We start from the raw sequence: 72,089 nt of genomic DNA on the forward strand, positions 1-72,089 counted from the left end.
AGTATGATGTATAATGAGGATAAAGTTGAAGAAATGAATTAGGAGAAATCTCATTATGGGGGCAGTGTGGATGAAGGTTGTACTGTAGAAAAATAAAATATAGCAGTATGGAGTCATGGACAAATTCTGATGAAGAACAGGCATCCTTTTTTGTATAAAAGCTCTGTCATTAAGTTTTATTAATAGTCAGAGGAATTTTTTATGTCAAACAAAAATATTAAAATCCCCACTTTCCAATGTATTCAATGATGCTTGAATTGGATTTGTCAATCAAAAGTTTTAAATCCATGCATGATATGACTCCTTCAAATTTATACCAAATCCTATGAAAGCATTCCATGTAAAAGCTTGTGACCTTTTCTTTTCAATAGATCTAGTCTAACCAGACTTGTATCTTCCAGTCAAAAGACAACTATCATTTTCAACCCTCATTCAACACTTGTTTTAGAGCCAAACTTGTACAAAATACAACTCGTTTGGCTCTATACCAAATCCTTTGAAATTATGTCCATCAAATCTTTGAATATATGACTTTCAATAGACTTTGGTCCAATCAAACATGGACTTGCAAGCCAAAGTTCTATGTTACGTGCTAGACACTAATAGCTAAGGGTCCTCATTTGTGAGTATTGTAGGTTGTTCAAATATTAACATGAACTTTATTTTGTATTACTATAATGATATATGCGTCTATAAAATACTAAACATGATGCTTATAGATGATATAGAAGATAATTATTAGAAATAGTATTCATGACAAAATATACTTGATAGATATGACTATTCCTAAATGGGTGTCAATGCCATATAAAATTACTTCAAAAAACACAATTCATAGGCTTAATATTGATTATAGAAAATAAGGAATAGAAGATGGGTGTGCTTTATTTTGGAGTCATAGCAATAACAAACAATGGCTGGACGCAGCATTAGTCCCTACCGGAGAAGGCAGGAGTTAGATAATTATGGATAATCATGGCTAGAGCACAAAGTAAACCATTCAAAACATTTGAATGTCATCCCGACTATATAAACTATATAGAGGTAACATAAGCAAGATACTTGAATGCCATCCAAATTATATAGAGAGGCAACCTGATCTTATAGAGAGAGGTATATTTAGTACATCACATGGATGGATAGGTATATTGAGTACAACACATGGTTTTAATAAAGACATATCTTTCAATTAGGTTAGATATTCTGAATCTGGTGTGTACTTTTCTGATTTTCTTGTACCTTTTAGTCAATATTGCTATGGAAACAACATTATGGAAACAAAAGCACTAGAGTAAGGAAAATAGAATTCCTTAATAATTATTAATAGACAATGAATACACAGTGAGATGTGAGATTACAAAAAGAAACAAATAAAAGGATCCCATGCTAGAAAACAAAGATTCTATACCTTAATTTCATCTTTTTCAACTGAAAGAAGCCCTTTATGAGAATAGAGTTTCTCCTGATGTCATCAAGGCTCATAAAGCTTCTCCTGATGTCATAAAGTTTCTCCTGATGGTAAGGAATGGCTGTTACATGGGTCCAGCCAAATATTTTGTACCTTAATTTCATCTTCTTCAACTAAAAAAAGTCCTTTATGAGAATAGAGTTGCTCCTGATGGTAAGGAATGGCTTCTACATAGGTCTGGTATATTCAATGCCCTACTAATAGGTATATCAATAAGATTGGGGAAAATTTTAGCCTCCAACATAGGTTTTTCCCCACACTTGTTCAAAATGGCTATGAGGCAATCAAGGGGTAAACAGTCTTTATGTAAGCTGAAAAGAGCAAGCAACTCAGGATAGTAGTTGTGGATTCACCCTTTCAATCTTTTAAAATATTAGATATTGTGCTTTAGTTATGGTTTACAATTGTGTTATTATGGAATGTCAAGTTTTTATTTCTATGACATTGGTGATTTAACAGGGTAAATTCAAAAAAATCAAATGACTACACTCCATGGATGTGATCTTTCAAATCATATGACATCATTTTGAAAAGATGAGGCAAAATGAGGATGGGTATGAGAAATGTTTTCTTTGTAAAAGAATCGGTGAGATAGCTAAATGATGAGGCAAAATAAGGATGGGTATGAGAAATGTTTTCTTTGTAAAAGAATGGGTGAGACACTTGAATGTAGCTAGAGGCACACCATTGGAGCTTGGAAACTCATTACCTTCCCATTAGAGCTTGGAAACTCATTACCTTCCTCTGTGTCATGGAAGATCATGGCTAAAGAAATGGCTCAATTGCATGGAAGGTAGTTCAACAAGAGCACATAGATTTTTTACAGGGTATGATTATTCTAAACACCTAATCTAGACTTAAGAGGCCTTGGATGGGCTCGAGACAGTGGCTAGAACCCCAGTTTCCTACAAATTGGAGCTTTATCACAGACATGCTAGTTTTCTTACCACGATGTGTGGCCATGGTGAAAAGTTGAAACATTACTCTAAAAACTCTAAATCCAGATGTAAAACTAGGAAACGTTTAACCAGCAAACTTCCAGAATGTTGCAATTTTCGTGTCCTCCAAACATGTTATGAGTATGAACATGCCACTGACTCATAACAAGTAAATGTTTCATACAATTAAAGAACAAATTTGGCTCAACACCAGACTCTGATACGCATAGATTTAGTTCCTAGCACCTTTTGCACGATTTAGATGCTTCCCCTAAATTCAATGTCATTAGATGAAGTTGTATACTCAACATTCATCGCATCATTGTTGATTCATTTCGATCGAGTTTGACATCGGTTCAGTCTAAATTCAGATAGAGGTGTTAATTAGTAATATACTATGCATTATGAATCACATTAGATTAGCATAGGTGTATTGCATTCACTTAGAATCAACATAGTCACTCTCATTGATTACAGGGTAATGATTCATAAAAGGCTAGTGATATTACTAGAATGTAACTCTATTATCTTACTAGCTTGTACAGAGGGATAACCATTGCTCTCTAGGAATATTAGCGGCAAGATATATAAATTTCTACTTAAGTATAAGCTATAATTTGGACAATTGGTCATGTTTGAATTATCTGTCAGGGGTCATGTTTCCATTGGTATTAGGAGTTGTATATTTTCTAGGGTTCTGATTTTATGGTTCACTAGTGTTTGAAAGACCTGTTGATTATTTATTAAGATTTTCATGAAATATCTTCTCATGCTTTCTCAAAATTCACCTAAAATGCTTGGATATCATTGTCCATGAACTTTGACTTAACTAAACAAAGAGTGATTGTGCCTGGATTGGTGCCTTTGTAATGTTGAAATGTCTTGTAGTCTTTGCCTATGACAAGATGCAATACCCCTAATTGGACGACACTGAAATTGGCTCAATTCAGTGTTTAACTACCATGACCAATTCCTTCATTTTCCCATAGCAGCTATGTTGCAATAGTCTCACATGGAGCGAGGGTTAATTTGCACATGGGCATCTCTCTTTTGACAATGAAGGCAATCTGCTAGGCTCTCATCTAATATATGTTTCTAAGATATAATAAACTTATGGTGTATGAGTTCTCATCTTTCTTAGTCCTTAGTTATATTATATGTGCTCCTTGTCTTTGTACTCATGGCTGAAATAAATAATTATCCATTGAATTTCTATTAGCATCATTCAGAAACTCTTTATTGGTTGATGCTCTATGAAATGCATCAACTCTGAGTTACTCATCATCCACTTTCTTGCTAAGTTAGAGATCAATTGCCACGGTCCTAGAGAAGTTGCATTTCCTCAAGGAGTTGCTAATTTGGTTTTTGTACGACTGTCAAGAATTTCTCTCTCCTTACCTAGAGTGTTATTAAGCATTCTTGGGTGGATTTCTACTTATTGGAGTCATTTCCCTCTCCCATGAGCATTATTTTCATTTGCCGGGGTGAGTTTGAGCTCGATATTGGCTGTCTAAGAGGCCATAGGTACTAAACAAGGCCATACATAACTCTAGGATATCATTGGCTTTCCAATTTCGCTTCATTCCAATAAATCCATCGAATACATGGGTGCTGAAATCTACAACGTAGAGCATTCTTGATGTGTATTTATGGTAGAATGTATTTATATTATAATATTTTTGAATTGAGATTCATTACTTGAATGATTCAAATTATATGTTATTCCATTGGTATTGGGAATCGTTACATGAGAACCCATTAAAGATAATTATTTCCCCAATAATATCCAGAGGTTGTTCTGTACTAGAATGATGATTGTCCAGTATGATGTATAATGAGGATAAGGTTGAAGAAATGAATGAGGAGAAATCTCATTCAGGGGGCAGTGTGGATGAAGGTTGTACTATAGAAAAAGAAAATACAACAGTATGGACAAATATGGACAAATTCTGATGAAGAACATGCAACATCAGCCAACTTTGATGAAAACACAAAATGTGAATAATTTGAGCTATCTGATTTCGCAGTTATTGCATATTCAACTGGTGGATCTGTATCTTCTTGTATTGATAATATGGAAGATCAATATTACATACAACAATGTATACACACTTTTACCTTAAGGAAAAGTGTTGCGCAAAAGACCCTGAAGGAAAACTCCCCTAAGACAAATATCAAGTTAGTGAGCAAAAATTGTTGTAAAGATGCTAGCAGTCAATTGTCCAAGGGTGATTTTTGGATGCCCTCGCAAGAACTAAAGATTGTTTCCCATTATCCAAAGTATATTCTCTCAACTATAAAGGGTATGCTAATAAACGCTTCTGGGAAAAAGGCACAACACATTTATCTTTGGTTGGGAGTTTATCCATGTTGCCCATGATGTAAATAGTTATAATGTCATGTTAAGTAGATTTTTGGCACACCTTTGAGAAGGTATCATTATCGAATGGGGGCTAGAAAGCTAAAATATTATCCATTGAATTAGATATAGGATTATATTTGTCTAGATGGGAAGGTTGATATAGTTTGAGCTTGTAGGAATTAATTATTGGAGAATACCCTATTGCACAGGAAGCTTTGGGTTGAATGAAATTTCATGAACCTACTATAGAATTTGTGAGCTAAATTTTTTATTTTTAATATATTTTTGCCTTATACTATTTCTTATGATGGATGGCATATGATATGTAGGAAACTTTTTCACTCTATAGAAGATATTCATGGCCTTGTGTATGGTCAAGAAGATTCCTAAACCTCAAATGATGACAATCTTCTATTCAAAGTTAACAAAGATATTTTGGATATTAGAAAGTCATTTGTATCATGCTTATGCATGGTACAAGCTCTATATCCTCCAAAAAAGCTACAATAAATACTTAGCATAGAAGGATTTGCAACTGATGGTATCATCTAGATTGTTGGCTGCCATTTCTATTATGCCCTATGATCACAAGCATGGGGCTCACCATTTTGAGCTGGAGAATGAGAAGGAAAGAAGTTCAAGAATGGCTAGTCTTTTAAGTTTTGGGATTTAGTTTGGATTCTAAAATGGATACCAGAGAAGTGGTAAGTTATTTCAATTAAAAGGATTAAGTTCGTCTGTCATTCTTTGAGATGTTTTCATATGTATAGGTTTTTCTAGTATAAGTATTATATTTTGTGCTTAGTTCAAGGAGTTTTCTTCCAATATGTCTAATAATAATATGTTTTTTATGCAGTTGTCATGCTCAACACTTCTATATAAAGTGGTAACTAATAGGTATAGAGCTCATTAAAGAATTTATTTTTGAAATTAAGTCTTTCCTTGATGTTGCTGAGAAGTCAGAGCACACATATCATATTCTAAGCCTTTTTTATGCTTGTACGGGTTACCTCCCATATGTCTTTCCATATGTACCTTGTACCTTGTTACATATACCTTGTTACCTCCAAACTTGCAAGTAAACTGTTACCTTCCATATGAAGAATTATCAGCCACTAAGACAGAAATCAATTTTTCACCTGCCAAAGGTCCCAATGTTCAATCAAAAGCAGTACCCAGAGCAACAACTCCACCTCTAGCTCCTGTCCTAGATCTTCTTGGTTATTTGATAGGTTTAGGCAATGCATTTGTCCATAGAGATTAGTGAGAAGTAGGCTCTAGGTGGGTATTAGATAGTCAATTCCATTTCATTTTATAAAGAACAAATGGAAAAAATTGGCTTTATTGTTGTTAGATGTGAATTGTATTTACTATGATAAGCATCAACCTGATTAAAGCAACTTGTGATATTTGGTTAATGCTTTGTGGAGGCCTCCATTACCTATTTTACTTTTATCATCAGTAGGTCAAGGCCTTAAGATCAATGGGCAAGTTATATGGTGCGATGGTCAAATTTTGTACAACTTGAAGTTTTAGAATAACTCTTTCGGTCTTGCAGTTGCTGGAGTCCAGACCTCTACAGGTGCAGTTCATAAAATGTGAAAATAGTTGAGATATTAGTTCTATTTACTGTAAATATTGCTAGTTTAATAGGATGTATATGCACATCTATTTTGATTCATTTTTCTAAGTTTCATTCCTAGTAAATTAGGTGCCACCATTGCAACCTGGGAGCTCAACACACACACTACTGCCAATGGTATTATTTCAAAACATATCTCCTGGATTGGAAAACATTCTTTTGTAGGTGGAAGTAAAAAATAATCAACAACTTATTTGGTATTTTAATGATAATATTCCATGTGAAGTTTTCTTTGTTGAGGATGGCAGGATGGAGTGTGTAACATTTTTGGATGTAATAATGAATGCTAGGATCTAAATTTTAAGCTTTGGAAGTTTTCTTCATTGACGATGGCATGATGGAGTGTGCAACATTTCTGGAGGTAATAATGAATGCTAGGACCATTCCTTCTCTACCACTCTGCCTGTGCCTTCGACTCTATTGGATTTTTAGGACTTTTGGGTCAGAAGGACTGGGTAGGATGGACAAGTCCAAGAGATCAAAAGCGGAAGAGGAAGAGCACACAGATGGTGAGCTTGTTCTCTACATTGAAAAGTTGCAGGAAATCTAGGATGAGCTGGAGAGGGTAAGTTCTCATGCACTTTGAAAACTTCTTTTTCAGGTTATTTTATTTTATTTATTTATTTTTAAATTGGTTTTTTTCTTATCTTTTTTGAAAACCTTTTTCCCATTCCTTTCTCTATGTATTATTTTTTTGTTTTATTGGTGCATCTGTGGATTGATTGAATTTTTGCTTGTCCATGGGCTGCTTGAGAATGATTTGTTACAACCCTTAAGAGTGGGTTTGAGGAAAAGAGTGGTTTTTTCAGTAAACCCACACTTCATTTTCATATTCTTTCAGTCTTTTGGATATGGACATTCTGATTGGTTTACATATGTTGTTTTCCAATAGTGTCGAGGAAACTATTTCAAAGAAAAATTGAAACTAGAACATCCTTAAATTAGTTATTTCTGTTTTTTTGCCATATCCATTTATTGTTTGGGCATGAGTTGGTAAAGCTCGGGGTTCAACAAATGTAATATTTTATGTGACAGTTCTTGATTAGTTACAATCTGGCTGTTTACCATTAGGTTCATAATGACCTGGTGACCTGAGGCTCTCTCAATGTAGTATGCTACACTCCTACATCCCTTTTGGTCTCAATTACGTTCTACACGTTTATGATAAGGTAATAGTGGCTTGGTCACCTAGGGTACTCTTGGCCTAATCATTGCCCCCAAATGATCTAACAAGGTTGCTGGACTTAATGGAAAAATCTCAAAATTCTATTCGGCACCTGCCCTTAGGGAAGGGTAGACTTTCCTTACCTATATGGTTGTTGATAGTTGGCTTATTCCTACATTCGTTTTTTTATTAGTTACTGGAAAGCTTACTTGGAGGAATTAGTGGATAGAGTTTAATTTGGATTCCAGATGACAAGCAGAGTATTCCTACATTACATATTTGTAATTTCATAGTTTCATTCACATTGAGGAAGAACTAGATTAATTGTATCACTTTTGTTTTCCCTTTCCCCACTTATATAGTGAAGTTGCAGCTCTGGATTTATTTTTTTCTTCTACTTTTCCTCTTTGACATTGAGTCTAAAGTATCTAGTACCTAGTAGAGCCTTTTTCTCTTATATCATAAGATGCATGTGTGTGTAAACCTATGTAGTTGATGAAATAAGTTTGGAGTGGATTGAAACAGTGAGATTTTGTTGTGGTGGTGGTGATGAATCATTTTTTCAATTGAGCATAACATGTCTATATGATATAATGAAAAAAAATGGAAAACAAAGTGAAATTTTCATAGGGTGCATTGAGCTGCTCTCTTTTGGCTATTCATCTACAGTTGTGTTGAATGTTAGAAATGGGTTTCAACTACAAAACATTTTTTCTTTCATGAGACTGCGGAAATTGGTCTCCAAATGAATTGAAAATGTTGTGGTGCACTCTCGGTTGTTATATCATTAGTCTTACATGGGATGTTTGTATTTAGGCCATTTAGGTTATTATTTTTTTAGTCATTATATGATGTCCAAATGTGTGGGGCCTTCTACATGGGTAAATTACACTTGGGTATTATGGACAATTGAGTCCTCAATTATTTTTTGTGATTTTCCTTTCACTACAGGGTCTTTAACATTCATTATTGTTTGATATGCTGAGCATTTGTTTCTGGTAGATTTGATGGGTGATGGCACTAAGTTTTCTAATCTACTTCTTTTATTGAGATATATGTGTTTGATAGGCTGGGTATTTTAACGTGAATGGTATATAATTTTTTGTAAATTTGGCTCGACAAAGTAAATGCTTCTGATGGATTGTAGAATCTTTAAAGATATGTGAAGGGCAAATGATATTGCATTTCCAATTGATTTATTTTGAAAGAACGGGTAAGTGTCTATTTAAAAGTTTGGAAAGAAAAAATTCATAGAAAAGTGTTGATTGCATTGTGAATGCCTTATAATATCCATTTATAGTTTATAAAGAGAAAAAGAAGGCAACTTGCTTGCCATTTTTCACTCACTTTTATTTTTTTCACTCAATTCTATTGAAATATGCATTTTTTTTGTTTGAAATTCAGTGTAGCTGCAATTATATATATATATATATATATATATATATATATATATATATATATATATATATATATATATATATATATATATATATATATATATATATATTAAATCAATGACTATAAATGTAATTTTAAGGGTTGTCATAACTCTTCACATGATTCACATAATTTTTTAAAGTGTGTTAGCTCAATGGAAGAGTGTCTGCTTTACAAGCAGGAGGTTGGTTGTTCGATTCCATTGTGTGCTAACATGAATTAATCAATGATTTTGTAGTTCATTTTTAATTAAATGTTTTTTATATCGATTTATTTCAATGGTGAGATATTTATGGATTCATTGTTTTATATTGTCTCTACAGAGACAAAAGTGATCTTTAAATAAAAATTTTATCGTCTCTAGAGAGACAATAACTAGTATTAAAGACATATTGTCTCTAATCTGAGTGTTGTCTTTAGAGAGACAAAAATGAAATTGTCTCCAGAGAGACAAAAATGAAATTGTTTCCTAAGAGACAATAATGGTTGTGTTGTATATTGTCTTTATAGACACAATATTTTCTAAGACAATAATCTTTAAAACAATAATCTTTAAGACAATAATCTTTAAGACACTATTTTTTAAGACAATAATCTTTAAGGAAATAATTTTTGAGACGCCCGCTTAAAGACAATATTTAAGACAATACACAAGATTTTTTTTGTCTTATGTTAAGACAATTTACCCAAAAATTGTCTCAAATATTGTCTTAAAACCCTCCTTTATGTAGTAATGACCCTACCAATATGAACTCAATACAACTTCCCAGTTTAGAAAAACCCTACCTTCCCTAGATATTGTAGGTATCCATTTTTTCATTACCATTTTTTATACCCCTTTATATTTTTTCATTAACTTTAAGTTCCATTTTTTATAGTTTCCAATATAAAAACCCTTTATCCCTGATATATCCCCCAATATATTATGTTAGTTTTTCCTCAATATATATCCCCCAATATGATCCCATGTGGTATGATATTACTCACCCTGTGAAGCCCCTGTGTTGTGGATTTTGCAATCGTTCGTTCCATGGTCACTTTATGGTCGATCGATACTTTGTTAAGTATTCTAGTCTTCCTCTCAGCTTATAAGTGTCAAAGTCACCTACTCACACATGATCAGTTCACAGCAAGTCTATGGGTGTACTCTTTTATACAAGCTTGAATAGGCATAGTACAAGTCCATCAAGACAGTGGATGTGCAATGTTCAACCTATGTCGACAATCGATAGTCTCTCACTTTTGGTTATGAATGTTTTTCTATTTCAGTGAGTTTTTCCAAGTGTCACTTTGCCACACCTTCGCTTTTGCAAGTGTCGCTTTCTTTTTCACGATTATTGCTTTTAATTATTTGTCAAACCTTGCCTCTAGTAACTATGCAATGCACAATTATTTTGCCTTCCAGAACTGTGCACTACGCAGTCTTAGAGCTAAGTTGACATGTGTTCCTTTCAATTTCATTCACATTTTGCTAGTGTCATTTGCACTTTCCTCTTATTATCGCAAGTGTCATCTTTTGGGATAACAAGTGTCAAATATCGCACAAATATAGTTTTGGTTTATTTCAAGGGATAATTTACTGCTAATGAGACATTATTATCATGTAGACATGTATCAAACTCATTCAAAAAGTTTCAAGCACTGTCACACAAGTGTCGTCACAATCATCGCAAAGTGTACCTTTAGTGTCGAACTTAGGGAAAGTTGTTGCAATGTCATTGCATTGAGGGAAGTATGTTGTTCATGTGTTCTCAGTGATAAATGTTATGCTGACAACTATTCTAAGTGTGTGATCATGCTCAATTTTTGTACTTGTTCATTTCAGCCTTACTGATCCCACACTTAGCCAATTCCAAAAAAAGTGCCTTCCAGAACAAGTTGACCTCACTCAACCTTCCAAAACTGTGCACAGTGTAGTCTCAACCCTCAAGCTCAGACCTTGCCTCTAATAACTATGCAATGCACAATTATTTTGCCTTCCAGAACTGTGCACTACGCAGTCTTAGAGCTAAGTCCCAACCCTTGAGCTCCATAAATCCATAGCCCCTGCCTTCCAGTTACCTTCTTCTTCGCACTGCATAGTCTCGAGCAACAAGCCTCAATCCTGACCTCTTCAACCGCACAATTGCATAGGCCCTTAGCTACTGTCGCTCCAAAACTGCACAATGGGAGATTGTTGGATGTGGAGCATGATTATCTTCTTGATTCAAAGGTCTTGTTTCAATTGCATTTTTATCCCAATCCTAGAAGGGGGATGTGCGGTGGCTTGTGCACCCCCCCGGCAGGGGTTCAAGGGCAGTGGCCCTGGAGCTAAAAATTGATGAAAAATTGCCTTGTAAAATATTATAATTTTGTAGTCAATCTTGGTTGTTCATTAGGCATATGATCTGACGATAGAAGTTATGTTAATTTAAGTTTTTTTTTTCCCTAGAAGGCAACCCTCAGTTTATACGAGGGAATTGTACTACAATTGTGTATTATTATTATTAACAGGAATGGGAGAGTAGATTTTGTGAGAGAGAAGAGGAAATTACAGTGGATTTGTTGTAGTTTGTATCTTTTCATTTTGTTGGATAATTTAAAAGGGAAGACTGGTTGTTTCTTCATGGACATAGCCGAAATTGAGTGAACCATGTATATCTATCTCTCTCGTCTTATGAATTTTTGTAATTGTGTTTCTGCAATATTTTATGTATTTCATTGCTTCGTTAAGTAATTTATAACAACTTGTATCAGGTTTGAAGGTTTATTTGTATGATAAAATCGCAGGAGTGAAGGGTTCTTGGTTCAAGTGGGAGCAATGGCAGAACATGGTAGGTTTAGGGTTGAGAAATTTAAGTGCCAAAACTACCAATTATGGAAGATGTAGATGGGAGATTATCTGTATAAGAAAGATCTATACCTACCATTGAGCAGAAAATCAAAGAAGTCGATGAGTATGATGCACATAGAATGAGAGATTCTAGATAGAAAGTTACTAGGAACAATACTACTTTGTTTGATAGTGTTGGTGGAATTCAACATTTCAAAGGAGACAACAAAAAAGGTTTATTGATGACATTGGCTAAACTATATTAAAAGCCCTCGACCTTAAATAAGGTATTCCTTATGAAGCATCTATTTAATATGAAGATGTCAGAAGGTGGATATGTTGTTGATCATTTAAGTGAATTTAACATGGTTGCCAATCAATTAAATTTTGTAGGGGTAAATTTTGATGATGAAGCTAGGGCTATGTTATTTTTGTGCTCATTGCCGGAAAGTTGTAATGGCATGTTTATGGCTATTAGTAACTCTATCTTTGGATCTAGTACTTTAAAGTTTAATTTTGTTGTTTGTGTCATCCTTAGTGAGGAATTGTGGTGGAAAATATCCGCTGAGACATCAGATAATTATTTGACTATAGAGACTAGAGGAAGAAAAATGGAAAGAGGAAGGATCCCAGGAAATTGCACTAAGTCAAGTAAAGGTAGATCCAAATCTAGATCAAGGATAGTGTCTTGGAAATGTGGGAATAAAGGACACCTAAATAAATACTGTAAATATCGGAAGGGAAAAGAAGGATATGGATAACAAGAGAACAATCATGAAGCGAATGTGACAGGTGATGTGTTGCAATATCCTTTGATTATTTCATTAAATAATATTATTGATGCATGGGTGGTAGATTTAGGGGCTTCATTCCATGCCACACCTTCTAGGAATCATTTTCATGACTATGTTCAAGGATATTTTGGACAGGTTTGTCTAGGTGATGATAAACCCTATAAAATCATTGGAATGGGTAAGGTTTTTATAAAACAATAGAATTGAACCCAATGGATATTGAAGGAGGTAAGGCATGTTCGAGATCTAAAGAGAAATCTAATTTCAACAAGGTAGTTGGGAGGTGATGGTTGTGTAACTACTTTTATAGACAAAAACTGGAATGTCACTAAAGGAGACGTGGTAATAGAAAAAGGAGAAAAGGTTGGTACATTGTATTTATGAAATATTATTTCTAATTATGTTAATGCTTTAACCTCCACAGGAGCATATACAACACTCTGTCATCATAGGCTCAGGCACATGAGTGAGAAGAGGATACATATTTTTCACATGAAATTTTTTGTTAGGTCTAAAGCATGTTGATTTGGATTTCTGTGAAAATTGTGTTTATGGAAATCATAAGAGAGTTCAATTTATTAGAGTTGGGAAGGAAAAGAAAAGCTAAAAAATAGAGCTTGTGCATACATATGTATGGGGACTTGATTAGGTATCATATCTTAGTGGCTCTTGCTATTATGTTACTTTTATTGATGATGCAACTAGGAACAATTGGATTTATTGCATTCGAAATAAATTTGATGTATTTCATACTGGAGAATGTTTGGAGTCCTGCGTGGTAAATTTTTGTTATGGACGTTTCGGGGTAAGTATCACAACCCATAGTTAGGAGATGTATCAAAGAATCTTAACTTTTCATTCAACTGATCAACATATGTGGATAAATGTTAATTAGCATAGAATTGCTAAAGATTTTATGTCAGCGCTCAATGAATAGGAGAGGTTAATTAATTAAAAATAATGAATAGGAATAAAGTTAATTTAATTCAAAAAATGATTAATAATGTAGTGAAGTAATAAAAAATATTGATAAGGTTAATTTAATTTAATAAAGAATAAAAATAATGTTGAATATAGTATTAATAAAGTTAATCCAATCTATGTAATTTTTATTAATTACTAAAGTAGATAAAAGTAGATAATTAATAAATGTGACCAATAATATTATTAAATAAAGATTGATAATAAGATTAAATAGTAAATATTAGCAATATGGTAAACTAATTAATTATAACAAATAATATTAATTAATGTAATAATAATTAAAATGACTATTAGTTAATTAAATTTGATTAATAAGAAGGTTAATTATGATAATTAATATTAAGTTTGATTAATAAAAGGATAGTTAAATTAACATAGTTTATTATAATAATAATAATAATAATAATGAAGATAATGTGTATCGAATATTGTAAATAAATAGATAATTTAGTATTATAAATTTGATTAATTAATATTGTAATTAAATAGATAATTTAATTTCATAAGTTTGATTAGTTAATATGGTTAATAATGGGAGACCAAGATTTGCTAAGTTTCCATCCATCATCACGATTTAGGTGCCCACAGACGAAGTGTCCTCCTCGGAAGGCTTGTGCAAGGATTCCATCGGGCTATCCTAGAATCTGTACCACTCACCACCACCCACTAAAAAGAGGTAGCAGCGTTCTCACCCCTCGCCCTTGACTATTTATGGCAAGCGGTTCGTTCCTCACCCTCGTGCCTCTTGTTAGGGTTTTTTTCTATCTCTAAGGCTTCTCTAATTTTTCCTTTGGAATAATGATCAAAAGAGGTAATGGTTTTGGAATTATCCAAGAATATGTGTTGTTTGGTTATTTTTTAGTGTTTTGTTAAAGCATATTTCTTAGATCTATCATGAAGGATATCAACACTATGCTCCTTAAGTATGGCAAGAATTTGACAGTCAGTCTCCCAGGCTTTCCCACAACCACAAGGGATTGAATATACACCTTTGTTTATTTTAGGATTAGTTATGTGTTTAGAGTGGTCCAACATTTTTTGTAAGGTGTTAGGAGGAGAGAAGGCAACCCTAATCTGATTTTTTATTAGGATGTTGGCTATCTTGTCAGTAGTTGCCTTAATATATGGAATTGTGATAGTTTTGATGAAGTCTTTTTTATTTTTACGCTTGTTGTTATTCAAAGAATTCTAATAGTCGTCTTTGGGGTCTTGGATAGATGGTGGTCAGGTGCTCTATTAAGCCACTCCTTTATGTGAAATCACCAATTCAATTCCCTGCCCCAATCGGGGTGAATTATTGGACATGATGAAGATGTAGTCCTGCCAAGCTTACAAAATAAAATAAAATCTAATAGTCTTCTTAATAAGTTTTTCATTGTATCTGTTATTTTTGAAAACCTAGGTGATATGTTCAAGTTCATTAGTTAAATGATCCTTGTCACATAATCTATTAGATCTAATGGCAAGAGAGTTTATTACACCAATTTTTTTTAGGCGCGATAGCGAGACTTTTCTTCAATATATTTATTAGTGTGGGTTTTTCTACACTATACCTTATGAGTTAATCCACCATCTTGCTTCTTCGAGAGAAGTCTCTAAGAAAGGAAGTTCCTTATTTTCTTCCACTTCCATAGTGAATTTAATGTTGTCCATTTGGGTGTTCATGTGGCCCAAAAATTCTTTAAGCTTCTCTATACCATGATACTTTCAAGAAATGGAAATCTTTGGTTGAGAATGAGACAGGAAAGAAGTTGAAGCGACTCAGATCAGAAATGGAGGTGAATATTGTAGCAAACAATTTGATAACTACTATTTAGAGTATGGAATTCATAGATAGAAGAGATTTTCAGGAACACCACAGGAAAATGGTTTGTCAAAAAGGATGAATAGGAAAATCATGGAGTGTGCAAGGTGCATGAGATTACATGAATGATTGCCCTTACAATTTGGGCATATGATGTAGATATTCTTTTTTATCTAATAAATAAAGGGCGTTCAAGTTCCTTGGATGGTGGTATTCCAGAGGAGGCATGGACAGGTGAAAAGGTAAAATACTCATTTTAAAAGACTTTTGGTTGTGAATCTTTTGTCAACATCAATAAAGAAAATAGAACAAAGCTTGAGGCCAAATCAAAGAAATGTACCTTTATTGGATATGTTGCAAATAATTTTGATTATTGCTTATACGATTATCAAAATCAAAAAATTATTATGAGCAGACATGTCATATTCAATGAAATGGTATTGTATAAGGATCAAATGTAGGGAAAGAAACATGAAAAGAAAAAGAATACACAATTCTTGATGAGATCACAAAAAAGTAAAGCGTTTAAAAATCATAATGATTAGTAGCAACAAAAACAACAACCACAACAATGACATGCACCTCAAACACCTAAAAGTGATGTTATAAGATCTACTAGGATAAGTAGCCCCCCCTACACGATACTCTCCTTCATTATATTATGTATATTTGAGTGATTCTGGTGAACCAAAAATATATGAAGAAGCCATGTAGGTAGAAACCAGGAAGAAGTGGAAGCAATCCATGGAAGAAGAGATGGACTCCTTGATGCAGAACCTAAATTGGGAATTAGTCAAGTTGCTAGGTGGTAAAACAACATTGTAGAATAAATGGGTTTACAAGTTGAAGGAAGAAGATGGAGGTAAACAAATGTATAAGGCTAGACTTGTGGTGAAGTTATTTGCAAAAAATAAAGGTATAGACTTAGATGAAATTTTGTCTCCTATTGTTAAAATGACTTCAATCAAAACTATTTTAAGTCTAGTGGCAACAGAAGATTTGCATCTTGAGCATTTTGGTGTAAAGACAACCTTTCTCCATGGGGATTTGGAGGAAGAATATATATGAAGCATCACAAGGGTATGAGGTCAAAGGGAAGGAGAGATTAGTGTGAAAATTGAAGAACTTCTATGGATTAAAACAGGCTCCAAGGAAATGGTATCTAAACTTTGACAGGTTTATCTATGACCAAGATTATAATAGATGTTATTCTTATCATAATGTTTATCTTAAAAACAAAAATCATGGCAACTATATTATATTGGTATTGTATGTCGATGACATAGTTGTTACAGGGTCTAACATTCAGAAAATAAATGTGCTTAACGAAAAATTGGAAAATTCATTTTCAATGAAGGATTTGGGTGCTACAAAACAAATCCTTGGTATGAGAAGAACTAGAGACAATAAAAATCACAAATTAGCATTGTCTCAAATCGAGTACATAGAAAAGGTGTTGCAAATATTTAATATGCAGAATGCAAAATTAGCCAGTACACCTTTGGCTATCCAAACGAAGGATATGTGTGCCAAGACCGAGGAATAGATGGATTATATCTGTAAAGTTACATACACATCATTTATTGGAATATTAATGTATGTAATAGCATGCACAAGACCTGATACTGCACATGCAGTGCGAGTTGTAAGTAGGTATATGAACAATCTAGGAAACAAGAATTGGATGGAAGTGAAGTGGATTCTCAGGAATTTGATAGGTGCCACAAATCAAGCATTATGTTTTGGAGGTTCAAACATTACTCTATAGGGATATGTTGATGCAAATATGGTAGGTGATAGAGATAACGGGAGGAGCACCAAAGGGTATGTGTTTACAATAAGTGGGAAAACTGTAAGTTGGGTTTCAAAATTCCAAATCATTATTGCACTTTCAACAACGGAAGCAGAGTATCTTGCTACTACAAAGGTTAGTAAAGGAATGGTTTGGTTACAAAGGTTTATGGATAAGTTGGGAAAGAAGTAGGAGATGAGCAAGTTATATAGTAATAGCCAGACTGTTATTCATGTTGCAAATAATTCATCCTTTCATTCTAAGACTAAACATATACAACTTAGATATCATTGCACACGGTTAGTTTTGCATAATGGATAGTTGAAGTTGGAAAAGATACACACTAGCCAGAATCCTTTAGATATGTTGACAAAGATTACAACCAAAGATAAATTGAGCTTTTTCTCAAATTCAATTGTCCTTCAGGAATGATGATGAAGATGACAAACAACCAGCTCCAAAGTGGAAGCATTGTGCAGCAAGTGAACCAACGATGGAGTTGATATAATTAGTCTCAAAGTGGGAGATTGTTGGATGTGGGGCCTGATTATCTTCTTGATTCAGAGGTCTTGTTTCAACCATGTATGGATCCCAATCCCCGACGGGGGAGTGTTGTGGGGATTTCACCCCCACTATTCTTTCCTGTGGGATCTAGGGGGGGCGGGGCATGTTTGGAGCCCCCCCATAATGGGGGTTTGGGGGTATCACCCTCGAAGCTAAAAATAGATGAACATTTTCCTTGTAAAATATTGTAATTTCATAGTCAATCTCAGTTTTTCATTAGGCAGATGATCTGATGATAATTTTTATGTTAATTTAATGTTTTTCTCCTTAGAAGGAAACCCTTGCTTTATATGATGAAATTGTACTGTGGTTGTATATTACTATTTTGAGCAAGAAAGGGAGAGGATACTGTGTGAGACCAAAGAGGAAATTATAATGGATCTACTATAGGTTGTATCTTTTCATTTTTCTAGATAATATAAAAGGAAGGATTGGTTATTTCTCCGTGGATGTAGCCTAAATTGGGTGAACCATGCATATTTGTGTCTCTCTTGTTCTATTCATTTCTATTATTTTTTTCCATAATATTTCTATTATTTCATTACTTTGTTAATTAATTTCTAATAGGTAGCCTCAAGACTCTAGTGTGACCCCTTGAGCCCCTTAACTTCATAGTTATCTCACCCTGGCCAGCCTAAACTTCGCACTACAAAGTCTGAAGTCTCATTATGGGCCCCTGACTTCCCTAGTTGTGAAATTGCGTAATCCTTGAGCTAGTCTCTCATCCTATCACCTAGTTCTAACGCAATTCATGGTTTTCATGAAGCATGTTAGACTAGGGTTTTATTAGACTGATGTCGTCTTATCATGAGTGGATTTCAGTTGCAAATATTATATCATGTTATGACAGGATGATGATGAAGGAGATAAAGAATGATACCTTGCTAGAAGACACCTTTATGGCTACAAATACAAGTTGATCAATGAAGGAAAGACAAGGGGACACTAGATTGCGACAAAAACTAGAGATCAATATCATATTGAAGACTCCCTACATTCAAGCCTTATGAACGAGGAAGAATAAGAACATGTTCCATCTCTCAAGAAGACACAATTATAACAGCAACAAGAGTGGCTTGAAATTTCCATATGATTATGCATTCCATGTCATCAGTGTCATGTCACGTCACGGGTAAGCATTCGCCAAATCATTTGTGGATTATGTAAGTTCAATATTGAGAAATGTAATGTATAGTGGAACCCCAAGATTCATCTATAGAATGTGGAAAGTCATGAAGGAGTCAAAAGGTCATAGAAAAGTCAAACAATCATGAGGTTAATCCAAGAGTCACAAGGGAGGTGAATGATCACCTTGTTTGTTATATATACGCCCTCATAACTCATGCAAAGGAATTTTCACCTTCTACAAGGAATTAGAGAGGAAGATAGTTCTTTTAGAGGAGGAAGTGGTTGCTCTAATGCTCCACTATTGGAGCTAGTGGTCTTCATTGTACTAATGTATCTTGGAACTTTTTCTCAATTTCAAAGCTTATTGAGCTAACATACTTTCATACCTATGTCATTAATATTGTAAGACTATTCTTTGAATGTTTAAGATGTACGTTGTTTTCATTTGTACTAAGAAAATTGAACTATTTTGGTGTCTTTGGTACTTATCTTGTTGAAGGTGTGTTGTACGTGTTTTAACAATCTTGCTTCAATGTGAACTATTTCGTTAGTTGATAAATGATTCATTCATATGTATATGATCGTGTGTATTTATTAGATCAATAATATTACTTTTCTTTTGAAGGCTCATTTTTCTCTCCCTTTCGATGGAAGTACCTTGATACATTTCGTAGTTGAACATTCCACAAGGCATGTATTCACTTGTTCATCTGAAAGAACATGTACATTACTCTCTTGTGCTAACCATTGTAGTCAAGGAAAATATCTAAGAACATATGGAATTCGGGCCTTATTTCTGAAAGGGCTCCCACACCAAATGGTGTGAAGTCTGATTGGGACTTTTTATCGAGAAGACCTCCTTGGTTGAAAGGTTTCCAACATCATCAACACGTTCTTACATGGGCCTAAACAAGAATAAAATGCACCAAAGATAACCATGAAATTAAGGCATTCTATATGATAGGTTATTTGAAATTACAATTTAAAATTAAGCAACTTTTTTCATAGAAATCAAAGTAGGAAGAGGATTGTGGTTAACATTATTTCATGGAAATTCCATAAAAAATGCATAAGAAAAGTGAACAGAATCTCAAAGGAGTATTTAAACTTGGTTTCATGCCATAAAGAAAAGTATGGCCAACATGATTTTATGGAAATGCCATAAAAATGGGCACAAGAAAAGTGAGAGTTATCTCAAGGGAATATTCAAAATTGGTTCTTCTACATCAAAGCATCTTCTCACATGGATTTTCATAAAAACTAGTTCGTCAAATATAAAGAGTGTGTTGGTGAGAAAGGAATATTCTCTTAAGTGAAAAATGTATATATGGAATCATTAGATGCCAAAGAATATAGGTGAGGCTCAAATATGAAAGGATCAAGAAAATTCTTAATGTGAATCATGCGTTAAGTTTGGCACGGAATTCTCTCTTCAGAAGCTAAGTTTTAGATGTGGTAATGGAGGTGACATTCAACATCAATGCATGCATGTTATCTTATGGAGCATTGATATTGACTAAGCTTGTGAGGTTTGATGCCCTTTGAAAACTTGATGTAGTTACACTTGTTGTAGATAGTGGATTAACATCAAAGAGTATGAATGACCTAAGTAACAAGGGTGAAGTGTGTGATCCATAGATCACAAGGTACTCATGACCTTCTCCAAATTAGAAATTAAAGTTGATAAGCAAGCGATATTTGTCATCTATATTCTTAGAAGCCAAGAAGTATCTATCTTGTTGCATTTAAATGTATGTAGGCCACTTAGTGAAGAGTTTCCATGAGTGGGAAAGAAAAGAATGTTGGTCAAATAATAATACCAAAATTTTCCATAAGTGAAGTACTATTCCTAAATAATATTTTTTTTTACTTGAGAATGAAGTGGAACCATGAAAGAGAAGGAGAAAATAGTGACGACAAATATAAGATTTGACAACTTCGATTGTTCAAAGAAAAGGTAGATATTGTTATTGAGTCATCCATTGTTGTCCTACTCATGATACTCCATTTTACATTAATATTCATTTTTAATCAATAGTTTTCACACATAAATAAGAGTGTAGTCGGGAGGTACATGTGCATGTGCTTGGAGAGAAAGTTTGTTATCCAAAAAAACATAGAATTTGCTATGTATGTATTGTGCATGGTATTTTAACCAAGCTCTTATATTTGGAGAATATTAATCAATAAATATCAATAAACCCAATGATGTTCTTATAAGAAAAATGGAAAATGTTTTGTAAACGAAGTAATTTCTTTGGAAAAGTTTCTAAAAATAAACTATATAATGGTGGATATTAGTAACGTAATAGTACTCAAAGTTTATACTTCCAATAATATTGAAAATGATGGGTCGAAGGAAATTAACTTGATGTAGGGGAAACACAAGTATTTAACCCTTTCCTAGAGTGACTGCCACATGAGAAATTGTTAGGATTTGTAGCAATCATTGTCCCAATCATGTTGGTAACTTTCCATTTAATTGATGTGTTTTATTACATATGCATGATAAGTATAATTGTATAAAGCAATTGTATTCTTTGATAAACTTTAGAAATATTTTTAATTGTAAACATAAAGAAACATTTATTCTATTTTATATTTATGAGGCTAATTGAAATCATAAACACTAAGAAGAACCCATATTTTATCTAAATTCTAATTAATTATAAACATTTGATTAAAGGAGATGTGTACCTTTCCATGACAACTAAAATCTCATTATTAAATTAAATACTAACCCAACTTGACACATTTTACCCTAAAAACTATGTTGGTAAGAACATTTCCTAAAAGAATTTTATGGGGATTTACCTTTAATATTATAATTCACTTTCTTTTGAGTGTTGTCATTGATGAAAATGATCTAGATAATGACTCACTATCGGGTGTGTGTTATATTCTTCACACGACTTATATGCACCACAAACAAAGGGCGTGGGGGGTAAGGTTCGACGGGAGGCTTAGTACCCCTCTAGTTGGGGAGTATGTAGAGGGGGTTTTAGTGCCCCGAAATAAATTTATTAGTTTTTTTCCCATGTTTTTTAGATCCAGTCAAAGGAATTACAATATTTCATTAATATTCTTTCTTTCAAGGACATAACCTAAATTCTAATAAATTTAAATTTTCCTTTGATTTCTATTCTAGAATTGGTTCATTGGTATCATGGCCATATTCTACAAGTGTTGTATTTGTACTTAGACTCAAATATTTCATGTGGTTATACAAATATTGTTTTGATCCAAAATTTCTCATGCTTTTTCATTCATTATTTTTTATTCTTTCATGTCAGTAACCTAAATATTCCAATATGTTTAAACATCCCTTTGATTCCATCATATGATTAGTTCATTGCTATTATAGCCATAGACTACAATTGTTGCAACTAGGTTGAACGTTTTCTCTCAATGTCAACTATATTTAAACTTGTTCTAACTACCAACCCTATTCTATTTTGTATTATCTACCTACAAGATTGTGAAAGTTCATTGTGAGAAATATATAAGATACCATTGCAATAGTTTCAATCAAGTGGCATAATTAGGATTCCCTAGATTAAGAGAAAAAAATATATGATAGACAAGGTTATGAATATTTTGAATAACATCATAAGTGTAGATGACTTATTTAGTAGTGATTCTAAACTTCCTTTTTAGTGGGGTTAGGACTTCAATATTTGTATGAACCTTGAAATCTCCAACATCCTTAAGAGAAAGGTTGATGCAGATATTGTAAGCCACTAGATTTAGTATCTCTAGCTCTACTTCACTATGAATTATTTCACCAGAAGTGATGAAATTGTCATTTCTACATTGAAGACATCCACCATAGTGCATTTTTTGAGGAAAAGGGTCAATAAAGGATGCACCACATATAAGAAACTCCTTATTAACACAAAAAAATACCACATTGAAGTGGTCAAGGAAGTTTTTCTGAAATTCCAAGAAAAAGAAGAAACTTTACAAACAATGGATACAACCGCACCAATGCAAACACAAACTATATAAAGATACATCAAAGAATCCTTTAAAATCATAGAAAATATGCAAATTGCAGATTCAAAGCATAAAATTTTGAAGTATGTAAGTGGTATTATTCCCTATTTTCAACCATATAGTGAGTTATTTGATGTAAATATGCTTGCATACACATTCAGTTTGCTTTGAAGTTTGAAGAAACGTTGTTGCACTAGAAATAAAAAGATATTCCAAATCGAAACATGAATTCAAGACATCAAATAATATGGTTTCTTAACAAAATATGCCTAGGAATAATAACACACCATCAAAAGATACCATCTTTGACAAAAATACTAATATTTACAAATGTTGTGACCAACACAAGTAGTCTTGATATGATCTATAGGGTTATTTATCAAATGTAGCCTTTGGTGAGTCAAAATGTTCCTACTAAAGAGATACATATCAAGAGGTACAACCCTCAAACTCTTTAGGTGTCCATGAGATTTGATGCAAAACAAAGGTCTTAATTATTTTTATCTTTTTAATGTATTTTTCAAAATCATGATATGTAAAGGTGAAAAATACAAGAAAGAAGAGACATTTTTCACACTAAAGTATTGTATATCTAGCTATGATATACATACTATTATGTAGAACAATATCTAAAATTATTTGATTACTATATATATATATATATATATATATATATATATATATATTAGCATTTCTTGCTACACTTTGTCCACAACCTACCACTTATAATGGAAGAACAATCAATTTTGTATCACTCCCAAAATTTGGTTATATTATTTATATGACTTTATGATATATTGTTTCATTTATTACGTTACATAATTCAAAAATCCATGTATTATCTTTGGCCAACAATTCCTTCAAGAGAACATGAGATTCATTGATGACATCCATTAAATGTCAATGTATGGGTTCAAGCATGATGCTATAAAATCCATAAAGTGAAACATTTCAATGCATAGAAATTATGGTTAAGCATGCTAGTATTTCGTAGTGACAACAACAATCTATACCTTTTAGTGCAAAATTTTGTTCAATGAGGTTCAATACTCTCTAATGGTGGAAAAGTAATATATATTATTATCCAATTGTTCTAGTTTTGTACAAGGATTGATATATTTCAAAATTTGTAGTGTTGGGTCAAAAATTGAATTTTGCAATTTTTGAACCTTTTAGAATGTTTTTTTAGGTTTTTAAAATCTCAAAAAAAATATTAGAGAACATCGACCTTGCATATGTCACTCCAATATTCCAATGAATAACCAATATCATAAATTTAAGCCATTATTGGAAAGTTATGGCTTTGACATGGTTATTGGTGTTAACAAAAAAGTGTGTGTCACCTCAACGACCTAGTAATGCCCACCTTAGTTCTACAGAGACCCACCTTAGAGACCTATAGACTTTGCACATTCTAGGAATTCAATCCATCATCAGCAACATTGCAAATGTGGATTGACAACAACATGTTGCATGCCAAGAGATATGAAATCACTAACTATTACAAAGCTGGACCACCTTTCGCAGCTTAATAGACATTCTCAAAACTATAGGTAACTTCTAAATATATAATATAACTTCTAAATATATAATGTATCGTATGAAGCAAAACATAAAGTAATTGAGAATCTTCTCACTTTTATTATAACTTTACCAAAGCATTTCATAAATATTTTACATAGTAATTTACACAATATTTCATTCTAATTTTATTTGTATTATTTTACGAATTATTTTGTGAATCTTCATTGTCCATGGTTTTAGACCAACTATCCACTTAAATAGTTTGACAGGTTCCAATTATATTCTTTGAAAAACAAGTTTCAATTATATTCTTTGAAAATTTCTTACATCTGATTATATAAATTGTGAATAAAATGGTGGTTTAATACTTAATAAAAAATTATAGAATACTCAATACCAAAAATTTCAATATATTATTTTTCCCTTCCCAAATCATTAAAATATTATAATTTCTAATCTTCAAACAAAACTTTCATTATATTATTACAAGTAATGTAATAATTTTAATCTTATATAGTGTTACGGAATTTTGATAATGTTAAATGGTATTAAATTATATCTTTAAAAATATTGTGCGTCTATCCCTATATATTTTGAACACAAGCTATTTAATTTATAAATTTATAAATCTAAATTATTAGTTATTAATCACAATTACTAAATTAATTGAAAATCGTTAGTCAAAAGTAATGTAATAATTTTAATCTTATATAGTGTTATGGAATTTTATAGTGTTACGGAATTTTGATAATGTTAAATGGTATAAATTATATCTTAAAAAATATTGTGCGTCTATCCCTATATATTTTGAACACAAGCTATTTAATTTATTAATTTATAAATCTAAATTATTAGTTATTAATCACAATTACTAAATTAATTGAAAATCGTTAGTCAAAAATATTATTGTCTTGTCTCACTACCGACTGAATAGAGACGTTTTAATTAAGATTGATATTGAGACAACCGACTGAATAGAGACGTTTTAATTAAGATTGATATTAAAAATTATTATAGAATTTCATTTTATTAATAATACAATCAAACCTCATAACAATTACATTGAGATTTCTTTCTCTATATTTCAAGAACTAAAAGGGCATTTCCACATTCGGTGCGTCTGTTCCTTCAAACCTTCTTATTAGTCCCTGCCTGGACTATAGCGATCGATTGATCATTGACTCTGCATTAATTCATCTTTTGACCGATTTTTTTTCTGCCTAAACATATTTTAACCAAAGTTTAATGCTGACAATGTGATTCACTGAAATTTTAACCAAAGTTTTCCTTTGAAAAATATTGTACCTCTTATTACGGCCTTCACGTGGCCCGAGACAAAAATATTGTGGTAACTTTGTTTTATACAAAGTTTTCTGGCACCCTGCAGCAGTGATTTTTTCGTGCCTTCATTTTATCCAAAGTTCATTTTATCCTAAGTCCAGTTGGGGCCACTTTTTATTAAGATGAAACCACGTGTTGGGTTAGCAAAGTTAGAGAGGAAGCCAAGTGTTTGATGCATGTCACTTAGCTGTGGCTGAGCTTTCAAGCTAAATTGACTCTGGCAGCCTACCTTATATGCTTGTTCCTTATTGTGTTCTTCTATTCCTTGTCTCTGTAATTGAATTTTCGGCTGAGGAAGATATTAGCGTGTGTTTATCCATCAACATGACATATTTACAATGCCATCAAGAATTTCATCGAGATCTAGTCCTATTCTGGATTGCAGAGATCTCAGAGGGCAGATCGAGCCGAGTTGAGTGAAATGTAGATAAACATTGAACACATTCTCTGTATTTCCTGCTCCCAGACAGAACATCATTGTTTTCTTGGTGGTTTTTCCCTTCAGATTTCAGGTAGCTCTGTCTGTTTTTCCTTAATGGCTTTTATGTTGGGTTTCTAATGTAATCTGGGTCTTTTCATAGCATCAATCTGCATTCACCCTGATATATACACAGTGTATATCTACAACACAGCTTGTATCCAATTTGGTTATGTGGGCGATTAACAATATCTATTCCCTATATATATATATATATATATATATATATATATATATATATATTTGATTTTTCCTTTTTCTCGGTTTGGTTATGTGGGTGATTAACAGCTTGCATTCCCCGCATTCTCAACTCGGCATATCTTTGTTTCGTATGCAATGTGCCTTGTGGGTGTCCTTGTTATTCCAATTTTATTTCAGGGGTTTTTAAGGGTTTTTAATTTTTAAATCTGTAGTGTAGCTGCACTTTTTTAATTTAGGATTTGATTTACAGAGATGTCGCATCTGGGTCTTGTTGGGTTTTGAATCCTAAGTATTCCTTAAAAATGCAACAACGATTGAATTTTCTTTAATGAAGTTTAATTTACAGAAAAGATTCACCTGAAAAGACAACTCTTTATAAATTCTAGTGCTCAGACAAGAAGGTTTGACATTCAGATTTCTAAATATTTTTATAAATTATACAAATTATGCAGCTCATCAAGTAAATTTCCCAGCAAAAAGTTTTAGAATTTTTTAATATTTGTTGTAAAATGCAGGTCAGGCACCAAGTCTAATGCAGGGCATGAATAAAACTTGAAAGTCTAAAAGAGGATCACTCCGATTTTTAATTTTTTCCTTCTTTTTAAAATGCGGCTAGTGAAGACGTATTCAGACTTCCAGATTTTTCTTTATAATGCAACTCCTGAATTAAACTTAAATTCACTTTCAACAAGCATTTATATTTTATTTCTTTATATTGCTCTAAGGCAATAAAATTTAATAAAATTCGAATTTACATAAGAAAAAGCAATTGGATATCTATATGGATTTTGATGGAAGATCTACATGACGATGGGGATGGGGTTTTAACTTGTTATTGAAGAAGAGCAAAGGTGCCACGAGATGAGCTATTGCATCCAACGTGGCACCTACCAAGTACTCCACGATGGCAACAACACCGAATGTTGTTTTTTTGCAATGCACGATGGCAACAAGGTCAAATTTACGTGGTAAGTGCGGATGAGGGCGTATATTAAGGTCAGTTCATCACTTGTCTACTGCTTCTACTGGTTTGGTGGGCCGGGCACTAATTCAAGGTAGAGGTATTGGCTCTTGGGGGACGCTTCCTGGCTCACTATTTGACAAGATTCACATTGTGGGAGACTCCAAAATAGTTATAGATTGGGCTCTGAGCCACAATTTCATTATAATGCCTTGCCTACAACATTGGTTGCAGAATGCTCAAAATCTGATGGCCTCTTTCTCCAACATCACCTTCGAGCATGTTTTTTGGGAGCAGAATCTGTGTGCTGGTGCTCTCTCCAAACATGATTCGATCCACTTTGACTCTTAGGTGGATGGCTCTGTCCGTGGATCTGGGACTTTCCTCTTCTAGCTCTAGGTTTTTTTTTTCTTTACTTGCTCTATTTTTCCTCTGATTTTTGGGTTTCTGACGCGGGCCTCTAGATCATGTGGAGGCTTATCGTAGTTCCTTTTTGTTTTGGTAGTTTTAGTTTTTCCTTGTCTCTGATTGGATAGTGGATCAATTTTAGATTGCATGGGGCAATTTTTAGTTCTTCTGGCCCATTGTGGATCTGTGCCTATGTGCAACATTTGCTATGATGTATTTTTGGCGATTTCTGGAAGGTATGTTCCGGATTACTGCTCTTTATTTTTGGTTTTCACTGGGCTATGGGGATAATGCGATCTGTATATGTAAACTTTGTTTTTCAATGAAAGCAGTTTGTTTTTTTCCTGTGAAATTGAGAAGGAAGTCAAATTTACAAGGAGGCAATTGCCATGAAAATCCCATGCCCTCCTAATGGTAATGGAAATGTTGAAGCAAGAACGGATATGTTGATGTTAAAACTGTAGAAAGGGTTAATGTCAAAATGGCAGGGATGGGTTTCTTCTATAGTTGATTTGTCTTCCTATTTCGAACTTGTCTATGTATGCAAGCGCTGATGTCCAAATTGTTAGGACGATACTTTCGGTCAACGAGCCCATTTTGATATTAAACTTAGTGGGCAGAGGATCAGGACCACGAACAAATAAATGCAATATATTTATCGCAAGTCTTCGTACTGTACTATTTATATTAAAATAAATTTTATATTTTTGACAAATTAAAAATCAATAGGATTTCATAACAATTGTGATGTAAAAATCATGATTTCATATTTTTAAAAATAAACAGAAATTCGAATGTTTTTTAAAAATGATTTAACTTTAAATTTTTATGTAAAAGGAGTTGATTAAATTATTTATTAATATAAAGGCTATAATAGATAAATTAAATATATATTAAATAAAAGTTTTGGACAATTTGGATTTATTAATTTTTAAAGTTATAAGTAATTTTGATATATAAATCCATAATTAATATTTTAAAGTGATTTATTGGTTTTTATGGTGAGTCTTTTTAGTGTGAATTAATCAACTACTATTTAAGGTAATCTATTAATTTTATATCTTAATAGTCATTTATAGGGATTTAATCTGGCTCACCACCACTGCTTTGCCAACAATAGACAAGACATGTTTATTAAAAAATAAAATAAAAAATTATTGTACTCTCATCAATATAATTCGTTTAAAAACAAATCTGCAAAAATAATTTGAAAACAATTTCAACCCACATCTTGTACTCTGACCAATACAATTCGTTTAAAAACAAATCTGCAAAAATAATTTGAAAACAATTTCGACCGACATCTTTTTATTACAAAATAAAAAATTACTCTTATAATTTCAGTATTTAAAAATAATTTCGAAAAAATTTCGGCAGTTATGCCATCTGCAACGTAGACCTTCTGGCAGGCCCCGGCAGGGACTACCGGCTGCATGCAGCACTTGTTTTCACTACAGAGTGCGTTCAAAGCATTATTCCATGACTACCGAGTGAATAGAGACATTTTAATTAAGATTCATATTAAAAATATTATGGATATTCATATTATTGTTAAATTAATCAAATCTCGGAATTTAACATTGGGTGGATGCATTCCTTCAAACCCTGTTAGTTTCATTGGAGTCATTTCATATGGAGTATTGAAATTTATGTTAGGTTGAAGCTTCAACCAATTGCCTTCTTAAAACAAGAAATTTTAATTAAGACTGATATTAAAAATATTTTGGATATTTATTTTATTATTAAAACAACCAATCCTCATTAAAAAAAAATACAATGAGATTTCTTTCTCCATATTTTAAAACTACAAGGGCATTTCAACATTGGGTATGTGTTTCTTCAAACCATGTTATTTTCACGAGTGTTATTATTATTGGGGTCATTTCATATGAAGTATTAAAATTTGTGTTAGTATTCAAGCTTCAAACAATTTTTTTTGGGTTATCTTTTGAAAAAGAAAAGATGAGGAGAAGAAATAAAAAATCAGGATATTAAAAAGAATTTTCTAAATTTTTTTATAATATATTTAGAATAAAATCATATATTTAAATTATTTTTAAAAAATATAATTTTAATTTAAACATTATTTAAATGAAAGGAAATCATAAAATTATTGATATTTTAAAATATATTTTCTTTTATCTAGGTTATGATTATACTATATTTTAGTCTAGACTATATAAAAAAAATCAATATATTTTTCATTTAAAAAAGTGTCTTTTTAACTCTAAAATAATATAATATATATTTCATTTGTACTTGTAGCGAAAATTTTTAGATTATTTGAAGCACTGTAAAACAAAAGTCCATTGGAAAAGAAAAAGATGGGCTCTCAATTAATAGGCATTAAAGTGAAAGGGGAGTAATTATAAGAAGGAAATGCATTGTTGACAATTTCTAAAAATATTTTTTCCACATGATGTGACAAGTATCACAAGAACAATTTCACTTATAATGAAAGAGAAAACCAAATTGTGTAAAAGTTGAAGAAAATGTAGTGGTAGAGATTGATCCTTATCGTCGCTATGATAAATATGTTTGTGAATAGACTTAAAAGAGGTTTGAAATTTATCCTAGTGTCTCTTTCAAGCATCTCTTTCTTTTCTTGACATCTCTTCCATTGTATATACATTTGATGATTGTCCTTATCAAGAAGATGAAAAGGTAATAAAGTCATTAAACTTGATTAAGAACAAATAAGATTTATAGAAAATGTTGTCTAAGAAAAACCTTCCTAACAAATATTATGATGATGACATTAGCTACCATGTAAAGTAATCAAGGAGATCAATACCATGATAAAATAGTAAAGGATCTCATTGAAATGTCATAATTTATCACTAGTTTTGAGGGAAAGACCTTAATAGGGGAGTGAAAACATTGATACCAAGTCAATGTCATGTAGTATATGGCTACTTCCTACTTGTATGGCTACAAAATTATGACTCCGGTTACTAGTTTTAAGTCTACTTACTTGTCTATTTGGGAATGACATGTCCTTTAAACAAATATGGATAATGAGATTTTTGTATGTAATGCATGTACTTATTTTATACTAATCACTATGTAAGTTTAAAGCATTGAGTGACAGTCCTTGATGTAATACTTATTAAAGTTGCTAATGACAGAGGTTAATGAGACAAGCTTATAAAGGGGATTACATTAAGTAGTAATTGTATTATAATTTTTTTTATCTATTATAAACAAACCAAATTTTATTATTAGTTTAACTACCAATTACATATATATATTTTCCTCTTTTTATTACAGATAACTTAGATTTTAAATAGCCAATTCATTATTTACTTCATTGGTACTCATTTTTCTTTATCATTACTATAATAAGCACTACATAATAGCTACTCTTGTCGCTTAGTTTAAATATAGCTAAATTATAGTAAAAATACTGAATTAAAATTCGTGTTAAGGTTTAGAATTCCATCAATTTGAATTTTTCTGATTGGTAAAGTCCTCATCTATGCAATTAAAGAGCAAGACCCTAATTTTAATACTTATGTAAACCTAACTTTAAAAAAATATACTTTGTTATACTTGCCCATGGTGATACAAGCCACAACCTTGGAATGAGTTGTAGATTCGACGCTGAAGAAGGAAAAACAAGAATCATTAATGAACAATGTGAATCTCTTCCGTGCTATGTTGAATATTGTCGCCGCCTATGGCCCATATCATTTTCGATGTTGCGAAATGTGGGGCAATCAATATTTGTTGATATTGTGGAGCAAGTGTTATTGATTTATTAATGTGTGGGTTTGTGAAGGAAGATGGAATGCGAGACAATCAATATTTATTGTATTATTGAGTTATTAATTAATATAGGTTTGTATGAATACCACCATTGTATTGGTGGGCCGAACGTGGAGCCTTATTGAGTTATTAATTAATATAGGTTTGTATGAATAGCACCATTGTATTGGTGGGCCGAACGTGGAGCCTCACGTAGTAAATGGCGAAAGCTTAAAAGGTGTCGTTGAGGGGCTGGTAGCGGGTTGAGAATTGTTTGTCCACCCATTTGGTTGACTCACCACGGAAAATGAAAATGATAAGTTAAAAATGTTTCAATCAATAACTGCAAGCCAACTAAACTTCAAGGCGGTTAGTTGAGAGATCGAAAGAAAATCCTAAGAAGGCTCCTTTGTCAAAGAAGGAAGCGACATTCGATTTACTACTATACATCAATTAAAAAATTTTGTTTTTAATTACTTTTTATATGATGTATTATATTTATTTTTGTCATCATTAATTTGTATAATGTTAATGATACTAAATTTTATAAAAGTATACTATTTAAAAAAAATCTAATTAAGAATTATTAATTAATTTTCTAATTTTGAAAATTTCGATAAAGGAAAATTCATTTTAGTTTTATTTTTTATATAAATAAAAAAATCAATTAATTGAAATTTTTGGAATAAACGAAGAAGTTGAGTGTATCATAATTAAGTAGATAAAAGCATTCTAAATCATAATATCAAAATATCAAGTTTTCAAAGAGTTTTGAAATGTATGAGTAGTTAATTAAGTTTTTAAGATTTATATCAATTTATTGTTTAAATAATCATTACAAACTTGAAATCATGGGATGGACACAAGATTTATGCAACACATCAAAAGATTTACTCCAAGTTCACTAAGAACTTTGTGTGATAAGATATATAATGAAATCGTAGCATCTTAGTCTATAGAAACGAGGACTATGGATTGAATCATTTTTAATTAGCTTTCTAATTTGTGTCATTCAGTGATTAGCCCTATTTGGAATTGGGTGCTTTTCGTAAATTTTCAACTGACCTATAATAGTTGAATAACAACCCTATTATTATTTGATTTTTTTGTAAAATAATTAGTACACCCATGATTTTCAAAATTTTCTTTATTGTATGATTTCTTTTGAATAATTATTATTTTTTATTAATAATTTGTTGTGTTTGTTTTTGTATTCTTAGGTTTAATTTTATTTTCAAAATACCAAACATCTTTGGTTAACTAAATTTTATTATTAGATTTCAATCATTTGTAGTCTATTATAATTGAAGAAAAAGATACTATGATTTATAAAATCTATGATCAAATAATGACCTATCTCTAGAAATGGTCCTTCCATCTGGGAATTTTATATTTGGATATAGTTTTTTAGGCACTTTCCTTATATCTAAATTTTAAGATAACCATTACGTTGTAATTACTAAATGTGTTGGATCACAGATACTCTTGATCCAGACTTAAACATGAACGCAACAAATTACAGAGATAACCATAAACACAGATATGTAGTGGAAATAATACTTCATTTCATTAATGTAAAATACTGAAATATGCTTACAAACAGTAATGGAAATAAACCAGCTAGGGCGATGGTAGTTTATCTCTGAGAAGAGATGTGGTGGCTACATGCCTCTGAACTATTAAAAATTGTGTTACAATGAGGCTCGAAGGCCTATTTATTGCTGAGAAACAATGGAAAACCATTAACATTCCAAAACCTAACCCTAGAAGATGAAACGCTAAACTGTGGGCCCCGTTTGGGTAAATTGGTACATCAACTTCCCGGGGTCGTAACTTTGGCATACGATCTCCGTTTGACGCGTACAATAGCTCGTTAGAAAGATCTATACGAGCACTTTCACTTTGGGATGGGCAACATCAATCCATGGACCCATGTTGCCCCCAGATTTCCCAAAAAACGTCGTTTAGTGCCTCAAAATGGCTCCGGAAGTTCAGGACCCGAAAAACTGCTAAAAATAGTAATTTGTGCTACAATTAAGAAAACTAAAAATGCTGAAAGGGACAATTGTGGGGGTCCAAATGGGATAGGTGGGTGGCCACCAACATCCACCTAGATCAACTCTATCCTAACTAGCCTTAATTTCGAACTATATTTGACATCCAAAACTTTCGTAGCAACTCCCTTTTATGCATATCCTAATGTCGAATACCTTGATGACTTTTGGATGGAACCTAACATAAATTTGTCACAATCGATAAACAAAAACATAAATGGAGACAATATATGAATGATAATCATGAGTTGCATTTGCTATTCACAAGATATACATTTATAATACATTGTTATGATTCTTGGATTCGTGTTTGAAGCTCTCTTGGACTCCATTTGACTATTCAATTTCCACACCATAACCCTTAGTGGATTAGGTGTCCAACATTCCCCCCTTAATCTGAAGGGGTATATGTGAGTCCAAGAAGAGAGTTTTAATACAAAAATACAACAATGCATGACAACACTAGGTTGAATGTTCTCTCTAAAATGATGGCATAAGGTGGGAGAACTCGAGATTTTAACCTGCGATGGTTTAAGGATTACCACCAACACTAGAATGCTTAGTGTAGTTCCTGAAACTCTTCCATATATAGCTAGAAAATAAAGTCATCTGATAGAGGAAGTGCTCCCAAGTTTTGGTGAAGAAGGAGACCTTTGGGTCTCAAGATGGAACATTTTGTGTGATTTCTTGAACTCTTCCAAATCTGGAATGAGATTGAAGTCTTCTACTAGAGGAAGTGTCCCTAATGCTTTGAAAAGGGATATCATCAATGTGGAAAAGGGAGGTCTCAACCTGCGATGTTTTAAATAAAGCCACCAACTAAAGGAATGCTCAGAGGCTTTCATGTCTCTAACTACAACTCTGAATCTGGGTATGGTGGCCTTTCGATGTAGGCTCAAGCTCACTTGATTTATCTTTGAAACTTGTAGATGACCATCAATTCCCCCCTATCATATACAATGTGAAAGGATGAAGAGATATCAAGTACAAGACTTTTTAATACTCGAGAAAAAATTCTATGATCTGATCAAAATATATTCTTAGTTGTTGAAGCCCATTGCCAAGAAAAAATCCATCCAAGATTAATCTTTGTTCTTGCAGGAGGCTTGTTTCCAAAGAATTTGTTTGAATGATGAGTGTGTTGACCACAATGCTCACATGATGAAGACCAAAACTATGATCTTTCACATGGCCAACTTTGTCACAATGTTGGCATTTAAAAATATGTTGTGAATGTGGAGGAGGAGCAAGATTTGGAGTAGGTGAATATGAACCGTTTTGAAGGAACCCAACACTCTAAAACTTGATAGGCTTGGAATAGTCTGTAATATGAAAGGACACACCCTTCCCATATCCAAGACCTTTTTTGTGCTTTTTGTTGATAAGCTCTTCCTAACATCTAAACATGGGCTTTGGAAGTGCAAACTAAATTTATTCATCTTCATGCAAATATGGTCTTGAATTGGGCACGGAATCAACCTTAGCTTCATTGACTTGATCACTTTCTGTTTGTTGAACAAAAACAAGTTCAGAATTATGACTTTTTTGTATCTCATCTTTTGTAGCTAAGACTCGAGCTAGAAAAAATCATTCTTTTCTTGTGTGTCTTGTAAACAAGGTCAAATTTCAGAGAGAGTGTCTTTACTAATTTGGACTATGCTATGGACATTTGACACCATTAATGTGCTTAATAAATCTAACAAATTATTGAGTCGGGCCATTGTCTCAACAATACAAGAAAGGCCTCAAATGGTTTCAACTAGAAATGCACCAATATTAGTTCGAGAAGATTATTTTACTATGTCTTCAATTGATAAAATAAATGCCATGCTACACCAACATCTTCAATAAACACTTTCTGCCAACACAAAGGAAAATATCTATCACCTAGCTTATTGAATGTGAAAAATCCAAAATTTCCTAATTTCATAGCATATTAACAATTTTTTTGCACAAACCGAATGTAGAAGTGAATGTTACATCCTTGATAAAGATGAGAGTAGTGGTAGTGGACATGAATTCCACATTACCAAGAACCTTGTTGGTGCTATCTTTTGCCAACCTTTCACCTCCTACACTAATATTTCATTGTTCAACATTTTGTTTCCCTCTCCTTATATCTGGCCATATTACCTGACGAGGTAAGGTTCTTTTATTAAAAAAATATCTACACCAGTACTAAGGTCTTATGATAACACAACATGATTCCATTGGCTAATAAAACATCAATTTCTACTCAACATATGTATTTGCATCCGTTTACAAGGAACCTCTGCTCATGCATTTTGATGGCAAATCTATGACAATGCCAATATCCCTTTGTATAACTCAGAAGAGTGAAATTTCACCACGCACGGAAGAGTAAACGATCATCTATGGGAATTCAGTCTGTTTTATGGAAAAAATGCACCATCGTTGGCTTCAATACCTTTTTTATATTGTTATGTCTATGCGGTGCATTCCTTTTCTATTGCACATAAATCCTTGTTATCAACTCTAGTATGCAACATATCATTCAATATGGACCACTAGGAATTACATCGAATAGAATATATCTATATATATATATATATATATATATATATATATATATATATATATATACATACACACACACACACACACACGAGAGAGAACACAAAACTCAATGCATAGAATATCGACGAGGCCCAGAGTTTTAACACAGTAATCTAGGGGTTCTATGCATTGCTAAAGGCATATGAGAAGAAATCAAGAACTGATATGAGAGTTACAAGTTGTGTGAACCTACAAATGCATATATGTCATAGTGACAAATTGTATCATAGTCTGAATACAACGTGGGAATGCATACAATTAATGGTATCATTGATTCACCTAAATGACTCATGGCTCAATGCACATTCTAGTTAAACTATTCATCAGTGCATAACACAAATGAATCACAAATTCAACGCTACATTCTTTCAAGCCTGATAACATTTAATGGATATACTATACACTCAACGAATTCAACCAACGCATGAACAAATCGAGACTTTGCACATGGGATATGAATTGATGCACAAAGAATAAAGACTCGGCATGTATCTTGTCTGGAATCAAAATCAATTTTAGGTATCCCTATCTCAGTCGCATAGTGAAGAGAAAAATTGATCTATTGATAGAGGCCAAATTAGTGGAGCATTATGAGGTGATGGGAAACTTGATAAATGAAAGGACTGAGCATATGCTAGGATTGAGAATTATTGCATGTTAGAACTCATATAGTTTGAAATTGACAAGTGTTTAGGTGAATTGATATGTGAACATTAGTAGGAAATATAATGGCATTTATTAGAGCTACTGTAGAACTAGGCAGAAACCACAACTAGCATATAGTGAACAGGCCATTCATGAAATGCAGACCTGATGGTAGAACTCACTAAGTATAGTTTTCCCTCTCATTTTGTTATTAAATATGACCACAAGTGATTTTTTATTTTTTGACATGAATACACCATATGTGATCTAGGTGGGTATTGATGCCCACTCATATCTTCTACTGACTCAATGATTCTCTATCTTATTGGTATTTTTTCCATGGTTTTCTTTCAAGTTCCAAATTTCTTGGTTCGCTTTGAGGCCCTAAACTATTTTTTTGACAATTCAAGGGGCCAAGGGTTGCTATCCATGCCTTCGCCCTAGTCAAAGGTTGTAGTCCTTATATAGTTCTTTCAAATGAGCTATGTGTGCCCCAAACAAATATTGTATGAAAATGTTGCACCCATGGGAATTTGATCTACCAACTAAGCACGTTGGAGCATGCAAATATTTTGGTGCTTCATCTCATAGGGTTAGGGTTTTGGACCTATAGGGTTGTTTATTTATGTTAAAAGACCATTAATTTAGCCACTTGTAGTAGCTCTTCCAAATGCATGCTCTCTCTCTCTCTCTCTAGAGATAGATATCACCATTCTGTCCAATTGAGTTGTACAATATTCTACTATTTTGTTTTATTTTTTTGTAATTCCAGAGAATTTTCATTAAGTAAAAAAATTACATAGCTCTCTAAATACTTTCAAAATTATGGTAGCCTCACTTCTACTAGATTTACTAGTTGGCAACTGATTCACTAGGATTTTTACAAGAAACACAAAATAAGAGAGTATCCATAACCCAAGAAAACAACAAGATCTGAACACAACCTCTAATCATCAGAAATTAGAAGAAATTACCAGTGGAATGTTTGTTGGGATAGAACCTGGGGGTGATGGATGTGAAAATTTGCATTGAATGTGCCACTCCATGTGTTCAAGAGAAGCATCCAAATGATTTATATGAGCCTCCAATCAAACCAAACTGTGTTGCATCTACTACTATTTTCTCTGTAATATGCTATGCTTGCATTTACGTTTGAACTACATTAGTAGTCCAAATCAAGGTTGTCTGTCTAAGTGAAAAATTATATATATATATATATATATATTATATATATATAATATATAAATATATCATATAATATATATATATATTTTAAATATATAATTATTAGCTGATAAAATACATAGATTTAATTTTTAAAATTTGAATTTATATTTGAAATAAATAATAATAATAATCCTGATTTATTATTTAGTTTATAAAACGATATATATATATATATATATATATATATATATATATATATATATATATATATATATATATATATATATATATATAATTACTAAAATTTGAATTAAAATATTCAATTAAATTTTTTTAATGTAATTATTAGTTTATAAAAAGTATCGATATGACATTAATGAGTACATTCCATTAATAAAAAGTAATGATTGTAAATTCACAATTTACAATGTAGTTTGTAATAAGATGTTTAAATACTCAGGAAATAATAACATAAATAAATACTAAAAAAATATATATATCTAAACTTTATTAAATCAAAATATATGAAATATGTTTATCCTACCTAATTAGAAACAACTAAATTATCTAATGCATTATATTACCGACAACAAAATAATAATTACATTATAAATATTGAAACATAATATGTACCTTCTATCTTAAATATAAAACTATCCATAACAATAACTGTTTCAATTATTATCTTACCATTATTACCATAACTCTCTCTTAAATATGATAAATACTTTCTGTAACTCTATTTAAAATATTATAAAAAAAATCTAAACATTTTTTAATATATTCAAATTCTATATATTAAAAAAATATAATTTTATCTTAAAACCAAATATTAACTCCTTGCTCTTTCTTTTATATTATCGAAAAGAACTAATACCAATGCCCCATGGTGATACAAGCAGCAACCTTGGAATGCATTTTAGAGTTGTAGAATCGATGATGAAGGAAAAACAAGAGTCATTAATGAACAATGTGAATCTCTTCCATGCTATTTTGAATATTGTCGCCGCCTTTTGTCCATATCATTTTCGATGGGTGTGAAAGAGGATCGAATGTGGAGTAAATAATAAATAATTATTGTGTTATTGACTTATTAATGTGTGGGTTTGTACATGTTCATATTAGTAGCATCATGTAAGTCAACAGTACTATATAACTTTGCTTATTAATAAGTCAATAGCACCATAAATATTGGTTGGCTGAATGTGAGCCTCAAGTAGTAATGATGCTGCAACTCCTGGGACTCCCTTCTTTACTTTTATCAACCCAGTTGTTCGTAACAAACTTGGAAGCAACAGTGCTATATGCACAAGTACTAGCTCCTGCTGCAGGCTGTCACTGGATCAGCTGGCCCAAGTCTGCTAGGAGCTTACGCCAACTTCTATGAGCTCTTAGAAGAAGCTTTTAACTGTGATGGACGAAAGCTAACTCAAAAGATGCTAGTCTACTTACAGAAACAAGTTGAAAGCTGAAAAGAAATGCAAACCCTAGCAAACCCTTGTTTTACCGACTAACCCTACTGGTGCAAGAAAAGAGATGAAAGCTGTGGAAATGGATGCCATTGACTCTTGGAAAGGTAAAATGTAGGTGACTAAGCTACTTCTGAAGGGGAATATGAAAAAAACATCTTTTTGTATTTTTGAGTAATTTTGCAGAATTATTATGCATGTGCTTTAACTATTTTTGATTGTGCAAAGGTTTATTGTCGCAAGGAAATGGAGTGGGTGCTTGCAGGAGGTTGGGAAGGTGAGAAGAGGATGTAAGGGGTCCTTAGCATCCTTCTAGAGAGTTTCACAGTGATCAAATCTCGAAAAACTGCTCACGTGAACTTCTATAGGAAGTTTGCAAGAGTTCTATAGGATGTTCTACAGGAATAGCCGAAACAGGTTTTTAGAGGGTTGGTGGTGGAAAAACGGTGGGAAAGTGGAAATGAAGGAGGGATAAGGATGTTAAGGGGTTTGGGACCTGGTAAATAAAGCTAAGGAGTGATGCAGGTGGTTGGATTTGTTCAAGGATGGAGGGAGCAATGTTGCACAAGAATGTAGAAATTAGGGAAAATTGGAAAAGTGTGGAAAATGAAGGGAAGGAATCTTGGATTATGGGTTGTAATATGGAGGAATGATAGGCAGGGATGTATTACAAGTGTTTTGCACACTATTTTCCAAAACTAATCCAACAAAGACTAGAAAAACTAGAGATCTATCTATTTTGACCTAATCTGACCTAAAACCAGAAACATGATGAACAGAAGTTTATAGACAGGAAATCATGCAAGATAACTATGAAAACTAAGCAGGAACAGATCTAAACATGGAAGGACAACTGGTATGAACTTTTCCAACTAAAAATCTAACACTAGCAATTGCACGGGAAGGAAAAATAGTGTTTTTGTGGCAGCAAGTATGCCTTGGTCTCAGCTCATGGTCCCAAGGAGGGAGAGATGAGATCAAGGATTGCTTGATGGCCTTTTTGTAGATCTTTTTTGTTACCAAACTATCAAATCAACCTGAAGCATGAAAAATTAATTTTAATCATCAAAAACAACATAAGTCGCAAAGCAAGATCTTAACCTAAATAACAGAAAATATTATATGAATGCAAGGAAAACACATAAAAGTACACAAAGGAGGTACTGGAACTTGGGTTGGGCCCAACCCCAAGAGCTACAACCTCCTAAGAAAGCTCAGAGCTGGTGCAAAGTGAAATTTATCTCCATTATTCAAAAAATAATCATGTCACAAAACTATTTACAACAAGAGCTCGAAAATGAGCTGAAATGCAGAGCTACACTAAAGTGTGAAAAATAACTGTTCAATAGCTAACCTACTGACTAAAATCTAACTAAAAAAGCTAAGGCTGTAATCCTTCTTATTTATACAAATGGGGACCTCCAACTATCCTCCTAAAATCAAGGAACTGGCTTCCTATAACTAAAGATAATAGCAGTCCTACTTGACTTGCTTGGCTGCCCCTTGGCTTTTTGCTCCGAGTTTTTGATGGAGAATTTGAGGTAAGGGCTCATAAATGAAGGGAACACCCTCCTACAAATCCTCTGCCTTTTTCTTCCTTGAATTTGGCTGCCAAGTGCTCATTAAACCTTTGATTTTGTCTCAAAATTGACTAAAAATCTGCATAAAGCACACATTAGACTTTTTGGCATAATGACTAACCCAATTCACTCTATTAGCATAAATATGATCAAAAACATGCAATAAACTAATGATAACGGTGGACTAAGTTGAATTAAGAGGTAAAATGAGCCCATGTAATTACCCATTTCTGGAGCTCATCATCACCCCCCTATTGAAAGTGTTGCTCATCCTCTGAGCAACTAATCCATCTCCTCATCCTTGATGGCCCTGGTGGCCTCCTGATCATCCCAAGCTTTTGAAGTGGTCTTCTCATGTGTGCCATAAAATTCTTCCTTCTTGTCCATGTCCTTCCACTACTCCTCCTATTCTGCTTGTTTGAATTCTTGTGCTTTTCCTAGCCTTAAAATACATGGAGGTTTGCCTTTTTCTTTTTCCTTTTTGTTTTGTAGGTGTGCTTAATGCAGCAAGCATAGCTGCTGTCTCCCTTGCCAACATTTCAGGGGATGTTTCTTTTTTCTGCTCTTTCCCTTCACTTCCTGTAGAAATCTCTATGCCCATTGTTTTTGCTTGTGTCATTGATATCTCAGGGTGTGTCTTTTCTTTCTCTTGCTGGGTCCCTGCCTTGGTTGTGGTAGTCTTCTTTTGGGCTTTCTTGGCCTTTTTCTTCCCAACCTTTTTCCTTTTCCCTTCTCTATTTTTGTTGTTGTCTTATTTTCTATCTTATGCTCAGCGGTCTTGTCAAATTGCTCTTTTTCCTTCTGTTCTTCCTCCGTTTTGCCGTCTACTTGAATGTCATGTGCTCCCTCATCAATGTTCTTCTCAATTTCTTCAGTTTGCTCCCCCTCATCACTGTTGGATGGGCTAATGTTCTCAGCCAAAGTTTTGATGTTATCATCTATGGACATATTTCTAAAGATTTCCCAAGCTATGGGGATAGTATAGGTGTGTAAAGCATCTTCCACCAACAGTTTAATGAGTCCATGGTGGGCTAACTAATGTGGGACTCCTTCATTTAGCTTGGTACCACATTCAATTAAATACTGAAGGAGGAAATATGGGATGCTCATTTTCCTAGTTGGAGGCAAGTACATCCCATACCTCAATTCGTGTAGCAGCCTGAAATGATAACCATAAATGATGCTAAACCTCCCTTCACATGTGATACACTTCATTATTTGATAACTGACTTTACTCCAGAGACGAGGCAAGCTTGTCCTCCTGACCTGGTTTTTGACTTCTACAGGATGCTCCTCAGGCAGAAAAAATGTTTTCTTAGCCACTTGTCCCAATGACTTCTCCTCTTTGCTCCAGGGGAGCCCCAATGGTAAACCAGTAATTCTACTGATGACATTAGGGTAAGTTCTAGGGTCAAAGCCCTAAAACTAATTGTGGCATGTGTCTTCGAATGTGGTCTCAGGGACATCAAAAACTCTTCAGTCACCTCCTCATCATAACCCTAAATTCTGTCAAAGAAGGATATCCAATTTGCCCTAGTGAAAAGGTCCACCACCTCAGGGTGCTCATACAATTTGCTAGAGTTTAAGGGTTCTTTCCTCATGAATCCTCCTGGCATGGTGTTGAGTTTGTGTTTTAACCAGCAAAGAAAATGCTCAGGTGGGCAAAAACAGTCAATCACTGAAACAGAGGATAGCTGAATTCGGTTTTTTTTCTGAACCCAAAAAGGAATTTCTCATGTGTTCCTTACAATATCCAATAGCAATAATTCCCCTATTTTAAAACTGTTGTATTTTTTTTTTTACAGAACAGAGCATAAGGACACAGGTTCTTTTCTCAGCACATAGATAGATATGTAAATTCGGGTTTTATTTTTCACACACACAGGCTGGCCTCTACTGCTGCACGTATCTTCCTTACAGGAGAATTAAAAAAAAAATGATAAGGATATTTCGGATGCAAAGAAAAAACTGGGTAAACTCAGTGAAATATGCAGGCAGACTTTCACTTTTTTTCTCAATGCCCAGGCAGACTTTTACTCTCGTTTTTCAGTCTAATGTCGTATTCAATTCACCACCTTGCACAAACAAATCATGCACAGAGAATTTTTCCTGAGCCTAACTCATTTTGAGCTTGAAATTCGACGAAAATTCTGGTTTTTCTTTCTGCAGAGTTGTTCTCTGCCTTTCCTATAGAACCCTTCTTGTAGAAGTCACCCGGCTCCTATAGAATGAAACTGTGCTTCCTGTAGAGTCCGATAGGCAGGAGATTTTCAAAAAACAGGCAGAAATCTGGCAGAGGATGACTGGTTAGCTGCTCTGGAAGTGGTAGATGCGTACTCCAGTCGAGAACGCCGTGAGTGCAGAATGAACACAGGGCAGTGAATGTCTTAACTGAGCTGTTTTTTATCTACGGGTGTGATTCGTGGTGAGGTGATGAGGTGGCCAGACCGGACCATTGATCCCCATTCCAGTGTTATTATGAAACTGTATGTTTTTTTCCTGTTAATCATGTGACATCAGTTGCACTGGAGTTCAAAACATCTGCCACTACCTATTTTTTAAATTTCCCATGAGTTGACTATACATGTGTGCTGTGTGATCTCCGGATGAGTGCAATCGAACCTACTGAGGGTGTCTAGTTAACTATCCACCTTTTTGGCTTAATCCAACCATTTCATTCATTTATGAAGTTTCGAATCATACAAATGCAAATAGAGGAACTGGTTTAGACACTTACCTGCAAGTCGAAATGTGCGTGTTGCTTGGTTCTTTTGCTGCTGCATGCTCATATTCAATCGTTGCATGCCTGTATCCCTTCTGCTATATGATTTTTTCTATTTGAAGTGTGGCTATTTTTCTTATTCAGGTATCCTCTGGCTAGATCTAAGTTGTAGGAGTCTGTTTCAACCTTCAGATTTGCACTCTCATGCTGCTAATGCCAGATTTTTGCAAGACAAAGATTTGTTTTTCCCATAGCTTCGAAATGATAGATCAGATTGACCTGAAATTTTTTGAGCATGTTTCCATCATCATTATGCACCTCCCATAGTAAAATTGTGGTCAATGGATGCACATATTTCTAGAAAAACAGAAAATGGCTGAAGGTGACAGCGGTCAATTTCTCGGAAACCGTGCATTAGAATTGGTTGAAATTACTTAGGCAGTTTACTATCACCCATATGCATCTCGCCATGAAATAGGTTTTTAAATGGATGCATGGATATGAAGAAAATGTAAAAATGGCTGAAGGTGTTGGAGGCTAATTTCTTGGAAACCGTGCACTGGAGTTGGCTGAAATTGCTTAAGCATGTTGTCATCATCCCTATACAACTCCCCATGTAACATTTTTTTAAATGGATGCATGGTTTTCAAATTAGGGAAAAAACAAATTTCTGCTTTATGTATTTTGTATCAGAGCATTCTGTAGTTTTTTTTTTTTTGGACAGTAAGAAAAATGAGCTTGGGGTGTGATGCAGGCATGGAAATGATGGAAGAGGGGTTTGAAGTCTACAGGAGGATTTATGAACCCTTTATGAAGCTTCCCTATTCCTCAAACTGCTTTTGAAGTCCATTTCTAGCTTTTTGTAATTTCTACAGGATCCTCTTGTAGAAAACACAGTTTTCAGAAAAGAAGCACAATGAGGTGGAAAGAATGTCAAAAATGATGGAGAAGGGTGAGGGATGGTAGCATAGGTGCTGTTGTTGGTTTCAGAGCTTTCTTGGCACCTACTGCTGCTTCCTGAGGTTCTGCAAACCTGCAATACAGCTGGAAATTCATTTTTTCTTTCTCTTTTTTTTTTTTTTTTGGAAAACAACTAGGGCGCCTCAAGGAGGTTTTCACCCTAATTTCCTGCCCTGGGCGCCTCCAAGGGAGGTTTTCACCCAGGAATCTTATTCACTTTTTCTTTTCTCTTCTTTCCAACCCATTCACCGCCTCATGGAGGTTTTCAATCAATGAGCCAATCTGAGGCACTTCCGAGGAGGTTTTCACCTTAGATTTTTATTTTCCTCTTATTTTCATTTTTTCTTTTTTCTTTTTTCTTTTTTTCCCACCCTACCCTACTTGAAAAACAAAATCATTTTCAAATATAATAATACTTCCAATGGAGCCATGTGCACATCGATATTAGAGACAAAATGATGTGGAGGCTTGAAATGCAGGCTTTGACAGGTATCCGGATTTCAGAGACCAAATGATTTGACTTTGAAGGGATCAAACATAGCTGAGGAAGAGAGTACTACTGCAACTTAGTGACTGTCTGGAACCAGATCTCAATATAGCTCTGATATCCTTGGTCCTTTTGCTGATTTGGATCATTCTTCATGTCACCTTCTACCATGACCTTCTCATCTTCCTCTTTTTGCTGATTTTTCTCTTGAATACATGGAGGATTTGATAGTAACCATGAGGGAGCTCTCTTGATCTCTGATTATCTTGTCTTCTCTTTATCAAGTGCAGTCCATGGTTCTTTGCTCTTCTCTTTTTCATCTTCTTCTGCTGGATGTGGTCCTTCAATGATATCAATATAATCTCTTTCTTGCAATACTCTTCCTAAGCTATGGTGAATATCATTGAGGTCAAAAGGAGTTGTTTGGAAATGTTGTGCCTCAGCATTGTAATTGGGTTGAGCTACTCCAATGTGCGGGTTTGGAAATGGTGGTATGGGTAGTTGAGTGGAGGTGTATATTTGAGATGGATGTGGATGGGGTTGTGGTTGGGCAAGTGGTTTCCCACTATATACTTGCTGAGCCTACCTGTTATTTGGGTTTGAGTTTGGTTGAGCAGGCATTTGGGGCTGCCTTGGTGGAGGAGGAGGCGATGGTTACGGTTGAGCAGATGGTGGAGGAAAAGGAGCTGGAGGAGTGTTGTACAAGGGCCCCCACCCTTGATGAGGTGCATTCCACTGAGGCTGTGGCTGAGCATAAGGGTGAAATGGATGAGCAACTGGTTGGGCATAATATGGAGATGTGAAGGACCAAGGAGGAGGTGTGGACCAGGAAGGATGAATAGGGGAACCCCAAGAAGGCATGGAAGTGGCTTGATAAGGGTTGTAATAGGTCTGGGATGTCCCTTGCATTCCCTACTGGTAAGGTATGGGTCCATGTGGCCTCCTTTGGTTCATATAATAGAGTGGTTCAGTGGCTCCTTTGGCCCTCTGATATGTAGCTTTAATTCCGGGCAAGGAAGGGCACTGGTTCGTAGGATGGTCTTTTTCACAGACAAAACACACTTCTATAGAGTGCAATGGACATTCGTTCCTAGGATGCTTTCTAGTGCACCTAGGACAAAATATGGCCAAAGCCCTCTCGGCTTCCTCTTGCTTCCTTTGGATCCGCAAGGTATCCATTTGCATGGCAATAGTCTATCTGATCTCGCTCTTGAAATATTCCCACATGTTTCCAATTTCACCTTCAATGGATGAGTTGGAAGAAAAGGTACTGCTCCCAACATTTTTGTTTTCAGCCATTTTCTCCAGAGGAATGTTTTCTTCTTCTTCTCCCCTAGAGGTTCTTCAAAATATGTCTTGCTGTCCACCTAGGGGTTCTTCTTAATCACAACCATCGAAGAAGAGAAAAGGTTGGCTGTGTGAAGCAATGGGGGTGTTGTGCAAACATTTTTCTGACTTATCTCTACTCCTACAAGACATGAAAGGAAATCTTTTTGGTTGATTTTTGTTTTTTTCTCTGCTTGTACCTACAAAACTGAAATTGATTGAACAACAAATTGCAACTAACTAAAGTAAACTTTGCTGGAATGAAAATTGCAGAATTGAAATGAAAGCAGGAAATGACTAATCTATGCTGCTGAAATGAAATTGCAGAAATGAAATGCTAAGCTACGCTTGCAGAATTGAAATGCTAATCTACACTTGTAGAATTGAAATGCTAGTCTAGGAAAGCAGGAAATGTCTAATCTACTTTTGCAGAAATGAAATTGCAGAATGGAAATGAAACAACTACTCTACTCTTGCTAAAATAAACTACTTAGCAGAAGGTTACAGTAGAAAATAGAAGAAAAGCAGCAATCACAAATACTCTGACGCTTCCCTAGCAATGGCACCCAAACGATGGTGAGCTCCAGTATTGCAGAAATGATGCTGCAAATCCTGGGACTCCCTTCTTTACTTCTATCAACCCGGTTTTTTGTAACAAACTTGGAAGCAATGGTGCTATATGCACAAGTACTAGCTCTTGCCGTAGGCTGTCACTTGATCAACTAGCACAAGTCCACTAGGAGCTTAAGCCAACTTCTATGACCTCTTAGAAGAAGCTTTTAACTATGATGTATGAAAGCTAACTCAAAAGAGGCTAGTCTACTTACAGAAAGAAGCTGAAAGATGAAAGGAAATGCAAACCCTAGTAAACCTTAGTTTTACCGACTAACCCTACTGGTGCAAGAAAATAGATGAAAGCTGTGGAAATGGATGCCATTGACTCTTGGAAAGTTAAAATGCAAGTGACTAAGCTACTTCTGAAGGGGAATATTAAAAAAACATCTTTTTGTATTTTTGAGTAATTTTGCAGAATTATTATGCATATGCTTTAACTATTTTTGACAGTGCAGAGGTTTATTGGCGAAAGGAAATGGAGTGGGCACTTGCAGGAGGTTGGGAAGGTGAGAAGAGGACCTAAGGGGTCCCTAGCATCCTTCCAGAGAGTTTCACAGTGATTAGATCTCGAAAAACTTCTCACGTGAACTTCTACAGGAAGTCTACAGGGGTTCTACAAGATGTTCTACAAGAAGAGCCAGAAGAGGTTTTTAGAGGGTTGATGGTGGAAAAATGGTGGGAAAGTGGAAATGAAGGAGGGATAAGGATGTTAAGGGGTCTGGGACCTGGTAAATAAAGCTAAGGAGTTATGCAGGTGGTTGGATTTGTTCAAGGATGGAGGGAGCAATGTTGCACAAGAATGTAGAAATTATAGAAAATTGAAAAAGTGTGGCAAATGATGGGAAGGAATCTTGGATTAGGGGGTGGATTAGGTTGTATGATGGAGAAAGGATAGGAAGGGATCTATTACAAGTGTTCTGTACACTATTTTCCAAAACTGATCGAACAAAAACTAGAAAAAACAGAGATTTATCTATTTTGACCTAATCTGACCTAAAAACCAAAAACATGATGAACATAAGTTTATAGACAGGAATTCATGCAAGATAACTATGGAATCTAAGCAAGAATAGATTTAAACATGCAAGGACAACTGGTATCAACTTTTCCAACTAAAAATCTAACACTAGCAATTGCACGGGAAGGCAAAAACAATGTTTTTGATGTAGCAAGTATGCCTTGGTCTCAGCTCATGGTCCCAAGGAGGGAGAGATGAGATCAAGGATTGCTTGATGGCGTTTTTGTAGATATTTTATATTACCAAACTGTCAAATCAACCTGAAGCATGAAAAGCTATTTTAATCATAAAAAACAACCTAAGTCACAAAGCAAGATCTTAACCTAAACAACAGAAATTATTCTATGAATGCAAGGAAAACACATAAAAGTACACAAAGGAGGTACTGGCACTTGGGTTGGGCTCAACCCCAAGAGCTATAGCCTCCTAAGAAAGCTCAGAGTTGGTGCAAAGTGAAATTTACCTCCATTACTCAAAAAATAATCATGTCACAAAACTGTTTACAACAAGAGCTCGAAAATGAGCTGAAATGCAGAGCTGCACTAAAGTGCGAAAAACAATTGTTTAATAGCTAACCTACTGACTAAAACCTAACTAAAAAAACTAAGGCCGTAAGCCTTCTTATTTATACAAATGGGGACCTCCAATAGTCCTCCTAAAATCAAGGAACTGAGCTTCCTGGAACTGAAGATAACAGCAGTCCTACTTGACTTGCTTGGCTGCCACTTGGTTTTGTGCTCCAATTTTTTGATGGAAAATTCGAGGTAAGGGCTCATAAATGAAGGGGACACCCTCCTACAAATCCTCTCCCTTGTTCTTCCACGAATTTGGCTACCAAGTGCTCATTAAACCTTTGATTTTGTCTCAAAATTGACCAAAAATCTGCATAAAGCACACATTAGACTTTTTGGCATAATGACTAACCCAATTCACTCTATTAGCATAAATATGATCAAAAACATGCAATAAACTAATGAGAATGGTGGATTAAGTCGAATTAAGAGGTGAAATGAGCACATATAATTACCCATTTCTAGGGCTCATCAATAGGTCTACACACAAGGCTACTCCTAGTAGCATGTGTGGGTTTGTACATGTTCATATTAATAGCATCATATAATTTTTCTTATTAATAATTCAATAGCACCATACAACCTCGCTTATTAATAAGTCAATAGCACCATAAATATTGGTTAGTCGAACATGAGCCTCAAGTAATAAATGGCGAAAGCTTAAAAGGTTTCGTTCAGGGGCTGCCTAATGTGCGTAGGCCACACAGGGCTACTCCTAATAGAATGTGTGGGTGTGTGGATTTTTACATGTTCATATTAATAGCATCATATAATATTGGTTAGTAATAAGTCAATAACTATTAAGCAACTTCACATATGACCAGAGACCCATAACTCTACAATGGAGGAATGCTAGAATCCGAAAGGGTTTTCCTCTTAAATTCAATAGAACTTGGTTGGAAGACCCAGATTTCAATGATCTTGTTCAGGAGTCCTGGAACAATTACTCTCACCACATAAACTTCTCCCCTTCATAGCATCTCCTTGACAAACTTGCTTCCCTTCAGAAGATAGTAAAGTCCTGGCAAAAACAGAAACTAAAAGCTAATAGAAAAGACCTAGAAGACATTTAGATAGAACTGGATAGGATTTCCTTAAGGATGACATCCAATTGCCTTCACCTTGAGGTTTGCCTTCGTATAAATGACCTAGAAAATAGGAAATTTTTTTGCTGGATATTGAAGAAGCCACATGGAGATTAAAAAGCAGGGCCATATGGCTAAGAGAAGGTGACCGTAATATGAATTTTTTCACCGATATGCCAATCATCGGAGGAACATAAACATTATTTGGAAGATAAAGGTCAAGGAGCAGAAATGTTACCAGTCTCAACAAGATATTAGTAAAGCAGTTGTTCAGTATTTCCAAGATTCCTACAACAGAAATGAGGATATAATGGTTGAAGATATCATCTGGGGAATAGAACAATATCCTATGATGTTCAGAGTGGAACAGAATGAAGAACTATATAGTCCAGTTACTGAAGAAGAACTTTTGGATGTGATAAAATCCTTCAAGAAAGATAAATGTCCAGGCTCAGATGGATGGACGATTGAATTTTTCATTCAATTTTTTGAATTAGTAAAGAAGAATCTCCTGAATATGGTTGAGGAATCCATAACTTCAAGAAGAATCCATCACCATATATCATCAACCTACATTGCACTCATTCCTAAAAAAAGGACAATTCTTTCTCAGATTTTAGACCGATATCCCTTTGCAACTCCATATATAAAATAATCTCTAAGATTACTGCTAGAAAAAATCAGGGTACTCTCTCACGCTATATCTTGAAGGAACAACATGGTTTCCTTAAAGATAGACTAATACATGATGTTGTTGCAAACACCCAGGAAAGTTTACATTCAATCCATTCAAAAAATCTTAATGCACTCATTTTACAAATTGATTTAAAAAAGGCATATGATTGCATGGACTGGGGTTTTATAAGATGCGTCCTCACAAAAATTGGTCTCAGCACAAACTGTTCAAACTGGATTATGGCCTATGTAGAAAATGTAAACTTTGCCATTCTTATAAGTGGACATCCTACTGATTTTTTCCTAGCTGTTAGAGGTCCGAGGCAAGGATGTTCCCTATCTCTGTTATTGTTCATCTTGGCAATGGACTGTCTAAGCCTGAATATCAGAAGAGTTGTTATGGAGGGATAGTTCCAGCCTATGATGATAAGTAAGGACAATAGCATATCCCACAGCCTATTCGTAGATGACATTCTGATACTGGGTATGCTATGTCAATTATCCTGGATATGCCTTTATAACATCCTAAAGAAATTTTCAAGGGCCACAGGTTTTCAAGTCAATGAAAGGAAATCTATTATTTTACATGGAAAAGGTGACAGGGAAGTTATTGACTATATTGCAGGTTTATTTAACATCAAAAAAATCGCTATTCAAAAGGGAATGAAGTATTTTGGATACCACCTCAAACCCTCTGGCTACTTTCATGCAAACTGGAAATGGATAATAGACAGGTGTTATAAAAGAATATTTGGATGGGAGTGTAAATGTCTGTCGATGGGAGGGAGAGCCACACTTTCCCAAGCGGTTTTAGCCTGGCTAACTGTACATTGGGCTCATCTCTTTTATATACCAGCTAACATTATCAATATCCTAAACCACCTAACAACAAATTTCATTTGGGGAGGCTGTCATGAAAAGAAGAAATTTCATTTAGTTAATCTCTCCAAAATGACACGTCCAAAAGAACTGGGTGGTTGGAGAATTATGAACCTTCGCAAGTTTGGAAAAATAGTACTGTGCAAATCCTTATGGAAAGGCTTATATGGGGAAGGTACCCAGAGTATTTCCATAAAAAAGAAGTACCTGGGAAATAAAGACTTCATTTTCTGGTATAGGGAAGGTACTATTGGGGCCACACAAGGCTCTGCAATCTAGAGAAGCTTTCAAAAAATACAATCTTTTTTCTTACAACAAATCTCATTGTGTTTCCAGAACGGAAACAATATTTTAATTGATCTGGATCCTATAAATGGAGTGGGGGAAGAATGTTCTATCCCACTACATATCAAAAATGCCTTACATTGTACGGGCATCTTTATATGGGGACAAATCATTGAGGGTTGGAAAGGGCCATTTCCTATATGGAAAGAAGCACATAATATTAGTCTTCAAGCGCAGGAGGTCCTTAAATGGAACATGATTATGTTAAACATGAAAAATATAGGAATTTTCCATACCGAAGACCGTGACTATCTCACATGGAAGGGGAAAAGGAACACTGAGAGTATAAGTGTTGTTGATATCTATTCATCATTATCCAATCTTCCTACTCAACAAATTGACAGGATTTTCCCACTGTTTTTTGGAAAATTGGAATTCCTAGTAAAGTCATCATATTCTCCTGGCTAGTTTTCCACAATAGAAATCTCACTTGAGAGAATCTACAGAAGAGAAAATGGCATGGGTCGGGCATTTGTCCAATCTGCGAAGTTGAAGCTGAAAACAATGAACACATTTTCCTTCAATGCAATCTCACCACTCAGGTATGGAAATACTTGTCAAATTATTACGATTTCTATTATATGATACATCCTTCCTTACAGGACTCACTCAAATAGTGGAGTGCACAGAGGGCTCCTTGGAGATCCATCCCTTTAATATGTATATGGACAATATGGAAATGGAGAAACAATTTCTTTAGACATAGTTACCGGAGAATCCACAGTAAAACGTATTTTTCGTCGACGTTTCAAATCCCAACTAGGATCCATCATCAGGACTTTCTTGAATTTCTTGTTTCAAAACAAGGAAGAAAAGTTCAAGCATATTACTCAAAAGGTCATCACAAAGTACAACGAATACATTCCACAACCTAACAATTAAGTAATAAAATCCTTAAGAACAAAAGTCCCCAGATGGAATACCCAAGAGGTCTTTTCGATGGTGCTGCACAAAATGGTGTGTGTTCCTGTGGTTGTTGCATACAAATGAATGAACATTTAAAATATAACATTAGCTGAAATGGTGAGAAGGGCACTAACAACAAAGTGGAGGCAATGGCACTTTGGGGTCTTGTAAGTTTCATCAATTTCCTGAACATTCCTGTTTTATGTATATATGGGGACTCTAAAATTATTGTTGACCATGTCTTGAGAAAGATATCCATAAACAACCCTTCTTTAATAGGATGGATGAAGAGAATCGAGATCCTCTGGCAATCTCTACATGGATACACTATTCAACACATCAACAGAGCTCATAACGAGCAAGCTGATAGACTATCAAAACATGGTCTGTCCTAAGAAACTGGCAAATGGCATGTGGATATTCTCTGGGAGAAAAAATTATATAACATAGAATATTTCCTTGTTCCGAGAACATAAAGCAGACATCTACTCTTTTATTGTTACCCCTGATATTAGATACTTTTTTGCTTGGCCACTGGGCATTATACAATGTCCTCTATGAAGTGGGATTTATCTCCTTCATAGATAGTGACTATAATTTTCTCAAAAAATAGGGGACATAGTCTCAACATTTTTGGGTTGTATCTTGTCTATCTGCTGTGTCTATCACATAGTTTTTTATATATTTTTTGATACATGTACCTTCCTTCAAATATTTGGGGGAAGATGGATTCCTGCTATCTTAAACGCTGTATATTTGTCTCTGATTTTGGCTTTTGTTTTTGCGAGATAAATATGTAAAAAGTGCAAATATCTTTGGTGAATAATATAAATAGTGCTTTTTTCATACGAAAAAAAAAAACATTCGCTTATTAATAAGTCAATAGCACCATAAATATTGGGTGGCCGAACCTGAGCCTCAAGTACTAAATGGCGAAAGCTTAAACGGTTTCGTTCACGGGCTTCCTAATGTGCGTAGGCCACACAGTTCTACTCCTAGTAGCTCGTTGAGAGCGACACGTTAATTTTATCTCCATCCATTTGGTTGACTCACCACCGAAAATGAAAATGATCAGTGATGTGCGCGACGTTAAAATTGTTTGAATCAATAACTGCGTGATGTGCGCAAGCCAACTAAAATTCCTAGCGGAGAGTTGACAGATCACAAGAAAATCCTAGCAAGGCTCCTATGTCAAAGAAGGAAGCGACATTCGATTTACTCCTATACATCAATTAAATTTTCTTAATGAATTTTGTTTTTAATTCTTTTTTATATGATGTATTATATTTGTTTATGTCAATCATTAATTTGTATAATATTAATGATACTAAATTTTATAAAATGTATACTATTTAAACAAAAATCAATGAAGAATTATTAATTAATTTTGATAAAGGAAAATTTAGTTTTATATTTTATATAAATAAAAATTAATTAATTGAAATTTTTGGAATAAAAGAAGAACTTAAGTTGAGTGCATTATATTTAAGTAGATAAATGCATTTTAAATCATAATATCATGTTTTCAAGGAGATTAAAGGGGTTTTGAAATGCATTAACAATCATTGAAGTTTTTAAGATTTATATAAATTTAATGTTTAAATAATCACTACAAACTTGAAATCATGGGATGGACAAAGATTTATGCAACACACCAAAATATCTATTGCAAGTGCACTAAGCACTTTGTGTGATAGGACTTATAATCTAATCTTAGTATCTTAGTTTGTAGAAATGAAGATTATGAATTAAATCACTTTTTATTAGCTTTTTAACTTGTGTCGCTCAACGATTAGTCTTTCTTGGAATTGGGTGCTCTTTAGTATTAGTATTAGTAAATTTTCGACTGACATGTGAATTTGATGATTTTAAAAACTAAGTGGGTGCCAATGATGACATGCATATTTTAAAATGGGCAGTATTTTATAGTTAACTCTAAAAAAAACCATTAATTTCCCATCAAGTTTAACCACTACAATAAAGGTTCAAAACATTGAAAGAGCCATTGATCATTGTCCGATGTTCATAGTCTCTTAGGTAAGAGGAAATTATATCATACATCCCATTCAATAATAAGAATGCAATGTATGGCCCAACTAACAATTAGAATGTAGGGTAGGACCTATGATGAATGATAAGACACTAGCAAATGAGTAAACTACAGCCATAGGAGAGTGTATGAGCTATGGGGAGTGAGAAGACACATGCTAGCAAATGAATTTCAACTAGAAGAATGAAATTACCAACTATAGGAGAGAAATTAACCAATAGTTATAAAGAAACCAAATTAAAAACTCCCTCCACTATTGTAATAGATATAAAATGATGTTCATTGATTTCCTATCTTTAAAATGGATGAATGAAAGAGATAGAAGGTTTGTTGGGTTAGTTTTCAATCTCATGGGAATTGTATCTATTGAAGAAGACCTTAAACAATAGTTGGTAGCAATTATCATTGTTAAACAACACATAGGAATGCATAAAAATACATAACTCCTGCATTACACACTCATACAAAGCAAACAAATAGATTCACACATAAGAAAGAAAATTTACCTTCAAAACTCAACTGGGAAAACCAACATTAAATTAGCTTTAGCTAGGCTCTTTAGTATGTAGCAATGAACAAGTTTCAAGGTCTCTAGTTCATTATGATACTTTCCCTTGAAGTTTATGCAAAATTCTTCTTCATTCTCAACCGAAAACCTCCTCTTCTCTTGTGGTGAAATAGTATGTAGGAGGACGTCTCCACTAGGGGAGTAGTTGAAAGATGAAGCATCCCCATCCCTTCATCTTCCATCAAGCTATTTTCTCCTCCCTCCATTTTTTTTTTAATTCATTAGGAAAATGGGTGGGCACCATTACCAATCATCATGGTATGGGGTTGTTCACACCAACAACCTATTGTAGTTGAATAACAACCCCATTATTATTGCATCTTTTTGTAAAATAATTAGTCCTCTCCCAAAATTTTCAAAATTTTCTTTATTGTATGATTTTTTTGAATAAATATTATTTTTGATTAATAAATTTTTGTGTGTTTTTTGTATTCGTAGCTTTAAATTTATTTTCAAAATACTAACATATTTGGTGAACTAAATTTTATTATTAGATTTCAATCATTTGTATTATATTATAATTGAAGAAAAAAATATTATGATTTGTAAAATCTATGATCAAAAAATGACCTATCTCTAGAAATGGTCCTTCCATCCGGGAATTTCATATTTCGATATAGTTTTTTAGGCACTTACATTATATCTAAATTTAAGATAACCATTACACAGTAATTACTAAATGTGTTGGATCAGAGATACTCTATCCTAACTAGTCTTGATTTCGAACTATATTTGACATCCAAAACTTTCATGGCGACTCCCTTTTATCCATATCCTAATGTTGAATACCTTGATGACTTTTGGACAGAACCTAACATAAATTTGTCACAATTTTTAAACACACACATAAATGGAGACAATATATGAATGATAATCGTGAGTTGCATTTACTATTTACAAGATATGCATTTATAATACGTTGTTATGATTGTTGGATTCATATTCGAAGATCTCTTGGACTGCCCTTGACTGTTCAATTTCCACACCATAACCCTTAGTGGATTAGGTGTCCAACATCCCCCCCCCTAATCTAAATGGGTACATGAGTCAGAGAAGAGAGATCTAATACAAAAATACAACAATGCATGACAACACTAGGTTGAATGTGCTCTATGAAATGATGGCATAAGGTGGGAGAACTCAAGGTCTCAACCTGTGGTGGTTTAAGGATGACCACCAAGATTGGAACACTTAGTGCAGTTCCTGCAACTCTTTCAAATATGGCAAGAAGCTTAAGTCTTCTCCTAGAGGAAGTGCTCACAATTTTTTGTGAAATGGGAGACCTTTGGATCTCAAGATGGAACATTTTGTGCAATTCTCGGAACTCTTCTAAATTGGGAATGAAGCTAAAGTCTACTGCTAGAGGAAGTGTCCCCAATGGTCTTAAAAGGGAGACCATTAACGTAGAAAAGGGAGGTCTCAACTTGCGGTGGTTTAAGGAACACCGCTAACAAAAGGAATGCTCAGGGGCTTCTATGTCTCTAGCTACAACTCTAAATCTAGGTATGGTTGTCTCTGCATGTAGGCTCAGGCAACAGGTTTAGGTTATGGTTCAGGCTCGCTTGATTTATCTTTGAAACTTGTAGATGGCTAGCAATTCCCCCCTATCATATACAAGGTGAGAAGATGAAGAGATATTAACTACAAGACTTTTCAATACTCGAGAAAAAAATCTATGATATGATCGAAATATATTCTTAGCTGTTGAAGCCCATTTCCAAGAAATGATCCATCCAAGATTAATATTTGTTCTTGTAGAAGGCCTGTTTCTAAAGCTTCTATTTTAATGATGAGTGTGCTGACCACAATACTCACCTGGATGAAGATCAAAACTATGATCTTTCACATGGCTAACTCTCTCACAATGTTGGCATGTGATAATATATTGTCAACGTGGAGGAGGAGAATGATTTTGATCTGGTGAATATGAAACATTTTGATGGAACCCAACACCCTAAAAATTGATAGGGTTGGAATAGTCTGGAATATGAAAGGACACATCCTTGTCATATCCAAGACCTACTTTTTGCTTGTTGTTAATAAGATATTCCCAACATCTGATGATGGGATTTCAAAGTGCACTCTAAATTTATGTATCTGCATGCAAATATGGTCTTGAACTGGGCATTGAATCATTGGCCTTAGCTTCACTGACTCGATCACTTTCTGAGTACTAAACAAAAGCAAGTGCAGAGTGATGAATTTTTGTAACTCATATTTTTGTAGTTGAGTTTCGAGCTACAAAAAATTATTCTTTTCTTGTGCGTCTTGTAAACAAGTTCAAATTTCAGAGTGTCTTTACTAATTTGGACTATGTTATGAACAGTACACAGGTCCATTAATGTGCTTAATAAATATAATAAATTATTGAGTTGGGCCATTGTCTCGACAAAAAAATTAAGACCTCAAATGGTTTCAACTAGAAATGCGCCAATATTGGTTCGAGAAACTTATTTTATTACGACTTCAATTGATAAAATAAACACCATGCTACACCAAAATCTTCAATAAACACTTTCTGCCAACACAAAGGGAAATATCTATTACTTAGTTTATTGAATGTGAAATTTAATCCAAAATTTCCAAATTTCACATCATATTAACAATTTTTTCGCGTAAACCGAATGTAGAACTGAATTCTACCTCCTTAAGAAAGATGATATTAGTGGTAGTGGACATGAATGTCACCTTTCCAGGAACCCTTTTGGTGCTATCTTTTTCCAACCTCTCACCACCTACACTTGTATTTCATCGATCAACATTATGTTTCCCTCTCCTTATATCTGGTCGTATTACCTAACAAGGAAAGGTTCTTTTATTAAAAAAACATATACACCAGTCCTCAGGTCTTATGATAACAAAATATGATTCCTTTGGCTAACAAAACATTAATGTCTACTCAATATATGTATTTTCATCCATTTACAAGGAACCTCTACTCATGCATTCTGATGGCACATCTATGACAATGCCAATATCTCTTTTTATAACTTAGAAGAGTGAGATTTCACCACGCACGGAAGAGTAAACAATCATCTATTGGAATTCAGTCTATTGTTATATGCACCATCGTTGGCTTCAATACCTTTTGTATATTTTTTTGTCTAGGTGGTGCATTCTATTTTCTATTGCACATAAATCCTTGCTATCAACTCCAGTGTACAACATACGATTCAATATGGACCACTAGGAATTGCATCGAAAAGAATATATTACACACACACACACACACACACACACATATAACATGACTCTTAATGTACAACCAGAGACAACACAAAACTCAATGCACAGAAAATTGACTATGCCTAGAGTTTTAACACATTATTCTATGGGTTCTATGCACTACTAAAGGCATGTGAGAAGAAATCAAGAACTAATATGAGAGTTACATGTTGTGTGAACCTACAAATGTATATATGGCATAGTTACAGATTGTAACATAGTTTGAATACAATGTGGGAACGCATCCAATTAATGGTATCATTGATTCAGCGAAATGACTCATGGCTCAATGCGCATTTCACTCAAACTATTCATTCGTGCATAACACAAATGACTCACAACTTCAACACTACATTCTTTGAAGACTGATAATGTTTAATGGATACACTATACACTCAACAAAATTCAACCAACCCATGAACAAATTGAAACTTTGCACAAAGGATATGAATCAATGCATAAAGAATAAGGACTATGAATCATGTATCATGTCCGGAATCAAAATCGATTTTAGGTATCCCTATCTCGGTGGCATAGAGAGGAAAAAAAATAGATTTATTGACAGAGGCCAAATTAGTGGAGCTTTATGAGGTAATGGAAAACTTGATAAATGAAAGGATTGAGCATATGCCAGGATTGAGAATTATTTCATGGTAGAAATCATAGAGTTTGAAACTAACAAGTGCTCAGGTGAATTGATATGTCAACATTGGAAAGAAATACAATGGAACTTCTCAGAGCTACTACAGAACTAGGCAGAAATCAGGGCTAGAATATAGTGAACAAGCCATTCATGAAATGCAAAATTGATGGAAAAAATGACATGCAAAGAGAGAGGCCACAAAACCAGTGGCTGAAATATGGCCAAGACAGGAGTACTCCTACTCAAATAACATGTTGAGCACACAAATAAATGGAGACAACATATGAAATAAAATCACGAATTTCATTTACTATTCATAAGATATACATTTATAATACCTTTTTATGATTGTTGGATTCATATTCCAAGGTCTCTTGGACTGCCTTTCACTATTGAACTTCCACACCATAACCCTTAGCGGATTAGGTGTCTAATAACAATATTTAAATAATAAAGTATTCTTTATTATCATATTTTTTTTGGATATGATCAAGTGTTCAAAAAATAGCTCAAAATTCAAATTTGTCAAATCGGTGTGGAGATGACCGCATAGTGCTCATCATCTTGAATTTGACACAACTCATTTCGCATGAAACAGACATTGTATACTCCCAGAATCATGTTCTATTCATTTTCCCAAATAGGGGAATTTTTGCAAAATGTGACAGCCTAGTCAACAGTCCTTACTGCAGACGCGGCACTGACTATGCAGGCTGAGGTGGTAGGGTTGACTAGTCAACATCCTCTAGTGAATCGTATGATGCCAAGTGGTGGTTCTAGATTGGGTGCATTTGGTGGTTTCTTATTGGTTGGAAGGTGGCCAACCACAGGCTAACACGTGGCAGCCCAAGGGCCATCAAAAGTTTGTTTGAGGTCGAGGAAGAAACATTGGGGGTTGAACCCACGACCTTCAAGCACATAACTAGTGCCTCCTACCAATGCACCACAAGAATGGTTCTTATTAAACCATGGGTTCAACGTATATTTAAATATCACTTGCATGTGAATTCGGGGTAGGGCCAGTCCACGAGGGCTGACCCTTGGTCACACAACAGTCACATGACCACCAACTGGATGGGAGCAGGGGCCCAGTTGGCAGGGGCGAGCCGTTAGCCTTAGCCTCGGGCACGTGGCCCCCCACGTGATCACATTTTTCGGAATTTAGGCATTAGCCGATATTTAAAGTGTCCTATAATTTCACCCAATTTTCGGTGAAATTATCACTTCTTTAGTGCGTTTTGGGGCTAAATTGTAGGATGGTGCTGGATTTTGGGGAGTTTGTGGTGCGATTAGCAAAAGATTTGGAAAGGCCATAAATTCTTCACATTTTGACAAAATCCAGAGCAGAAAGAGGCTACACAAGCATTTTTTGGCATTCTGGAGCCATTGCAACAAGTTTTAGAGCTTTTTGAGAATTGTAAACTGATGTATTCACACTTTTGAGCATAATAGAGAGGGCTAAGCCATTGGAAGCTGGAACAAGGAGACGTATCTGAGGAGTGGTGAACTCCTTCATCATGTGTTGTTGTGACACTGTTTATGATGATGTTTATGTTTGTTATATGCTATTGTTCAGTTATTTTTTTATGTTAATTTGCACATAAAATTTACATAAAAACACTCAAAAACCCATGTTTAAACTTGCAAATAATGTCATAATCCCTCAAGCACTTTTAATATATTCTGAAAAGGAATTTTAGCACATCAAAACTAATTTTCCTAATCAGATCAAGTTTGGTTTTAGAGATCTTGGTTTTATTTGTGTAAGAAGGATTTAACTGTTTGCAAGTGAATGTCATGCTTATAAGGTTAAAACTCAAGAGAGGAGAAAGTAAGTTAGTTGAAAGCCCTAAAGTTGGGTCAAAGGGAAGGAGGCAAGGTTGCCACAATCTCCATCACCAGTTCTTCCTCAAGTTTCATTTGAGACTCCAGTGAGAATGTCTCATGAAAGACAACCTACAAACATGATAGAAGATGAGAAGATGTTTAGGAAGGCTTTCCTTGTTATGACAGAGATGTGAAGGTCCTCTATGAAGAGAGGAATACTAGACTGCAGGGTGAAAGCTCCAAACATCCCAAAGGAGAAGGTTCTTCAGGAGGAGGAGGTAATGGAAATGGATGTAAACCTCCACCCTCTCTACCATCTTCTTCATCTTCTTCGTCACAAGAATCTTCACCCTCTTCCACTAACACAACCCTTACTCATACTCATCAACATACCTCAAAAGGAACTGGTAAATCACCCTTATTAAAACTTGATGTTAAATTTGAACTACCCATGTATAATGGTGAAGTGAATGCAGAGAAGCTTGAAAATTGGGTTCATCGTTTGGATGTCTATTGCAGAATTCAAAATATTCAAGAGGATGACATAAATATTCAATTAGCTTCCTTGAGGCTCAAGGGTGCAACACTAGTATGGTGGGAATCAAAGACACAAGAAGAGATTAAAAAAACACGGGAAGATCTCAATTTCTTGGTTTGGTTTCATTATTGCAATTCAAAGACAATTCTACCCTCTAGCTTATATGTAGAAAGTTATCATGAATTGGCATAACTTTAAACAACTTAAAGGTCAAAATGTGCAAGATTACACCCAAGAATTCAAAAAAATGTCTCTAATGTTAGGTGTAGATTTGCAATAACAAGATACCTTGTTGAACTACATACAGGGTTTACGTAGTTACCTTAGGCATACTATCCTTATGTTAATCCCAATAATCTAGATGAGGTGTGTGTGCAAGCCACTAATCTTGAGCAAAGAGGGAAAAACACTCCAGAATAGGGTAGCAAAAATCCATTTAAAGGAAAAGGAAAATAAAAGGGTTTCAAAGGGAAGGAAAATAAAATTGCATCCATTAAGAAGGAAGGATAGAAATTAACATGCAAGCATTGTTCCAAAGAGGGTGACGATGAAGCTCATTGTTGGAAGCTTCATCCTGAAATGAAACCAAAGAAATTCAATAATAAGGGAAAACCAAAGACAACTGCAACCATTCAACAGGATTTCAGATCCGATTCAGGTGATGAAACTAAAATTACAACCATGGGTATGAAAGGAAAAGAATCCATTGCTAGCACTAATACTTCAAATTTACATAATGAAACTGCAAATGAAAAGAAAAGGATAGAACTTTTTCACATAAGATTAATCTCAAAAGATAACAAATTTGATACTCTTTTCGATTGTGGCTCTCAAGCAAATCTTATATCTGAAAACATTGTCAAAAGTTTAAACTTGGAAACCATTCCACATCATAAACCATATCCATTAGGATGGGTGTGTGACAATGCACAATTGCTAGTAACTAGAAAGTGTAAATTGAAATTCGCCATTACTACAAATTTCATACATGACGTGGAGCTTGATGTTGTGCCATTAGACATATGTGGTATAGTTTTGGGAAGCCTATATCTCTATGACAGAAAAACTATCTTCCATAGACATGAAAACAAATACCATTTGTTCAAAGATGCAATAGAATATATTGTGAGAGCTCATAGCAAGAAACTAAATCTTTCACTTGTTAATGCGGGGTAAATTTAAAGATTAGTGAAATCAAGCAAGAATTTTGTGCTTCTAATGATCAAACCCAAGAGTGATGTCGATAATGAAGCTCTTGAAGCTTGTGATCCAAGATTGAAATCTGAATTGGTTGATGTTGTTAACCAATATAATGATATGCTTCAGGAACCAAAAGAATTGGCTCCCAAGAGAGGAATCCGACATGAGATACAGTTGTAGCAAGATACTCCTCTTCCTAAGATTTTCATGTATAGGATGTCAGTGATGGAAAGTGAAGAAATTAAAAAGAAAATTCAAGAGTTGTTGGATAAAGGGATCATCAAGCCATCTTCTTCACCATGTGGTTCACATATTGTATTGGTGCCAAAGAAGGATGAAATATGGCACATGTGTGTGGACTTTCGTGCATTGAACAAGATTACAGTAAGGAATCGTTACCCACTACCTAGAATATATGATTTACTTGATCAATTGAAAGATGAAAAGTATTTTACTAAGTTGGAATTAAGGAGTGGCTACCATCAAATTAGAATTTTTGAAGGAGACATTTGGAGGACAAAATTCAAAACGAAACAAGGTTTGCTTGAATGGTTAGTTATGCCTTTTGGTTAATGTAATTCTCCTTCTACTTTCATGCATGTGATGAATGATGTGCTGAGGCCATTTATTGATGATTTTATTATAGTATACTTAGATGACATCTTAATTTTCAGTAAATCTTGTAATGAACATGTCATGCATGTGAGAAAATTACTTGATGTCTTAAAGAAAGAAGATTTGTATTTAAAGATGTCAAAGTATGAGTTTGGAAAAACTTCTTTAGTTTACTTGGGTCATATTGTTTGAGGAGGTGAGTTGAAAATATATCCCTCCAAGGTTGATGTCATTTTCAATTGGTCAAGGCCTAAGACAATTACTGAGGTAAGAAGTTTTTTTGGGCGAAACCAATATTGGAGAAAATTCATTGCTAAATTTTCTTCTATAGCAGCTCCTTTGCATGCATTGGAAAGTTTGAAAAAGGTTTTTCAATGGGGAGGAAAACAAAAAAAAGGCATTTGATGCATTGAAGGAAAAGATCAGTTCGGCTCTTGCACTTCTAGACTTGAGACAGTCATTTGAGATCTAGACTGACACTAGTGACTACCCCATGGGTGCAATCCTCATGCAACATGGTAAGCGTATATTTTTTCATTCAAAAACTTTCAATGGTGCAATGATTAATCACCGTACATGTGACAAAGAATTGTATGCATTGGTGAAAAGTGTGAAAAATTGGAAACACTACTTGATGGGTAACGAAACAATCATTCACATTGATCATTAGCCAGTGCAATAGTTGCAATCTTAATCTAAGTCGTAGAAATCAAGGCACTTTCAATGGATGGCTTTTATTCAAAAATTCCACTTGGTAATAAGGTATAAGAAATGTATCTACAATAAATTACGGATCTGCTTTCTAGGCCTATTATTATTGAACCTACTTTACTCAAGCATAATTTTGTTTTGAATGAAATTTATATTGAGCAATATGCATTTGACAATGACTTTCAGGATGTTTATGCAAGCTTTAGTCAAGGTAACCAAGTAGAGGAATTGGATTATCATTTGCATGATAACTTGTTATACCGTCTTGGCAAGCTTTGTATTCCAGAGGGAGAAAGAGTCAACATCATAAGAGAAGCAAACATTTCTCTTATTGCTGGTCATTTCAGTGTAAGTAAGACGGTGGCACAACTAAAAAGGTATTGTTATTGGTCTCATATGCTTGAAAGTGTGTCACATTTTGGTAAAGGATGTTCATTATGTGCTTTTAGGAAGCCTAACAATAGGAAGTTATGGTTATACACACCACTTCTGGTTCCTTCATGACTGTGGGTGAGTGTTCCTATGGATTTTGTAGGAGGTCTTCCGTTGTCAAAAGGAGGTCATGATCATTTGTATGTAGTTGAGGATAGGTTCAGCAAAATGTGTATTTTGATGCCATGTAAAAAGAAAATTACAGCTGAAAAAACTGCTCAGTTATTCTTTTAGAATGTATGGGTCCATTTTGGATTGCCCGCATCCATTATTAGTGATTGAGATTCTTGATTTGTTGGGAATTTTTGGTCAATCTTGTGGGGAGTCATGGACACCAAATTGAAAAAGAGTACAACATCTCATGTGCAAATAGATGGTTAAACAGAGGTGGTGAACAGGACAATGATACATCTCCTTTGTGGGTATTGCAGTGAGCATCCTAAGTAGTGGGATGAACATTTTCTTTATATTCAACATGCTTACAACCGGGCCAAACACTCTTCAACTCAAACATTTCCATTTGAAGCATGTTTGGGATACTTGCCTAATTCTCCTTTGGATTTCATTTTTGGAAAAGATGTTGGTATTGATGGTCATAGTGACATAGACAAAGCAAGAAGGTTCATTGAACAAATCCAATTGGTACACCAAATAATTCAAGAACAACTTGAAAAGAGCCAAGGAAAGTACAAAGCAAGGCATGACAAGGATCATGTAGATCAAAAGTTCCAAGTCGGTGATGAATTTTTTCTTCACATTAGCAAAGAGAGGGTCCAAGGAGAAGGTAAAAAACTCAAACCAATTAGATATGGTCCATTCAGAATTTTGGAAAAGACTGGTAACAATGCCTTCTGGTTGGATTTTCCTTCATATATGAAAATTTATGTTGTTGTTAATGTTGAGAACTTAAGGTTGTATGAGCCTCCTTTGATTAAAGATCAAGGATAAATGTCCAAATTCCTTCCATTGAGGATTTTTCTCCTAAATACCTTGATGAACTATAACAAGATGTCATTCTTGACAGAAGAACAAGGTCTTCAAAATGAGGGAATGTGGATTACCTTCAAGTGGGGCTCAAGGGAACAAATCCTTCAAAGGCCAAATGGATCGAGATTGGAAAGGTGAGGGAACTATACCCTCACCTACTGGACAACTGAAACAATCATTAGGTGCTCAAAAAATAACTCAAAATTCAAAGTTATCAGATCAGTGTGGAACCTTGACAAGCGGGTAGTTCTCATCATCCCAAATCTAGTGCTACTCATTTCACGCAAAACGGATGACGTATGCTCCCAAATCATGTTCTGTTCACTTTCCCAAGTAAGCAAATTTTTGCAAAATGTGATAGCCCAGTCAGAAGTCCATACTACTGATGTGGCGCTAACTGTGTAGGGTGAGATGGTAGGGTTGACTGGTTGACATCCTCCAGCGAATCATACGATTCCAAGTGGTGGTTCTTGATGGGGTGCATTTGGGGGTTTCTTATTGGTCGGAAGGTAGCCAACAATAGGCTGACATGTGGCCCAGCCAAAGGCTGCCACGTGGTAGCCCAAGAGCCACCAAAAGTTTGATTGATGTCTGGGTAGCAGCAACGAGCATCAAACCCAAGACCTCCAAGAAAATAACCAACACCTCTTATCAATGTGCCACAAGAACGGTTCTTATTAAACCACAAGTTCGGCATATATTTAAATATCACTTTCATGCCAATTCGAGGTAGGTCCAACCCACAGGGATCTATCCTTGGTTGCACAACTATCACATGACCACCAACCGGATGGGAGAGGGGGCCCGACCAGCGAGGGTGGGTTGTTGTCCTTAGCGGCAGGCACATGGTCCCCCACGTGGCCACAATTTTTGAAATTTAGGTGTTAGCGAAAATTTAAAGTGTCTGACAATTTTTCCTAGCAAAATTGTTGCTCTGTTAGCATGTTTTGGACAAAATTATAGGATGGTGCAGAATTTGGGAAATTTACAGTGCGATTAGTAGAAGATTGGAAAAGGCCATAACTTCTTTGTTTTTTGACAAAATCAAGAGCAAAAGGAGGCTACACAGACATTTTTGGGATTTCTGGAGCCATTGGAATAGGTTTCTGAGCTTTCTAATCATTGTAAGCTGATGTATTCATACTTTTCAGCATAATAGAGAGGGACAAGCCATTGGAAGATGGATCAAGGAGACATAGCCTAGGAAGGGTGAACTCCTTCATCATGTGTTGTTGTGATACTATTTATGGTGATGTTTATGTCTGTTATATGTTGTTGTTCTGTCACTTGCTTATGTTAATTTGCACATAAAATTTACATAAAAAGACTCAAAAACCCATGTTTAAACTTGCAAATGATTTCATAATCCCTCAAGCACTTTTAATATATTCTGAAAAGGAATTTTAGCATAGAAAAGCTAATTTTCCTAATCAAATCAGGATACCTCCCACTCTAAATATACAAATAAAGAAACTATGTATAGTTTTCCCTCTAGTTTCGTTATTAAATATTATCCCAAGCGATGTTTGAATTTTTGACATGAATTCACCATATGTGATCTAGGTGAGTATTGATGGCCACTCATCTCTTCTATTGACTCAAATATTCTCTATCTTCTTAGTAGTTTTTCCATGGTTTTCTTTCAGGTTCCAAATTTCTTGGTCCATTTTGATGCCCTAAACTATTTTTTTGACAATTCAAGGGGACAAGGATTGTTATCCATCCCTTGGCCCTAGTCAATGGTTTTAGTCCTGATATTGTTATTTCCAATGGGTTATGTGTGCCCCAAACAAAGATTGTATGAAAAATTTGCACCCAAGGGAAGTTGATCAATCAACTAAGAACCTTGGAGGCTATAAATATTTTGGTGTTTCATATCATAGGGTTAGGTTTTTTTTACCTACAGGTTTATTTATTTATGTTAAAAGGCCATTATTTTGGCCTCTTGTAGTAGCTATTCCAAATGCATGTGCTCTCTCTCTCTCTCCCCCCCCCCCCCTCCCTCTCTCTCTCTCTCTCTCTCTCTCTCTCTCTCTCTCTCTCTATGTCTTATTAGAGATAGATACCACCATTGTATCCAATTGAGCTGTACAATATTCTACTATTTTGTTTTTTTTTGGTGATTAAAGATAATTTTCATTAAGTCAAAAATTGACATAGCTCTCTACATCTTTTCAAAATTGTGCTAGCCCCACTCCTACTAGATTTACTAGTTAGCAACTGATTCACTAATATTTTTACAAGAAATATAAAATAAGAGAGTACCCATAACCCAAAAAAACAATAATATTTCCACATAACCTCTAATCATCAGAAATAATAAGAAATTACCAGTGCAATTTTTGTTGGGCTAGAACCTGGAGGTGATGGATGTGAAAATTTGCATTGAATGTTCCACTCCATGTCTTCTAGAGAAGCATACAAATGATTTATATGAGCCTCCAAGAGAACCAAATTATATTGAATCTACTATTGTTTTCTCTGTAAGTAATTAAGGAAAGATAACATCTCATTATGATCATCATGTTTCTCCTTGAGGACTTGTCCCAACAAATTCTTCATCTTCTAGTGTAAGGTGATCAAACATATGTATTGAGTTCTTCTCATCCTAGTGTAACTGGGATCTGATAGCCAATGTAAGACTTCTCTGATAAGTTCTGAGTTAGAGAGATATTTCCTCTCACAATGCATAATTCACTCTAGTTTCTCTATATCAGATTGGTTACCACGAGAGGTTGTAGTCTAGAAAATGGTACCCACCTCTCATGATTGAACCTTAGGCCGAGACAGTATAGGATGGGAACAACTAGATTTCCCATCCTCCACCCTTCCCTGATGATTTCATCCTCAATGGGAAGGAATAATTATCAATACTCCAAAACAACCTCCATACTTCGTATGGGGGTGCTTAGAAATCAAATTTTGAGGAAAATTCCATTTACAGTTCGTTGGAGCCTTCCATGGGTATACACTTCCATTAAGACTCCTTCCACCAGCTAGCCACTTAGACATTGGTATGAAGATTCACCCCATAGACCAACAACACAAGGGATAAGATACAACTGAGCCTAGTCCCCTATTAGAGGAACCCAACCCAAAATAACTAAGGAAAAAAGGGGAATCCCAATTGAAACCTAGAACAATAATTGGATAGAAACACTAAGATACAATTTGGTGACAGAAGCTTCGGAAGGGAAATCCCTAGCCATATATCCAATTCATGTCTGAATATATATGATGAATTGAAGAAATAATACAATAATGTCGTCAAACCAAAGAAATGATGCAATCATAATTACCTCAAGGATATGTTGAACTCACCATGAAACCTCTACCAAAGTCGTGTGTTTGTAGTTCCAATATCCTACAGATGCATTGTATCCTAGACTTAGCTACTTCCTAGATGACATTTTATAGAGGTTGACCCTCCCTCTTGTTGTTGACTAAAGCCACAAGGTGACTAAGGATGATAAAATCTTCCCTCAAGAAGAGGATTTGGATGGTGTCACCACCGTAAAATCACTCAACCATCAAATTCTAAAGTGTTTTCCCTTGCATTCAGACATAGACCATAATGAAAAATTGAAAATCAAAACATGGGAGACAGGACCAGCATCCCTACAACCATCGAAACCCTTACTCATCTCTCCACCACATCTCCTTTGTCAAAGGAAAATGAATTAACTTGGTAAGCTAGTGCATTTAATTATAATAACGCCACTTATATCATGCATGGGGGATGTTTTCCATGCCACCCCCACCTTAATCATTGTGGAAGTTAGTGGGGTGGTGGGAACCCCCCCCTTGAGATCCCTCTCACTATGCTCATCCACCCCCATCGAGGTTCTAGTAGTTTATTTATTAATAGAAGTTGCGGTTTCAATATATTTTTATGCTCTTTATTATATTTCTATGTGTCTGCTTGATTTCATTTCTTTATTTTCATTTGATTCCTTATACACGTTGGATTAGTGGTATTAAAGAGATATGATCCTTATTGTTTCTTGGTGCTTGTCCCTAATGAGGTTAGTGTATAGAGAGTTGGGTCTTGAGCTAGTTTCGCTCATGAATGTTTTCTCTCACTAACCAAAGTGGCATCTTATAGAGAAATAAAAGAGAGATGATGGAGCAAGATATTCTATAAAGTTTTTTTCTCAAGGAGACACTCGCATGGTGGAGGAATGATATGATGGACAATTTTTCCTAGATACTTTGGTAACTTTCAACAAGAGCCAAGGCACCTTCAACCAACGACAATTTCATAGTTTCAACACTCTTCAAGTTATAAGTTAACTTTGATATCTCCTTATTTAAAGTCCAAATATATGTAGAAAATTTAGAGAAAGAGTTAAATATGTTAAAGGGATATTACTATGTCCAGAAAAAATGACAATGAAAATATCACCTCTGCATTCCTGAAATGTCTTCCTCATGTTAAATGTTTGTTGGAAGGTTACTAGGAGAGAAACAATGAAAAGTAGTCTAAAATATTTAAGAAAGGATCCAATTGGGAATATTTTTGTTGAATCCCTTAAGGAGGATTTGTACCTTATAGGGAACTATGATGACTACTGCATGAGATGGACAACCCTGTGAAAAGAGAGAGAGGGCAGAAAATCCTAGAGTACACAAATATTTTCCATAATTTGTGCTCAAATATACATACTAGAGAGTTCAAGCAACACCTGTTTTCGAAGTACCATAGTGGTCTACATAGATACATCAAAATGGAGTTGGATTTCTTAAGCATCCCTCTTTGGGAGTCACTTATTGATATGATGTCAAAATTGAGTAGAAACAAAAGTAGAGGAATAAGTGGAAGTTCAAGTCTAGAAATCCACTACAACAAAAGCTTAGAAAAGGTCGCCAAAACTGACAAAACAAGGTACAAAGTGACGAGATCGAACCTCAAGACAACTATCGTAAGTCACTAGTAAAGAAGGGTAATGGGAAGTTGAAAAAGTGCATAGAAAGCGGTGTGATTTTCAAAAAATCCCCTAGAACAACACTCATGAATTCCACTTGAAACAATCATTATAGGTAGATATTAAATAAAAATAATTAGAATCTATCTTTATTTTGATTTAGAACAGGATGAAGGAAACTGGATCATTAATGCAGAAACTAGTGCTACCATTGTAACCACAAAAATCTAAATAGAAAAGCTAGAGGAGCTTGGAGGGTGGGGGGGGGGGGGAGCGCTTCCATTAAAAAATGTGAATGAAGGGGATGCCAATACATTTCATTATTGATGGTAGAGCTGAAAGAACCTAATATTAGTTGAGGTCATCAAGATATTGAATTTATTGAAAATGCCACACCCCCAACCATATGTTATTTATTCGTTGAGCCATGGATGAGACAACTTTGTTATCCAATAATGTTTCTTGTCCTATGACATCAAGCCCTTCAAAGATGATGTATTGTGTGATGTTGCCCCACTTGAAGTGTGTGATGTCATTTTAGGACAACAATTTATGTGGAAACATCATGATGTTTATGAGTGTCATTCTGATAGTTTCAATGTTATTCTAGGAGGTTAGGTCTACAGGGGAACATAGTTAGTTATATAACAACCTATCCCACCTTAACTTCCAAATGGGATGGCTGTCAAATTTAACCCAATTCCTCTTATAACTATTAGAGGGATGGGGTTATCCATTACTTTTTTTTTTCTCCTTATGTTTCTTTCCTTGACTATATATGTGTGTGTTTGTGCGTGTGTGAACCTTGCCTTATTCCATGTTAGGATGCCATGTGGAATGGGCCCATTGTTTCATTTAATTCCTTGTGGTAATGGAGATCGTCCCCATCTCCAACCTGGTAGAACCTGCTGTGCATTGCAATTTTAGCGGCCATGAATAATTTGAGGCAAATCTACAACTTGCGCGGGGGGGTCGGCTCCATAGTGACGTCACAAGGGGGGGTGTAATGTGATATTTATCTTTGATCATAAAAAATAAATCAACGATGTGCACAGGGGTTCCTCTCCTTGCTAATGTCACCTTGGATGGGGATGTGCCCATCATTGGGTCCTCAGTGGTGATCCTTTGCCATTTGTCCATGCTTAGGCCCCACCTAACATCACATCCTACTTCGCCTTAACCTTCCCACCAAGTGACGACCCACATCGTTTGTGCTTCCAATCCATGGAATACGCCTCCATCTGATGGTCCTCGCTATCTCCACTTATCTAACGGCCCATAATCATTGTGCCACCCTTCCCTTCCTCCTGTTGATGTCAAAGATGTAGGGTGTTGCAAACATGTGGCTAGTGGGCCTTACCTCTACGCACCCTAGTTTTGTTTGGCCTACAAGAGGTAGTGCCTCATCATTCTATTTCAATTCACCTCGATGAATTATCTCAATGACTATGTCTACCACTTATTTTCATTAACTCTGGTAGATCCCATCAAATGACATCATCATGGTACCCTTGTCCCAACACACTCTTTTATTTTCCGTTAGGGCTCCTCCACCGAGCTTGTGTGGATAGTGTAGCCACTCCTTGACCAATGGAGTAGCTAAGATGATGTACCAATCCATGAGATCATACATACATCAATGTTCTCATTACATCCAAATGCTTTGCTTAGTCACTCCCCTTGCACCTCTAAACCCTCTTCTCTACCAATAGCATGACTAGTAGACTTGCTTGTCACCTA

This window comes from Pinus tabuliformis, chromosome 8, assembly GCF_031772625.1.
Source record: "Pinus tabuliformis cultivar Carrire ecotype Pingquan chromosome 8, CPIR1, whole genome shotgun sequence".
NCBI classification, from domain to species: domain Eukaryota; kingdom Viridiplantae; phylum Streptophyta; class Pinopsida; order Pinales; family Pinaceae; genus Pinus; species Pinus tabuliformis.